The 68,866-nt window shown below is 43.8% G+C and overlaps 1 protein-coding gene across 1 annotated transcript; it reads left to right on the forward strand.

Annotated features, from left to right (window-relative positions):
* Nucleotides 1-5,622: 5,622 nt before the first annotated feature.
* On the forward strand, nucleotides 5,623-46,943 carry FAM162B (family with sequence similarity 162 member B). The gene is made up of 4 exons (XM_073576128.1): nucleotides 5,623-5,813; nucleotides 23,263-23,371; nucleotides 41,539-41,647; nucleotides 46,647-46,943. Exons 1-4 carry the CDS (start codon nucleotides 5,672-5,674, stop codon nucleotides 46,722-46,724), a joined length of 438 nt encoding a protein of 145 aa, XP_073432229.1. The 5' UTR covers nucleotides 5,623-5,671; the 3' UTR covers nucleotides 46,725-46,943.
* The last annotated feature ends 21,923 nt before the right edge of the window (nucleotides 46,944-68,866 follow it).

Here is a 68,866-nt window from a genome sequence, read left to right on the forward strand (position 1 = left end):
GTCTTTCAGTCGGCCTCCGACTTTTCCCTATAGTCGGCCAATTTCGTTCGACCAGACTTTTGCAAAAGTCGGGTTTCATGAAACCCGACTCGACCCTAAAAAAAGCAAGGTCGCTCATCTCTACTGTTTAGCAAATAGTGGCAATATTCAAAATTAATTTTTTTCTGAACTATTAAAAACCATAAACACAAAATCAATCTATAAAGATTCAAGATCCTAGAAAAGTAGCAAGATATATTGTGATAAAAAGGAGACAGCATATTAATGGTACGTAAGAATGTTCACACAAGAAAATGCATGAAATGGAACGATCTCACCACTAGAAGTCTCAAATATATAGTGCCTCCTTGTCTACTGGATTTATGCAGTGGTCCCATTAGGACATCACCATGTCCTTGATTAGGTACATTGCTCTCAACGCGTTTCCTCTTCTAAGACTCTTCAGGGGAGACTATATATCTGGTGCAGTCCTCATAGCACCATACTTAAAGTAAACCTGTCAGCAGGATTGTGCAAATGACCTACAGACAGTGTCAGGTCAGTGCCGTTATACTGACTAAAATGATACCTTGCATTGTGGAGAAAGAGAAAAGCATGATGGCACTCACAGTTCATGTGAATCAAATCACTTTATTTTACATACATAGGGCATCTGCATTGATTCACATGAACGGTGAGTGCCATCCTGCTCTTTCTCCACAATGAAATGTTCTGTTTTTTCAATATGGGATTGAGCACCTGTTCCAAGTGGGATTAAGGTGTTTTTAATTAATGTGAAAAATATACACTCACTGGCCACTTTATTAGGTACACCATGCTAGTAACGGGTTGGACCCCCTTTTGCCTTCAGAACTGCCTCAATTCTTCGTGGCAGAGATTCAACAAGGTGCTGGAAGCATTCCTCAGAGATTTTGGACCATATTGACATGATGGCATCACACAGTTGGCGCAGATTTGTCGGCTGCACATCCCTGATGCGAATCTCCCGTTCCACCACATCCCAAAGATGCTCTATTGGATTGAGATCTGGTGACTGAGGAGGCCATTTGAGTACAGTGAACTCATTGTCATGTTCAAGAAACCAATCTGAGATGATTCGAGCTTTATGACATGGCGCATTATCCTGCTGAAAGTAGCCATCAGATGCCTGTTCTTAGCTGAGAGGAGTGGTACCCAGTGTGGTCTTCTGCTGCTGTAGCCCATCTGCCTCAAAGTTCGACGCACTGTGCGTTCAGAGATGCTCTTCTGCCTACCTTGGTTGTAACGGGTGGCAATTTGAGTCACTGTTGCCTTTCTATCAGCTCGAACCAGTATGCCCATTCTCCTCTGACCTCTGGCATCAACAAGGCATTTCCGGCCACAGAACTGCCGCTCACTGGATTTTTTTTTCTTTTTCGGACCATTCTCTGTAAACCCTAGAGATGGTTGTGCGTGAAAATCCCAGTAGATCAGCAGTTTCTGAAATACTCAGACCAGCCCTTCTGGCACCAACAATCATGCCACGTTCAAAGGCACTCATATCACCTTTCTTCCCCATACTGATGCTCGGTTTGAACTGCAGGAGATTGTCTTGACCATGTCTACATGCCTAAATGCACTGAGTTGCCGCCATGTGATTGGCTGATTAGAAATTAAGTCTTAACACACAGTTGGACAGGTGTACCTAATAAAGTGGCCAGTGAGTGTATGTGCAGACATTCAGGGTATTTTTCCACACAATGGTGCCGGATATCTATTTTCTTAATTTGTGGAAAATGATACCTTGGTTGATGAAATTCGCTTTGTGGTTGTTGTTTAATCTTTACATGCAATTTCCAGTTAGTGAGATTCTCGTGCTCCAGGGTGGCCTGTTGGTGGGGTCTTTATGTGTTGCCCTGCTTACATATGCACTTATGACAGGACACTGTAGTACGCCAACATCTTTAATCCCTCCCTTTGATTTGGGCTCCGGCGTTGTGCCAACAACTTTCCCAGCACATGTCAGCTGTTTTGAACAGCCGACATGTGTCTCTAACAGCCGTGGGTGGAATTCTGATTCATTGCGGCTGTTAATCTGTTAAATGCCGCTGTCAATCTCTGACAATGGCATTTAACTTGCGCTTTCTGGAAGCGTGACAGAATTCCCACTCATTGGTGACTCCATCACGTAATCACAGGTCACCGATGGGTTGGCATGACAACTAGAGATCTCCAGTAGACCTCTATGGCTGTTAAAGCCAGATTGCTATGAGTGCCGCCCAGTGGTCGGCGCTCATAGCAAGTGAGCATTTCTGCTACATACAGGCAATCTGATCATCGCCTGCATGTAGCAAAGCCAATCAAAGTACTGCAGCTTCTAGTCTCCTGTGGAGACTATTGAAGTATACAAAAAGTAAAAAAAAGTTTTAAAAAATATTTAAAAAATAAAAAAATATAAAAGTTCAAATCACCCCCCCTTTTTCCCTTTTCAAAATAAAACAATATAAAAAATCAAATATACACATATTTGGTATTACCGCTTTCAGAATCACCCGATCTAGCAATATAAAAAAGAATTTACCCAATCGATAAATTGCGGAACGAGAAAAAAAATTTAAAAAATTAAGTTTTTTTGGTCGCCGCTACATTGCAATAACTTGCAATAACGGGTGATCAAAAGATCATATCTACACCAAAATGGTATCAAGAAAAACATCAGCTCGGCATGGGAAAAATAAGCCCTCACCCAACCCAAGATCACAAAAAATGGAGAGTACAACTTGTCCAGCAAAAAAAAAGCCCTCACATGGCCATTTTGACCAAAAAAAAAAGAAAAGTTATGGCTCTGGGAAGATGGGAAGCTAAAAACGAAAATGAATTAACGAAAATACCCCCCGGTTATTGAGGGGTTAAAGAATTATGCCACCGATCATTCATTTGACCATCTTTTTGTCTGGACATTCTTGCATACCATTAATGCACTGTCTCTTTTTTATCATAATATCATGCAAAATTTCTAGTATCTTGATAGCTTTTTTTTTTACCTGAATCAGATCTTCTCACATCACTACCTGCACTTGAAAGGGAGCATAGTACACATATGGTATGTTGTTTCAGGTACATACATTTTTATTACCTACTAGAAATAGGCCCAATGCTATTGTATCAGGAGTGCGGTGAAATGAACATCCGCCGGCGGGCAGCTCAGCCAATGAGCGGTGCCGCGTGGGATTTGAATCCCCCGCCCCACCGGCTGAGCCAATGAGCGGTGCCGCACAGGATTTGAATGCATGCATGGCCCTCTCACCCCCCTTTCCTGGTATGCATGGTCCTCTCACCCCCCTATCCTGGTATGCATGGTACTCTCACCCCCCTATCCTGGTATGCATGGCCCCTCATTCCCCTTTCCTGGTATGCATTGCCCTCTCACCCCCCTATACTGGTATGCATTGTCCCCTCACCCCCCAATCCTGATATGCATGGTCCTCTCACCCCCCTATCCTGGTATGCATGGTCCCCAAACCCCCCTATCCTGGTATGCATGGTCCTCTCATCCCCGTTTCATGGTATGCATTGTCCCCTCACCCCCCAATCCTGATATGCATGGTCCCCTCACCCCCATATCCTGGTATGCATGGTCCCCTCATCCCCCAATCCTGATATGCATGGTGCCCTAACCTCCCTATCATTGTATGCATAGTCCCCGAACCCCCATATCCTGGTATGTATGGTCCTCTCACCTCCCTTTCCCGGTATGCATGGTCCCCGAACCCCCCAATCCTGATATGCATGGTCCTCTCACCCCCCCAATCCTGGTATACATGGTCCTCTTACCCCCCTTTCCTGGTATGCATGGTACCCCTCACCCCCAAACCTGGTATGCATGGTCCCCTCACCCCCCTATCTTGGTATGCAAGCTACCCCTTATCCCCCTATGCTGGTATGCGTGGTCCTCTCACCCCCCAATCCTGATATGCATGGTCCCTGAACCCCCCTCTCCTGGTATGCATGGTCCTCTCACCCCCAGTCCTGATATGCATGGTCCCCGAACCCCCCTATTCTAGTATGCATGGTTCTCTCACCCCTCTATAATGGTATGCATGGTCCTCTCACCCCCCTTTCCTGGTATGCATGGTCCTCTCATACCACTTTCCTGATTTGCATGGTCCCCGAACCCACCTATCCTGGTATGCATGGTCCTCTCACCCCCCAATCCTGATATGCATGGTCCACTCACCACGTCCTGGTATGCATGGTCCCCTCACCCCCCCATCCTGATAAGCATGGTCCCCTCACCCCCCTATCCTGATGTGAGTGGTCCTCTCACCCCCCAATCCCGATATACATGGTCCCCTCACCCGTATCCTGGTATGCATGCATGTTTTAACGTGCCCGCCAAATGCACAGGAATGCAACGTACTGCATTCAGCGGGCACGTCAAAACGCCACATGCGGACGCATCCGCATACAACGCATGTCCCAGCATACCCAATGTTAAAGATAGGTACACAGGATGACGCTTGACGCATGCGGAAGTAGGCAGAGCGTAGGCGGAGCTTAAGGGGGGAAGTACGCAGCCATACGCAGACCAGCCAAACACAAGTGTGAACCCGGCCTTACTGTGCAACAATGTTTACTTAGATGGTACAAGTCAGTACATGAATGCGAGGACACAAGATTTTCTAGCAGAACATTGTCAAAATATCACACTTCCTCCTCTAGCCTGCCCTCTTCGCTTAAGGCGTAGTCGTGTCATCTCTTTCTAGATAAGTGACATATCCAACCATTCACATGATGTAAAAGTAATAATCATCAGACCAGGTCACCTTCCTGTATTGCTCAATGGTCTAGTACTGCTGCTTACATCGCCATTGTAAGTGCTTACAGTGAAGGACATTCTGATCAGTCTGAATGCAGCTTTATAGATTGTAATGTGGTATGTGTTCTGACATCTTTCTAACATAGTTACACAGCTTGAAAAAAGACCTAGATCCATCAAGTTCAACCTTTTTCCACCAATTATTTTTTTTTTAGCCACCATTACATACAAAACTTATTCCATGGAAAAGACCAGGTGGGCTAGCCTTTGCTTACCGTGCACATTAATGATCCTTTGGCACCCATGACCCTGTTTCCAATTCACCAGTTTTACTTTTTGGACTGCTTTTTAGAAGTACTAACCATTGCATAGCGGGACATCCTACAAGACCACTAATTTTAAGATGCTTTAACCCATTTGTTTGAGAAGTATCACAATAAGTTTGCTTCAATTCGACTTGCACATATCCTTAGGTTTGATCATTTTTTTTTTGTTTTCAGCAAATCATTGAAAACTGACTGGCTGATTTTCTGCCTAGTATATCCTACCCATTGACAGATGCCAATTAGATAATTAATGTTATTATTCCACAGTGATTTTAATGCTACATCTGTTTTTAAATTTATAAGAAGTCTTAGACTGTAGCAAATCTGTATATGGTACTTTTATATGTGTTCTTGGTTTTCTATTAAAACATTTTCTTTTGAGTACAGACAAAATAAAAGTTTCCTTCTGTTCTCAGGACTCAGGAAAACAATGTCTTGAGAGCAGAGGGTGGGCTATACAGCCATGACGTATTTTAGGATTAAAAAAAAATCTGGCTTTTTTCCATGATGCCATTTAGCGACAAGCTGGGAATATGAAGACAAATCAAACAGTTTTTAGAATAGAACGATGTTCACTATTGAGTCAATGAAGAAATGTTTAATATTAACCAGTATTAGGCATAAATCTGCTCACCAGATGGTAAACTTAATTCCAGCAAGACACCGGAAGATTGTTCCTGCTCTTTATTCTACAAACTTCAGTACTAGAAGTAAGTAATTATATGAGATAACATAAACAATTGAGCAAAAATGCATGAAAATATATCTAAATTAAACCAGTTGAAAAAGTATACAATTCTTATTAATAATTATATTATTATTTTATTAATAATATTAATTAAGATTTCATATTGATTATATTAAACATGTTTAAGGATTTATTTTATATTATTTGTTTTACAGAATTGTAAATATATTGCAAGTAGTTTTTTTTTTACTCCATATTGTTCTTCCCATAGAGCATGATACTATACATCTGCCAAGTATGCCAAGTAGTTCTTGTTACAAATTCCAGGAAAATAAAAAGTGTCTAGCATCATCAAGTAAAAATGCTGTGTTGCAATAACATGTAAATTAGGACAGGCCGGTGACATGCAATAATTATATATAAGATTTGCTTCACAACTAAAGTCTAAAGTCATTTAGAGTATCATGGAAATTACTTTCATTTCTAGTACGGGTTGTTCAATAATCTCATCTTAATTCTTTTCTTTAACAATAAAAGCCAACTACTACTGCTACCCATCAATACAAAGCATAAACTACTGTAAACTTTACTATGCCTTGTAGTATTCTTTGAAATGTATATATGGTAGTAAGGCTACATGTAAATGGCTGTGATATACAGTGGGGAAAAAAAGTATTTAGTCAGTCAGCAATAGTGCAAGTTCCACCACTTAAAAAGATGAGAGGCGTCTGTAATTTACATCATAGGTAGACCTCAACTATGGGAGACAAACTGAGAAAAAAAAATCCAGAAAATCACATTGTCTGTTTTTTTTTCATTTTATTTGCATATTATGGTGGAAAATAAGTATTTGGTCAGAAACAAGCAATCAAGATTTCTGGCTCTCACAGACCTGTAACTTCTTCTTTAAGAGTCTCCTCTTTCCTCCACTCATTACCTGTAGTAATGGCACCTGTTTAAACTTGTTATCAGTATAAAAAAACACCTGTGCACACCCTCAAACAGTCTGACTCCAAACTCCACTATGGTGAAGACCAAAGAGCTGTCAAAGGACACCAGAAACAAAATTGTAGCCCTGCACCAGGCTGGGAAGACTGAATCTGCAATTGCCAACCAGCTTGGAGTGAAGAAATCAACTGTGGGAGCAATAATTAGAAAATGGAAGACATACAAGACCACTGATAATCTCCCTCCATCTGGTGCTCCACGCAAAATCCCACCCCGTGGGGTCAGAATGATCACAAGAACGGTGAACAAAAATCCCAGAACCACGCGGGGGGACCTAGTGAATGAACTGCAGAGAGCTGGGACCAATGTAACAAGGCCTACCATAAGTAACACACTACGCCACCATGGACTCCGATCCTGCAGTGCCAGACGTGTCCCACTGCTTAAGCCTGTACATGTCCAGGCCCGTCTGAAGTTTGCTAGAGAGCATTTGGATGATCCAGAGGAGTTTTGGGAGATTGTCCTATGGTCTGATGAAACCAAACTGGAACTGTTTGGTAGAAACACAACTTGTCGTGTTTGGAGGAAAAAGAATACTGAGTTGCATCCATCAAACACCATACCTACTGTAAAGCATGGTGGTGGAAACATCATGCTTTGGGGCTGTTTCACTGCAAAGGGGCCAGGACGACTGATCCAGGTACATGAAAGAATGAATGGGGCCATGTATCGTGAGATTTTGAGTGCAAACCTCCTTCCATCAGCAAGGGCATTGAAGATGAAACGTGGCTGGGTCTTTCAACATGACAATGATCCAAAGCACACCGCCAGGGCAACGAAGGAGTGGCTTCGTAAGAAGCATTTCAAGGTCCTGGAGTGGCCTAGCCAGTCTCCAGATCTCAACCCTATAGAAAACCTTTGGAGGGAGTTGAAAGTCCGTGTTGCCAAGCGAAAAGCCAAAAACATCACTACTCTGGAGGAGATCTGCATGGAGGAATAGGCCAACATACCAACAACAGTGTGTGGCAACCTTGTGAAGACTTACAGAAAACGTTTGACCTCTGTCATTGCCAACAAAGGATATATCACAAAGTATTGAGATGAAATTTTGTTTCTGACCAAATACTTATTTTCCACCATAATATGCAAATAAAATGAAAAAAAAACAGACAATGTGATTTTCTGGATTTTTTTTTCTCAGTTTGTCTCCCATAGTTGAGGTCTACCTATGATGTAAATTACAGACGCCTCTCATCTTTTTAAGTGGTCTAACTTGCACTATTGCTGACTGACTAAATACTTTTTTTCCCCACTGTATACAGCTTTGGCAAAAATTAAGAGACCACTGCAAAACTTTCAGTTTGTCTGATTTTTCTCTTTATAGGTATATTTTTGAGTAAAATGTAAATTGCTCTTTTATTCTATAAACCACTGACAACATTTCTTCGAATTTCCGAGCACTACATTTTGTATTTATTTTCAGAAAATGAGAAATGGTCAAAATAGCAAAAACATGCAGTGCTTGTGGAGCGCCCCACAGGGCCTTAGGTTACTCGATACCGGGCCGTTCAAGGGGATGTCACGGTGGCAGTGACCCGGTCCGTGGCCCTGGGCATCCAGTAAAAAAATAGAGGAAAGTTATGTGGTGTTTAATCGTGATGCCACCCGTGGTATTCGGCAATGGGTGGCCAACGCTTCGGTTTTGGTCCCCAGGGGCTGATGGTGACGCAGCAAAGATGGTTCAGCTCCCCACCGTTAGTGCGGGGCACCAGGGCAAATATATTTGATCGTTCAGATGGTGGTGAACGTAGGGGTGCAGAAAATAAGTGAAGGACACAGAGAGGTGCAGTTTTCTTTACCTTTCACTTGAAAATATTTGCAATCTGGGGTACCACACACAGATGATTGATTGAGTCCGGCTTGCCTGGAGGCATTCAGGGGACCCACCCTGCCAGTTGGGGTTGGGGACCTTCCTTCTGCGCTCTGTAGCTAAGCTTTGGCCCTCTCCTGTGTGATGATTGCTAACCTGTATGACAGACAGCATGAGCATATATCACAGGCACTGTCTTGTTCACTGTCAGCCCCGGGCTCTTGGTCTGCTGCCGTGCCTTCAGGTGTTCAGTGTGGCGAAGGAACTTGCAGTCCCCTGCACTCCAGATTCGGCTGTCAGGGTGTAAGCTCCTGCCGAGCCAAGGACTCTGGCGTCCCTTCTATTAGCGCTTCGCTCTGGGGTCTGCTATATGCAATTGTAGTTCGCCAGAGCCCCTTATCTCTGCTCCTGTCCCTTCCCTCTCCCTACCAACTCCCAATGTCTCTAACTATCTTGTCATGAGCTCCAACTGCCCCCGTTTCCATGGCAACTCTCTTGTTTACTCTCTCAGCTGTCTTCTTACTGACTCACTAACTCCACCTGCTGGCCAGAATTTATAAGGAAGCTCCCCTTTCTGACCCGCAGCAGGAATTGTCATGTACACTTTGCTACCAGGCATGGGGACCCCCCTCCTGCCTCCAGGCATGACATCACCCCTTAGAGGGAGGCAATGTCACTATGGCAACTGGAGTCTGGGGTGCCACACTTGCAGACCTCAAATAATGCTAAGAAAACAAGTTCATAATCATTTAGAAAAAACAATACTAATATTTTAACTCAGGAAGAGTTCAGAAATCAACATTTTGTGGAATAACCATGATTTTTAATCACAGCTTTCTTGTGTCTTGGCATGCTTTCCACCAGTCTTTCATACTGCTTTGGGTGACCTTATGCCACTCCTAATTTAAGAAATTCTTTGTTGGATTGCTTGTGACTATCCATCTTCTGCTTTATTACATTCCAGATGTTTTCAATGGGGTTCAGGTCTGGAGATTGGGCTGGCCATGACAGGGATTTGATTTGGTGGTCCTTCATCTACACATTGATTAACCTAGCTGTGTGGCATGGCACATTGTCCTGCTGGAAAAACCAGTCCTGAGCCTTGGGGAACATTGACTGAGCAGAAGGAATCAACTGTTTTTCCAGGATAACCTTGTATGCGGCTTGATTCATACGTCCTTCGCAAAGATTAACCTGCCCAATTCCAGCCTTGCTGAAGCATCCCCAGATCATCACCAATCCTCCACCAAATTTCACAGTGGGTGCAAGACACTGTAACTTGTACGCCTCTCCAGATCTCTCTCTAACCATTAGATGACCAGGTGTTGGGCAAAGCTGAAAATTAGACTCATCAGAAAAGATTACCTTACTCCAGTCCTTTTTGGCCCAATCCTTATGGTCTTTGGCAAACTTCAGCCTGACTCTCCTTTGCTTCTCATTGATCAAAGGCTTTTTTCTAGCTTTACATGACTTGAGCCTTGCCTTCAGGAGCCTCTTACGAACTGTTCTTGCCATGTACTTCACCACAGCTACCATTTGTCATTCCTTTTGTAGGTCACTTGATGTCATCCTGCGGTTGCTGAGTGACATTCGAATAAGATGATAGTCATCCCGGTCAGTGGAGAGTCATTTTTGCCCTCTGCCGGTCTGTAGCTTTGTTGTCTCCAATGTCTGCTGATTGACCTTGTTGTAATGGACTGCCGTCTTAGAAATTTTAAGGGTGGAGGCCTTGTTTTCCTCACTCAAAAATTTTCTTTTCAACTTCTTTGGCATGGTTAAAAGTTATGCATTCATTCCTATTACTTTTGAGACATTACTAGCAATTGTTTTGCCATCCAGCATGTCCTATTGCAAGAGGATTGTGAACACCACAGCAGGGTTTTTTTATACTTTCCTTCGCTAAATAAAATTTAGTTCAGATGATCACCTAATCAGAAGCACATTAAGTAGAATGAGGTTTACTCTGGTTGGAATTCAACTGACACTGGAATGGAATGGCTGTCAAACATGTAGAGAAGCTGATTTTTATAAAACTGTGCAGTGGTCTCTTAATTTTTGCCAGAGCTATATACAGTATATATATATATATATATATATATATATACACAGTGTATATATATATATATATATACACATACTTGTATAGCTATAAGTAAATGGCATTTAATAACTATATATACAGTGAGTACGGAAAGTATTCAGACCTCTTTAAATTTTTCACTTTGTTTCATTGCAGCCATTTGGTAAATTCAAAAAAGTTAATTTTTTTCTCATTAAGGCCTCTTTCACACTTCAGCTTTTTGTGCCAGTTAAAATCCGCCAAAAAGGCGGACAAGCGGATCCGTTCCTAACTGATGTGAACGGAAGCCACAGGATCCGTTTCTTGATGGATCCGCACAATGAGGAAATTTATAGGAACCGTGGCCGGGAAGAGGAGAGAGAGAGAGATAGAGAGAGAGAGATGTATTTTTTTTTTGTCCGGCACCCAGACAGAATTTCGGGTTAAATCAGTGTCTGGAGATTCCGCCGCCCAAAAAAACGTTGCAAGCTCCATTTGGAAATCTTTGAGGATGTTGACGGACACCAACATTTTGGCAGATCCTCACAAAAACGGATGCAACGGAAGGCAATCCGTCAAGATCCGCCAATAATGAAAGTCAATGGGGAAAAAAACGGATCTGCAAAGAAAAATGGCGGATCTGTTTTTTTTCCAAATCGGCGGATCTTGACTGATTGTCAAAAACGGAAGTGTGAAAGAGGCCTAATGTACACTCTGCATCCCATCTTAACTGAAAAAACAGAAATGTAGAAATGTTTGCAAATTTGGTAAATACTGAAATATCAAATGGTCAAAAGAATTCAAACCCTTTGCTCAGACACTCATATTTAAGTCACATGCTGTCCATTTCCTTGTGATCCTCCTTGAGATGGTTCTACTCCTTCTTTGGAGTCCAGGTGCGTTTAATTAAACTGACAGGACTTGATTTGTAAAGGTACACACCTGTCTATATAACACCTCACAGCTCAGTGCATGTCAGTGCAAAAGAAGTCTTCTTAGACCTGGCCGCTGGGCCACTCTGCCATAAAGGCCCGACTGGTAGTGGGCTGCAGTGATAGTTGACTTTCTCCCATCTCCCTACTGCATCTGTGGAGCTCAGTCACAGTGATCTTAAGGTACTGTCACACTTAGCGATGTACCAGCGATCCCGACCAGCGATATGACGCGGTCAGGATCGCTGGTACATCGCTAAGTGGTCGCTAGTGAGCTGCCACACAGGCAGATCTCACCAGCGACATCGCTGTGGACAGGGGTCGCTACTTACCTGTCACACTAGGCGATCCTGCGTCCTCCCGCCCGGCTCCACGCTTGTTGCTCGTCTCTCCACAGGAAGCGCCGCAGGAAGCTGACGAGAAGCGGTCCTGAACGTTCTCGCGTGATCAGCGATAACCAGCGGGGGAGCGGGTCGTAGGTAAGTATCAGACACAGCGATATCGCTAGCAATATCGCTATAATGTCACAAGTTATAGCGATATTGCTAGCGATATCGCTTAGTGTGACAGTACCTTTAGGGTCCTTCTTTAGCTCTCTCACCAAGGCTCTTCTCCCACGATTGCTCAGTTTGGCTGGACGGCCAGGTTTAGGAAAACTTCTGGTAGTCTCAAACGTCTTCCATTTAAGGATTATGGAGGCCATTGTGCTCTTTGGAACCATGAGTACTGCAGAAATTCTTTTGTAACCTTGGCCAGATCTGTGCCTTGCCACAATTCTGCCTCTGAGCTCCTTGGTCAGTTCTTTTGACCTCATGATTCTCATTAGGTCTGACAAGCATTGTTATACTGTATAGACAGGTGTGTGCCTTTACAAATCGAGTCCTATCAGTTTAATTAAACACAGCTGGATTCCAATAAATGAGCAGAACCATCTCAAGGAGGATCACAAGGAAATGAACAGCATGTGACATAAATATGAGTGTCTGAGCAAAGGGTCTGAATACTTATTACGATGTGATATTTCAGTTTTTCTTTTTTAATAAATTTGAAAAAATTTCTACATTTCTGATTTTTTCAGTCAAGATGTGGGTGCAGAATGTACATTAATGAGAAAAAAAAGATTTTTTTTTATTTGCCAAATGGCTGCAAGGAAACAAAGAGTGAAAAATTTAAAGTGGTCAGAATACTTTCCGAACCCACTGTATATCTTTGAAGTGCTTTTATGCTATTGGTGAGTAACATGACAGCAGTATATCAAGACCTGACAGATCCTCAAGAAAAGCAGCCCACAGAGCATTGAACTGCAGCTAGGGATGAGCGACCATAATCATGGGTATTCGGTACTCAGCGAGTAGTGAAGTACTTGCGGTACTCGGAACATAGCGAGTATTTCACTACTCGCCTCGCACTACTCGGATCTCCCGTCCAGCATTTGCCAGTCACAGTAATGCTGCAGCCTTCTTGGTTGTGGGGGCATTACAATGATTGGCTGGCCGCCCAGAGTCATACACGAGTCATAGGTTATGACTCATACCCTATGAGTCATAGCCTGGCTCCATATAAGCCCTGCCACCGCAATGTTCTGCACATTGCATGCAGAACACAGCTAGTGTAGGGAGAGTGTGAGCAGCTGCTAGGGAGAGTTGTGTTTGTTTGTTCAAATCATCCACAAATCCTCTGTAAAACCCAAAAGCTCTTTTCAGAGCTGAAAGAATAAGGTCAGGGACAGAGTAGCGACAGTTTTCCTGGCCATTTTTGGGGTCACATTTACCCCTGCAGGGCAGATTTTTTGTGCTGTTGTGGTGCTGTGTTCACAGCGAATAGGACACATGGTACTGCACAACTGACACGCAGCCAACACCACTGACTTGTGTGGTGACTGGGGTGCGTAATCTCACCTTAAACCTCAGGGCAAATTTTTAGTGGCAGCACCGCTGTCTTGAGTGGTGACTGGGGTGCGTAATCTCGCCTTAAACCTCAGGGCAAATTTTTAGTGGCAGCACCGCTGTATTGTGTGGTGACCGGGTTGCGTAATAATCTCACCTTAAACCTCAGGGCAATTTTTTGTGCTGTTGCGGTGCTGTTTGTAAAACACAAAGCAGTACTAGGCTGTTGTGCTACCTTCTACAAAGCACTAACTGCTCCTTGTTCCCCAATATCTGCATCTGAACATCTGCAACTATGGCAGAAAAATCCCAAATTCCTAAAAAGGCTGTTGGGAAGGGACAGGGACGTGGATGTGGGGTCATTGGTGCCCAACAAGGCAAACAGTCTGGGAGGCCGCAGAAGGTTGATGCATTTCCTGGTGAAATTTCCCGGTCTGGAACATAAACCAGTCTGGAAGCCAGAAGAACAATAGCAGATACTGTCTTGGATGGCTGATAAGGCTTCAACGAAATGTGCCAGCAGCACCCAATCGTCCATGACAAAACAGTCTAATGTTCATACAGAGAAAGCTGGGTCATTGTATTCTCGACCTGTTCCTAGTTCATCACCTGGTCAGGAGTCACAGGAATCATTTGACCCCCAACCTTGGCCACTCCGAGGATCTGTTTGATCCATTTCCTTTAGTTGCCTCTGGCCTCTCACTGCACGACATTGAAGAGGAACGTGAGGAGGTATCATCTGCTGATGATGGCCAAATATTTCAAACCCCACGGCCAGAAAAAAACCACTTTCATCCACATGATATACCGGGTGAAGAGGTGGAGGCTGATGGTGATGACACACAGTTGCCATCTGGCCAGTCGCCTATATGAACACGAAAGGAGGATGACATGGACGACGAGGTGGTCGATGATGAGACCACTGATCCGACCTGGACCGTTGGCACGCATAGCCAGCACAGCAGCACTGAGGATGAAGGTGGATACGTAGAACCAACAAAGGCACCAAGGGCTACTGGTTTGAGCAGAGTGCAAAGTGTGTCAACTGTTGCCAAGAGCAAGTCAAAAAACAAGCCAAAAACTATGCAAAATACAAGGTGCAATTATGGGGGCACTCAAATGTGCACAATAGCAACATCAATGATATGGCCAGGTGCCGCAGCAGTGGAATAATAACAATAGTTGGGTTTCAGCCATTATCGTCTCTGGATCTGGATCTTGGACATTCATTTTGTGGAGCTATGTTTATTAGGAGTTTCCTATGAACTTTGGAATTTCAAGCAATAAATTGTGTGATGTCATTAAATATTAGAAGACATTATTTGGTTTCTTATTAGGCTCATGAGGACCGTTTATTTAAAGGCATTAGGATAGAAGGAACTTTTGATCGGTATTCATCTGACCCTTTTAGGGTTTTTTGGGATGAGTTGGCGGGTGGATGACCTTATCTCTGCCTTAAAGTATGAGGATGGAGGGGATTTACCCTGGGTTTACGTGACCTTATTTATCAGGATGGGTCTATTTTGGAATGTCATCAGAGCTCTGGGAGGATATATATATATATATATATTTTTTTTTTATTTGTGCTCCTTTATTGGCGACATCTGTTCCTTTGATTGCAGTGGACAAACTGGAGAGGGACAATTATAAAGGAGTCCTTAGCATTGTTGGGTCAACTATTGATGCCACTGTTCTTTGAGATAGATTGGTATCTTGTATACCTTCCGTCTATATATAAGTAATATGACCTTTCTCATATAGTCCTATTAATTGTGTACCTTCTCCCCTTTCTCTCCCTTCCCCCCCTTTTTCTTTCTCCCCCTCCTCTCTGATCCTAGCGTCTTGATATGAATAGCCTCTTTGGCATTTACAGTACTTTTGATATTCATTGTGCTGCGATATATTTTTATGATATATTTTTCTTTTTTGGTATTTATCGGCATTGGTCAGTAATTGCCGTTATTTGTTTAAATACCATAATTCCCCATACCATATTCTTTCAATAATTTAAGTATTGGGTTTTTTTTTTTTTTTGGTCAGATTAGAAGCAAAATGGATTCCAGATTAACTATTGAGGGCTCCTTCTTAATGAGTGTCCTGATCACCGGTTATATCACCTAGTAAGGTGAATTTTTTATGTTTGTTATGTCCTGTGTTCCCATCCACCCTTACGTGTATTGTATTGTATGGTGTCTATGTATGTCCGGTTTTTGTGTGCTTCTGTACTCCCGGGAGTGGCGCACACATTTATTTATGTACTAGCAGTAACTCACGCTGGTGGTGGTAATATGCGCGCAGGTTCAGTGCGCCCCAAAACACGCTAGCCTGCGTTCCACTGGACGCAGGCACGGTGGGGCTGATATTCTTGGCCCTTACGGGCTTCTATAATACATACACGCTGCAGCAAGACCGCCGGCTTGTATTTGCTTGGCGTTTACACAGGGCATATGCGTTTGCCATGAGCCCTGCTCACATGACCGGGATGCTGGTTTATACACTTCCTGCTTTGGCTGACTCATAGAGGGGATGTTCACAGAGTGTGGTAACGCCCCGACTGACTTCTACAAGGTATTTAAAGCCCCCTGGATCACTGTGTGTCACTTCCCCTGACGAAGCCGTACAGGTTACGGCGATACGCGTGGGGTAATGGTCCTGGGTATGGCATCCGTGTATCTGTATTTTCATTGTGGCTATTGTTTTTATGGCAGTTTTTGATACTATGTATTTTGGCACCACTGATATGTGGAGGGTTTAACTTTTTCCCCCTTTTCTTGCTATCTGGGCTTATTAGGGTCCTGGTATGAAAATTATATAACATGGATTTTTGTGTGTGGTTGCTCCAATTCATCTATGGGCTGGGCTTTGTCTAGGGTTATATAGTCCTCATGAGCCTAGGAATAGGGAGGGATACTGCTATAGTGCCACAGTGTTGCTGGATCACATGCTCACATTATATGTGCTTATATGTATGATATTTATGTGTTGATATGTATTATGGGTACTATGGATGCCATAGTTTTGTGATTTTATCATGTTTTTATTGTGTATAACTCTTTTGTATCAATAAAAATTACTTATTTCAGTCTTAATTATAATTGGTGCAGTGTGTGCTTTTTTGCAGTGGTGCTTTCTCTCGCTTTTCTTTTTTTTTTTTTCTGTTGCCAAGAGCAATCCCTCTGTGCCCCAAGTCAAGGCAAGGGTGCGTTTAGCCGCTGTCTGGAAATTTTTTTCGGATAGTCCTTCTGAACCAAATGTCATCTGTAGCATCTGCTATACGAAGCTGAGCAGAGGCCAGGGCAAAGGCAACCAAAGCACCACCAGTATGCGGAAACACATGGAAGCCAAGCACCCTAGTTAATGGACTGAACAACAGGGTACCAAATCTGTGTCTGCGGGTCAAACCACTGCCATGTCGCCTGTGATACATCCTTTCCAATCTGCTGGGCAGGAAGTAGATGATCATCATACCTCTTGCTCACAAGCTGCGGTTGCACAGACACAGGACACAAGCTCATCCACTTGTTTGTCTCAGGAAAGCATCCAATTGTCCATGCCCCAGATGTATGAGAGGAGGCATAAATACCAAGCCACGCACCTACAAGTACAAATATTGAACGTGCACATTGCCAAGTTGCTAGCCATGGAGATGTTGCCGTTTAGGCTTGTGGGGACACAGTCTTTCCGTGATTTTTTGGCTGTGGCTGCCCCATGATACTCGGTTCCCAGCCGGCACTATTTTTCCTGGTGTGCCATCCCCACGTTACACAAGCACATCTTAAACAATCTAAAGCGTGCTCTCACCAATGCCGTAACCGGGAAGGTCCATATTACAACAGACACGTGGACAAGTACTTGTGGCCAGGGACGATACATCTCTGTCACGGCACACTGGCTCAACCTGGTGGAGGGTGGGACAAAGTCTCAAACTGGATCATCACATATCCTACCCACACCACGAATAGCGAGCCCAACCTCAATCAGGGTTTCCGCCTCATCATATACATCCAGTCTCCCCTCTTCCTCCTCCTCCTCTCTGCCTCGTCACCTGTGCTGAATCACCCTCCACATCACTCCCAAGTTGGGAGCTGTGCAGCAGCGCATCGGCAAAGCGGCAACATGCTCTGCTGAAGCTGATCTGCTAAGGTGAATCACCACACATTGCAGCAGAGCTGTGGCAAGGACTAAAACAACAGACCGATCAGTGGCTCTCTGTTGTGAATTCTCTTTCTGGGCTCCCTCTGGTGGTTACTGAAGGTAGTGGAGCTGGTTAGATTGACAGAGGTGTTGTAAGTTCTCTTTCTGGGCTCCCTCTGGTGGTTAGTGGAGGTAGTGGAGCTGGTCAGATTGACAGAGGCTTGCCACCTGATAATGATGATGACGATTGGAGATCTGGGATTTCTGATTGGTGTATTTAAGACAGCTGACTTCCTTCAATCCCTGCTGGTGATTTTCTTCCTGTGCCTTCTGAGGTATGATGTCTGATGTCCCTTGCTCTGTTCCTGCATGGTTCAGCTAAGTGGTTCATTTGCTAAGCTTTTTGCATTTGATCTGGTTTTGTCTATCTCTGCTTTGTGCGGGTCAGTGTTATGATTGGGTCACCAAGGAGGAAAACAAGACCAAGCTAAGCCACAGAAAACCAGAGAGGTTGGTAACTAAGTGGATTGCAGACCCCTGATCCTATCCACACAACTAGCAGTAGCCGTGGAGCGTACCTAAGATGATTCTAGATGCCTCGACAGAGCCGGAGAACTAAATAAGCCTAAAGCAAGAAAAGGGGAAATCTAAACTGCCCCAGAGCAGACCCCAAAGGAATAGATAGCCCCCAAACATATATTGTCAGTGAGACAAGATGAAAACACAAACACAGGTAGGAAAATAGGCTGAGCAAATGATGGGGCCCACACTAACTAGAAAGGACAGGAAAGGAAAGACACTGTCTGCAATCACGCAAAAAACCCTGCAAAAATGTCCAACACTTCTGATAGCAAAAAACTCTGAAGTCACTAGACTTCACCCACTATATCAGCACTCTGGCATATTCTGAAAGCAGAGCAAAAAGATGCCAATCTAATAAGGGAAAAAAACAAACTGGCACAAACAGCAACATAAGGATGGAAATTCAGCACAGCCCCAGCCGGGGCTGGCTGACCACGCAAATCTGAATAGACAAAACCAAATCAAATGTGAATAATAGCAAATAACACTTAGCTTGAGAATGCAGGGACTGAACTGGAAACTAAGACCTCAGGAGGCAGGAAAAATCACCAGCAGGGATAGAGGGAGTCGGCTGTCTTAAATCCAGTCAGAGACTCCAGATGTCCAATCGTCATCCTCATTATCAGGTGGCACGCCTCTGTCAATTAGATCAGCTCCATTACCTCCTGTAACCACCAGAGGGAGCCCGGAAAGAGACTCCTCTGTCAATACAACCAGCTCCACTACCTTCACTAGCAACCAGAGGTAGGCCAGAAAGTGAATTCACAACAGGTCAGCTTGCTCCTGCTGGGGCTGTGCTGGATCACCGCCCATATGTTACTGCTTGTGTCAGTTTGTTCTGTCCCCTGTTATATTGGTCTGTTTTTGCTTTGCTTTCAGTATATACCAGAGTGTTGATATAGTGGGGAGGAAGTCGTGTGACTTCATCGCTTTTTGTGCATCAGACGTGTTGGATTTTTCAGGGTTTTTGCGTGATTGCAGACTGTGTCTTTCCTTTCCTGTTCTGTCTAGTCAGTTTGGGCCCCATCATTTGCTCAGTCTATTTTCCTGCCTTCGTTTGTGTTTTCATCTTGTCTTACCGACAATATATGTTTGGGGGCTGTCTATTCCTTTGGGGTCTGCTCCGGGGCAGTTTAGATTTCACCTTTCTTGCGTTAGGCTGAGTTAGTTCTCCGGTTGTGCCAAGGCATCTAGGGCTTCGTAGGTACACTCCATGGCTACTGCTAGTTGTGTGGATAGGATCATGGGTCTGCAATCTGCTTAGTTACCAACCTCTCTGATTTTCTGGTGGCTTAGCCTGGTCCTGTTATCCTCCTCGGTGACCCATTCATAACAGCTCTCCCCACTGCAACTCCAACCTGGTTTGGTTGTCTGTGACAATGGGTGTAACCTGGTGGCGGCTTTAAAACTCGGGAAGCTGGTACACGTGCCATGCATGGCTCACGTGCTGAACTCAGTGGTGCAGAAATTTATAAAAACATACCCTGACTTGCCATACTTACTTGAGAAGGTGCGCTGTTGTGAACACGTTTCACCTGGATTCTGAGCTTGGGCTCCCTCTGGTGGTTGCATCGGGTAATGAAGTTGGTCTAGCTGACAGAGGTCATTCACCTGAAGATGATTGGAAGTCAAGTGTTACTGACTGGGAAGGGTTAAGTGAGCAACCCTCCCTCAATTGTTGCTGGTGATTTCATTTCTTCCTGTGCACTTTGGAAGACTGTCTCCTGCTTGGTCCTGCATTTTTCAGATGTCATTTGTTTGTTTTTGCCTTACTCTGTTTTCTGCTTTGCTGTTGTGTGATCAGCCTTGTTCCCTGTGGGGACCTGCGCTGGACCCCGTTTCATATGCTTCAGCTCATGTCAGCTTGTTCAGTGTTTCTGGTCTCCTGGTGTGTCACTGTCTTTTGTTTTACTTCCAGTTCACACCAAAATTCTAATCTAGTCGGGTCGGAGAGAGGTCATGTGGCCTCAGTATTTTTGCATATCAGATGTGTTGGATTTTTCTTAGGGTTTTTTGCGTGATTGCAGAGAGTATTCTTTCCTGTCCTGTTCTATCTAGACAGTTTGGGCCCCTTCATTTGCTTATGCTATTTTCTGCCTGTGTTTGTGCTTCATCTTATCTCACCGGCAATATATGTTTGGGGGCTGTCTATTCCTTTGGGGGTCTACTCCGGGGCAGTCTAGCTTTTCCCTTTCTTTATTTAGGCTGTTAACTCTTTGGCTGTGCCGAGACGTCAAGGGCATGGTAGGTACGTCCCATGGCTAAGGCTAGTTGTGTTGTCAGTTCAGGGGTCTGCAGTCCGGTTAGTTTCCAACCTTTCTGGTGTTCTGGTTGTCTAGCCTATGCCCCGGCTATCCTCTTCGGTTACCGAATCATAACAGTGCGCCATATTTGCGCTTATTTCCACCATTCCTCAACCGCTGTTGCCGGTCTTGCAGCGCTTCAAAAGCAATTTAGTTTGCCAAACCACAGACTCATTTGCAACCTGCCAACACGGTGGAACTCAACATATCATATGTTGGCAAGGGTAAGTGAGCAGCAGAGGGCACTTGCTGAATACCAGCTTAAACATGCCCATCACATTGAGACTCAGCCAAGACACATAACAACCAAGCTTGTGAGCGGTGATCAGGCTATTATCAGCATAACCATCCCTATGCTATGTCTGCTGAAAAAAATCGCTCAGAATGAAAAAATGAAATTTTTGCATGCCCAGCAGCTGGGTATGGAGCAAGATTTCACAATGGGTGATCCTACCCAACCCAGCCAATATCATCAGGTAACATTGAGGGATGAAGATGATGATGAAAATGAGGAGGGAGAGGACTTATTTTTCAGTGGTACCGAGGGGACACCTCATGCTAGAGAGGGGAATCCCAACCCCAGCTTCATGTCTGTCCAGAATGGGTGGGCTGTAGAGGAGGAGATGGAGGAGGAGAGTCAGTGTGATGAGAGGATGGGTATTGTTCCTCCTTCTGGGGTCACAGAAGATTTTCCTCTTTGCAGCTTGGCACACATGGCACACTTCATATTTGACTGTCTGTGTCAATACTCTCGCGTAATCCACATTTTCTATAGCAACCTATACTGGTTGGCCACCTTTCTGGACCCACGGTACAAGGGCAGACTTCCTTCACTACTGTTGCAGTCACGAAGGGGTTGCACTATGGAATCCTTCAAGAAGGCCATTGTCGATCATTTGATGGCAACAGCACCCTCAGATACCACTGCTAGCAGAGGTACCAGCTCTGTGCAACAGCATGCATTAATGGGAAGAGACACGTCAAGCAGGTCCAAAAGAGGTGGTGGTAAAATGTCCACAAACTGGGCCATCTTCAATAAACCGGCTCATCAACAAGGACTAGCTGGAACAGTAACAATGTCAAGGAGGGAGAAGTTGAACAAGATGGTCAACGACTATCTAAGTGACCATACCTGCGTCCTTCCTGATGCTTCTGTTCTGTTTAATTACTAGGTATCCAAGCTGCATTGTTGGCCAGATCTCTCCTTATATGCCTTGAAGGTGCTTGCCTGCCCTGCTGCTAGTGTGATGTCAGAGTGTGTTTTCAGTGCTGCTGGGGCAATCATCACAGATACACGCACACGGTTGACTACAGAGAATGCAGACAGGCTGACTCTAATAAAATTTAACTGGATTTTGCAACAGTAGTTAAGCCTTCCAGAAAACAGTATCCCAACCATAGAGTCACCCAAAGCGTTATTTTTTTTTAAATTGGTTATTACGTCCATCGCTTCCCATAGAAGCCACTTTTCTTCTTCTTACACATGTATTCAAACCCTGCTTCTGCCACATGTACCTCATGGTCAATAAGCTAAAAACAATGTTACTGTTCGTTAATTAATATTTCCCATCGGAGGCACTTGTGATGAGAGTGAGACCCTTCTTCCTTCATCAACCATGGTATCATGCCCCTTAGGCTAATGTTTGGAGACACTATGGCAGTGCCTGTACACTGGCACTGCAACTACTATGCTAGTAGTCCTAGCTTCATCACAATTGTTTGGCCCTTCAGACCTGCCTTGCTTCCTTCATCAACTATGATACAGCCCCTTGGGCTAATTTTTGGAGACACTATGACTATGCCTGGACCCTGGACACTGGGCACTGCAACTACTATGCTTGTAGTCCTAGCTGCATCATAATTGTTTAGCCCTTCAGACCTGCCTTGCTTCCTTCATCAACTATAATACAGCCCCTTGGGCTAATTTTTGGAGACAAATGGCAATGCCTGGACACTGGGCACTGCAACTAATATGCTTGTAGTCCTAGCTGCATCATATTGTTTGGCCCTTCAGACCTGCCTTGCTTTCTTCATCAACCATGATACAGCCCCTAGGGCTAATGTTTTGAAGACACTATGCCTACACATTGGGCAGTAGCAGTGGAACAACAAGGGCAGTAGTCTAGGCTTTCTAATTGTGAATCCCTTGTGATGATGATGATGGGTGGCTTCTTCGTGCATTAACCATCACACAGCCCCTAGGGCAGATCGCTCCTCTTACTCCACTTACACACTTAGCTGTCAGAAGATCGCCTCCATCATCACTCGCTCTTACGGCACTTCTGATATATCACTGGCACTGCGTAAGTGGCGTATGAGTCCCGCTCTGCTGGCAAAAAACACAGGACTTCAAATAGTGTTTGTACATTTTAGTGAAGCAGTGGTGTAAAACCAGTCATGCAGCCCCTGTCCAGGTGCCCCCATGTTATATACATTTGTTTACAGCATACTTTTTTTTAACATTTTACACATTTTTTAGCCTTTTCCCTAGCCCCTAGACCACTTTGTAGGGTCCGGCAGACAATTACTCGCATTTTCCATTGACTATCATTGGACTCGCTAATCGTACAGAATACCCGAGTATTACGGTATACTCGGTACGAGTATAGCGAGTCTTAATGCTTCAGTACTCGCTCATCCCTAACTGTGACACGAGATCCTATATTGCTCCATAGTAAAATTTAATAATAATGTACTACTTGTGCCATAGTGCAGCCTACATTTCTTCTACTTATCCTGATATCTTCTTATTTACAGATGACATAAAGAGCAATATTTCTCGCTACAAGCCAAATAGTTTTGATAAGAAGATACTAAAGTGGACTGGAAGATACAAGTCAGAAGATGACATTCCATCAACAATTCCGTAAGAATCAAAATGTGTTACCTTCATATATAAAAGGGACACCTACTAGACTAAAACACTATAGAATTGATGGAATAATAATCAAAAAGCACGTACGGCAAGTAATGCAGACTTAGAATAGTCAGCAGTGGGTCATTTTCATATATAGAACTACTAAGCTAATACACTGCAGAACTATGTAAGAAACATGAAGAAGCACCACAGAATATTCAGCAGTGCATGAGATCCAGTCACTTAAGGGTTTATTCATTTTTTTGTTTTACTATGGGCTTAAAATCTAACAGACCGGTAGTTGCTAACTACCTGCCTGTTAAGGCCCCGTCTCACTAAGCGATCTCGGTAGCGAGATCGCTGCTGAGTCACAACTTTTGTGACGTAACAGCGATCTCACCAGCGAGATCGCTATGTGTGACAGCGATCAGCGAGCGGCCCCCCTGCCGGTATCGCTGATCGCTGCAAGAAACCTCTGGACATTTCTTTGGTCGCTGGTCTCCTGCTGGCCAGCACGCATCGCTGTGTGTGACAGGTGGGAGACCAGCGATCAGGTGTAAAAAATAATAAAAAAAAATAAAAAATATAGTTATTCTCACCTTCTGACGTCGCGTTCAGCCATCCTGCCTCTCTCCACGCTCCGGTCCCAGTAAGCCTTTGCACGAATGACCGCGAGACTTTGTTAGCCCTCGAGACCGTGACATCTCGCGGTCATTCGTGCAAAGGATCACTGGGACCGGAGCGTGGAGAGAGGCAGGATGGCTGAATGCGACTTCGGAAGGTGAAAATAACTATATTTTTTATTTTGATTCTATTTTTTACAGCGATGGCCAGCGATGCCGGGCGCTCAGCATCGTTGTGCTGATCGCTGGTGAAGCTGTCTGTGTGACAGCTCACCAGCGATCACATAGCGACTTACTAGCGATCCTGACACCTTGATATTGGTGTCGGGATCACTGGTAAGTCGTTTAGTGTGACGGGGCCTTTGCTCCCGGCGTTGGCACAGAGCTGTCATTGACCACTCCTACTGACTATTCAGCTGCTCTAAATCAGCACAGCAGCTCATCTTCTGACTGAACTGTTGTTGGTGCATCACAGCAGGTGTCATGCTGATTGACAGCTAGCTCCCCACAGTTAGGTAGTGGAAAGCCAGCTATCAAACAGCATGACGTCAGCTGTCTCTATCTATCAAGAGAGCAGAGCAGAATGGAAGCCACTGCTAAGTCAAGTTGATATCAGCGGAAGGCACTGAATCTTCGGCAGGAGCATTCAGTAACTACTCTGTGCTGGAAGAAATCATCGCAACTACCTGCCTGTTCTTAGGCCAGTAGCAAAAAGTTAAATAGTCCTGGATAAGCCATTTATGGCAAGTTCCCTCTAGTGTTGCAATCTAGTGCGGTACACAGTATCTAAGAGATACAACTGTATCCTACCTGCCAGTCACAGAGTATGAAAATAAATATTTAACTTTAAAAAGCGTTATTCCAAAATCTAAATGCTTTACTAACCCTTGGTGATGAAAGAGCTGAAAAAAATTCCTTGCTTGCAGTAGAATATAAAAAAAAATCACGTGTGTGAACAAGTGTCCAATTTGAACACTCTGACTACATAGAACAATGCACTTTAATTCATGGAATTTCTATTTATGCAAGTTTGGTATATCTACATTTAAAAATGAACTTCCTCGTTACTTTCACTAACACTCCTGGTGGCTGTCTCCTCCATCACTATGACACATTGCCTTCTGTGCAATTAACAGTTGTGTCTGTATTTAAATCTTGCCAAAATCTGCATCTTATCTAAACATGAAAGGCTGTGTTAATCTTAGCGCATCATCTATTTGGACATTTCTCCTTTCATCTAAAGCCAAAGACAATAACTCAATTTTGAGTAATGGAAACAATCTATTTACAAAATCACAGATATTGTAGCCTAAAAAGGCTTAAAGGGGTGGCCCGAAACTAACAGTGATTTAATCCTAAAAGTCTCTCTATTTAATGAAATAAATAATCTAATCTCTTTTCTAATATAGTTTAATTACAAAAGTCTGAACCATTTTCTCTCTACTCTCCCTGCTTTATTTTTATTGATGTACTTCCATATCGATGACACTTTACTTGAGAATCCCTAGTGCATGCTGGGATACTCAAACGAGACATCATCAGAGGGCATTTAGAGTTAAATCAATGTTAGTTTCTGACCACCGGAGTTACATGGTAGTTTTCACTGTACAGGATCATATTGTGTATGCTACTAACTGCATTGCATTGCCATTCAAAAAAAATGATATAAAGCAGGTTTTAACTACTTCAAGTCCGGGCTACTTTACGACCAAGAACATTTTAGCGTTTTTTTTTTGTTTGTTTTTTAAATCATACATGTGATTTTTTTTTCTTAGTCAATTAGTCAAACAATTTTTGTGTCTTTATTTCTGTTGTTAACAGTCCTAACTTTTATGATTTTTTTTATAGCTGATTTCCCCAGTAACTGTGGATGGAATATTACCCCAGTTACAGGGAAAATGCAGTCTCCTGGCTGTAGAGCTTTAGTGGGTATGTGAAGATCACTAACTCCTGCATACTTGAACAAGAGGACAAAGCCACATTAGTGCTTTCTGTACTGTGCATAAAGCAATCAGCAAGGGAGGTAAGGTTAAAAAAAACCTGCCTCCATCTTCGTTACTTTCTTTTGTGTCTGATAGTGGCTCCCTACTCCTAGTGCTGCTTACACAGCGAGGACATTCTGAAACATCTTTGTGGAGTCACATATGGATCAGCCAGATATTTTAAAACATTTGGTGGTGCATAAGTAGTTAAAGCAGTTGGACGGTATATTTCACAATGCAAACTCCATATATTATAAGTAGATAGCTTGGACCTGATAAAAATTGATGTGCTTTCTTAGGACATCTATTACAAACTTTTATTAAGTTTTCTACCTTGATATTAAAATGAGCATTTTATGAGTCAATACAATCATAGGATGGTAGAGTTGGAAGTGACCTCCCCAGGGTCATTGTGTCCAATCCACTGCTCAATGCAGGATTCACTAAACCATTTCTGAAAGATGTCTGTCCAGCCTCTGTTAAAAGACCTACATTGAAGGAGAACTCATCACCTCTTGTGGCAGCCTGTTCCACTCATTGATCAAACTCATTGTCAAAAATGTTTTTCTAATATCTAATCGGTATCATCTCTCTTTCAGTTTAATTTCATGCTTCTCATGTTTCCATGTGCAAATAAGAATAAGGATGATTCCTCTACACTGTGACATCCCTTCAGATATTTGTAGACAGCTATTAAGTCTTGTCATAGCCTTCTTTTTTGCAAGCTAAGCATTCCCAGATACTTTAACTGTTCCCCATAGGACATAGTTTGCAGTCCGCTCATAATCTTGGTAGCTCTTCTCTAAATTTGCTCTAGTTTTTCAATGTCTTTTTTAAAATGTGGTGCCCAAAACTGGACACAGTATTCCAGATGAGGCCTGATCAAGAAGGAGTAAAGGGGATAATTACTTCATGTGATCTAGACTCTATGCTTCTTTTAATACATTCCAGAGCTGTATTTGCCATTTTTTTGGCTGTTGCACACACTGTTGACTCATGTGCATTCTGTGATCTATTAGTGTACCAAAGTCTTTTTCACATGTGTTGCTGATTTGTTTCTATTCCTTCCATTCTGTAGATGTAATTTTTGTTTTTCTCACCCAGATATAGAATCTTGCATTTCTCACTGCTAAATGTCATTTTATTCCTCGCTGCCTATTGTTCATGCTTATCTAGATCCTTCTGAATTCTTTGCTATCCCTCTTAGCTTTGCATTGTCTGCAAATTTGATTAGTCTACCTTCAAGTCACTTATAAAGATCATTTATAAAAATTTTAATCAACACAGAGCCTTGTGGTACCCCACTTGAAACACTCTTCCAATTGGATGCACAACCATTAATTACCACTTTTGAGTATGATCACTGAGCCAGTTATGAATCAACGTAATCGTAGCCTTGTCAATATGAGATACTTTGCTAAAATCGAGATATACTATCTACTTCATTTATTTATTTTATTCACTTATATAGCGCCATTAATTCTACAGCGCTTTACATACATTATTGGCACTGTCCTCATTGGGGTATACAATCTAGAATCCCTATCAGTATGTCTTTGGATTGTGGAAGGAAACCTATGCAAACATGGGGAGAACATACAAACTCCTTGCAGATGGTGTCGCTGGTGGGATTTGAACAAAGGACCCCAGCGCTGCCAGGCTGCAGTGCTAACCACTGAGCCGCCTTGCTGCATTTCCCTGATCCACCCAGTCAGTGTTTCGATCATTGAAGGAAATTAGATTAGTCTAGCATTACTTGTTTAATACAGACCCATGCAGGCTCTGGTTAATTACTGTATTCTTATCCAAGTATTTACTTACCTGCTGTTTAACAAAATATAGAAAAATTCTTCAGCACTGAATAAGAGTAAGGGTACCGTTACACCTAGCGATGCACCAGCGATCTCGACCAGCGATATGACGCGGTCAGGATCGCTGGTGCATCGCTAGGTGGTCGCTAGTGAGCTGCCACACAGGCAGATCTCACCAGCGACATCGCTGGGGATGGGGATCGCTACTTACCTGCCAGACGCGGCGATCCTGCGTCCTCCCGCCCGGCTCCACGCGTCGCTCGTCGGCGCCACAGGAAGCGCCGCAGGAAGTGGCCGACGAGGAATGGTCCTGGAGCTTCTCGCGCTATCAGCGATAACCAGCGGGGGAGCCGGTCAGAGGTAAGTATCACATGCAGCGATATCGCTAGCAATATCGCTGCAACGTCACAAAATCGGTGACTTTACAGCGATATTGCTAGCGATATCGCAGTGTGTAACGGGGGCTTAAATTCTAAATCACCGTGTTTATTGAGCCACCACTTGTGAGACAGATTTCAAACCAACGTTTCAGCCTTTATGGCTTTTATCAAGGTTATCTGTACAAAACAAGAACATTGTGAAAATCATTGACATGATAAACAAATGAAGTAAAAAACAACAGACAGTTCTCAAAATTGGAAAAGGAAGACAAATAACATGAAAACGTGCCACAGAAAAAATTACACAACTGCTGTTTCTAGTCATACAGAAACTCAAGAAAGTTCCAGCAATGGTGTGCTTCATTTCAAATAAATATCCTGTAACTTAAGAAGGCAATGTTCGTAGTGATACACTCAATACATCAAATTACACACATGCATATATCCATGTCAAGGCAAACATGCCTGTGTGTGTACAATCACTTAGAGATGGCCAGGTTAACCACTGATATCAGGGGGAACAAATGTCAATTTAAGCAAAGGCACACAAGATATTGAGAATTAGGAAATTAGTAAAATAGAAAAGATAGTACAGTCCTTAAGGGACGTGTCAGGCGGAAGTGAATTCCCTGTCCTAGTGATCATCAATGGGTAAGGACATCTGTGGAGACGTATAAGAGTGTACGGTCAAAGAGGGATTCAAATAGTTTGAGAAACCACACAGTATAACTAAGTATAAAAATGTAAGTGGAAGATAAGTCACAATTATGAGCTTATAGTTATCTGTCCTGCTATTTATCAGAGCACAGGGAGCCAGCATGACAGAATGCTCCGGAGGTAGAATATCCGGAATAAATAATGGGAAGGGGTGGAGAATACAGCCTGTCCACCATCGGAATCAGCTGTGTGACGCTGATGCACTGGGCATCCAGTGTGCATTCGTGGAGCCGATTGTGGCCGCGAACCGCCAAGAGGAGTCAAAAGAGAAACAATGTCATGACTGAAATTAAGGACAGACTATAACACATCCAACAGGAAAAGGAATACCTCAAATAATAAAGGAAGGAAAACACAGGGGAAAGAAAAAATACTGATAAAAGGCAGAATAAAATAAATGGAATAAAATAAAGTAAAATAAAATAAAATGCAATCAGATAAAAAATAAGATAAAAGGGCAATAATGAGGGCGGGAAAAGGGTAGTAGAAAAATATAAAGGTAACAGGGAAAGAGATATACAGTTGGTGATAAGAAAATCAAATGAAAGAAAAGGAGAAAAGAAATATAAGAAGGAAAAGGGCAGATAAGGAACAAGAAATAGAAATGCTTGATACCTGGTGGGACTCTAGGTGACCTGTGTAACAACAAGATATACTGTACATGAAAATGAGTGGGTAAATTGTTGATAATGATTCAATACAGTAGGTACAATGAATGCAGAAGAGACCACATTTACCCAAAATCATGATAATATGATAATGATTCAATCAAAGATAACAATCAATAAAAAAAAAATATACTCTCTATTAAGCCTAGAGGCCTCTCATGTTTGTAACCTGTAGGTCCAGAAGGCCTCTCTCTCCTTCAACTTCAGGACTCTATTGCCACCTCACCTCGTCAACGGGATTTATTCTAAAACCTGATATCGGAGTTGTGTCACAATATGTACTACAAAAATAAAGTGTTACAGAATGGGCAGCATGGCCTTTTTACATCAGATAGTAGATTTATGCTGGGAAATGTGGTCTCAAATATATTGAGTGTTCTCGCCAACAAATCTGAGACCGTATGGACACATGATAAGGTATATCACATGGAGGAGTCATACATGAAGTAACCCAGGAAACTTCTTGCCTGACCCGGGATGTGTGAAATAATCACCCTTTGTTATGTTCAAACATTGTAAACAATGCAAGTATGGAAATGTGTCCTGCCATTGAGTAGTCAAAACTCTTTGCTTCCCCTTGGCATTCTATTACCCAATATCCACCCTGACCTGGAGGTTCTTAGGTTTTGTGGGTTTTTTTGTGACAAATTAAACATGGAGCTGAAAATTACAGTAAATTTGGGTATGAGTTGCCCAGTAATGGCCAGTGTCTCCTGATGGATTGATGGATCAAATGTATAAAAAAGTGATATGTGTTTATGAAGGTGACTCTGGTGCAGTTGGTGATCTGTACTGGTCTAACACTTAGAGTAAAAGATAATAGTGTCTTAAGATATCCTCTATCCTTGAATTGGTTTTGAATTTCACCCTATCAGATGTCACAGGTATAGCTTTCTGAGACAATATGGCTTGGTGTATAAATTTGATGTTAAACTGCCTTCATCAACCAGGACAATATTGGTGTCCAAAAAGTTAATCATTCTAGAATGATGATGTAATATAGAATACACTGACTGATGTAGGTTAAAAAGGTCTCCAATGTACTAATGTCACCCCGCCATATCAGAGAAATGTAATTAATATATGTTTTCCAGAAGACCGAGTGTGTTTGGAATAAGATATTATTGTAGATGAATGTAGATTCAAAATGTGCCATAAAAATGTTTGCATAGGAGGTGAAACATTAGTGCCACACACAATCAAATTCTTCTGTAGGAAGAACTAATTTTCAAACAGGAAAAAGTCAAGAAATGTCTGTACCAATTCATTCTCCTTCTCATGTTCAATATTTGTGTACAAGCTGTTGAAATTTAGTGTCACTAATGTGCAACTAGGAGAAATCCTATCCAATGATCCAATGTCCGTGGGTACGAAAGAAAGTGTGATGTGTTCCTTTCATGGTACTTTCATGTATAACATGTTGTTACAGGTCACATAGGGTACCACCAGGTGTCAAACATCTCTATTTGAAATGTTTTTTTCCCCTTCTTCCTTCACTGTTCCCTTTTCCTTCTTATCTCCTTCTCTTTCATTTATTTCATTTTCTTACCGACAACTGTGTATCTCTTCCCCTATTGCCTTTAGACTTTTCTACTACCTCTTTCCCTTCCTCATTATTGCCCGTTTATCTTATTTTTTATCTTATTGCATTTTATTTCATTTTATTCAATTTATTTTACTCTGTTATCAGTATTTTTTTCTTTCCCCTTTGCTTTCCCTTCTTTATTATTTGGAGTATTCCATGTCCTGTGAATGTGTTATAGCCTTGTGATAAAACACTCCGGGATCGCCTTTGCTGGGGTCAAAGGTCACGTGCATTCAGCATGAAACTCAGGCGCAGAGCTGGGAGTCGGGTATAACTGACCCTGGGTCAGGTTTATTAACGGTGAAAGCAATGCAAAAGGAAATAAAACATAAAACATAAAACAAATCCTTGCCTGTCCGGCACTAACTAAACAATGGACAACCTAACTACCAACTGGCGGGCTTCTCCCGTCCAGCCAAACCACAGTTGCAGTGGGCACTGCTTCCACTCACGGGTGTCTCTCACACAGACAGGCTCTCTGTGTTCCCAGGCTGAGACACTCACACAACCACCTTGCATCCTTTTATATCCACCTCCCATTATTCATTAGCAAGCAGGAGCGATACTGACCAGACTAGGCCACATAGGAAAGGAATCTGGGCGAGATATACCTGCCCTCATCCACTATTCCCACCTGATTCTCACATATCCCCCCCCTCTGCTCAGACCACTCTGGTCGAGCAATGACACCCGCCAAACAGTGCACTTGGGAAAGGGCATCTGCATTCCCCATCTGTACCCCTGGGCGGTGCTCCACCGTAAAAGTGTAGGCCTGAAGGGCAAGGAACCACCAGGTCACCCGGCTATTCCGTTCCTTGTTCAAGTGCATCCACTTGAGAGGGGCATGGTCAGTGATCAGCCTGAACTTTCGGCCCGCCAGGTAATATTTGAGGGCCTCTAGAGCCCACTTAATGGCGAGGCACTCTTTTTCTACAACTGCATACCTTTGCTCGTGTTTATTCAGCTTCCTGCTGAGATAGAGGACTGGGTGTTCGACTCCGTCCCTCACTTGTGAGAGTACGGCCCCGATACCGGTATCAGAGGCATCCGTTTGTACCACAAACTCACTGCGGAAGTCCGGAGTCACCAGTACGGGCTGAGAGCAAAGTGCCCGTTTTAGGCTATGGAAGGCTTATTCAGCCGCTAAACTCCATTTAATCATGACGGAGTCTTTCCCTTTTGTAAGATCCGTCAGGGGGGTAGCGATGGCTGCAAAATTGGGTATGAACCGGCGATAATAACCGGCGATCCCCAGGAAGGCTTGCACCTGCTTCTTGTTGACAGCTTGTGGCCAGTCCTGAACCGCCTGAATCTTATCAACCTGGGGTTTAACAACACCCCTCCCAATTACATACCCCAAATACCGGGCTTCTTCTAGCCCGATGTGACATTTCTTGGGGTTCGCGGTTAGACCTGCCTCCCACAGGTCGTCAATCACAGCTTGTACTTTCTGGAGATGAGTCTCCCAGTCCAAGCTGTAAATGACAATGTCGTCCAAATAGGCCGAAGCGTACTGCCTATGTGGCCTCAGGACTCGATCCATCAGTCTCTGGAAGGTCGCCGGTGCTCCGTGCAGTCCAAACGGCATATACACATACTGAAATAGACCTTCTGGGGTAGCAAATGCTGTCTTTTCTCTGGCAGCCTCCATCAGAGGGATCTGCCAATACCCCTTTGTTAGGTCTAGGGTCGTAATATACCGGGGTTTTCCTAACCGATCTATTAACTCGTCGACCCGGGGCATGGGGTAGGCATCAAATTTTGAGACCGCATTCAGTTTCCTGAAGTCATTGCAGAACCGGATGGTGCCGTCCGGTTTAGGAATTAGCACAATCGGGCTGGACCAAGCACTGTGCGATTCCTCAATGACACCTAACTCTAACATTGCCTTCACTTCTCGGGAAACGGCTTCACGGCGCGCTTCCGGGATTCGGTAGGGCTTTACGTGAACTGTGACACCAGGTTCCGTTACGATGTCATGTTTTATTAGCGTCGTCTGCCCGGGTTTTTCTGAGAAAAACTTTTGGTTGTGAAGTAGAAATTGCCTGACCTCAGTCTTTTGCCGCTCCGAGAGAGTCTCTGCAACCCGTACCTCCGGTATGGTATGCGAGCAGACAGGACGGGCCAGCTCCGCTGACAAGGCAGACCGATCCTTCCAGGGGATTATCAGTTTTACATGATAAATCTGTTCAGGTTTCCGTTTACCTGCCTGGTATACTTTGTAGTTTACTTCACCAACTCTTTCCTTGATCTCAAAGGGGCCCTGCCACTTTGCCAGGAACTTACTGTCCACCGTGGGGACCAGGATCAACACCCTATCTCCGGGTGCAAACGTACGGATCTTGGCGCCCCTATCATAGATTCTTTTTTGGGCTCCTTGAGCCTGTATCATGTGTTCTTTGACGATAGGCATAACAGCCGCAATACGGTCCTGCATTTGTGTGACGTGATCTATCACTGTTTTAAACGGAGTGACCCTCCCAGGTTTCCTTTGCAACGTCTAACAGTCCGCGAGGACGTTGGGTGTACAATAACTCGAAAGGCGAGAATCCCGTGGAAGACTGGGGTACTTCCCTGATGGCAAAAAGCAAATACGGAAGTAAATAGTCCCAGTTCTTCCCATCCTTGTCTATCACCTTTCTCAGCATCTGCTTCAGAGTTTTATTGAACCGTTCGACCAACCCGTCTGTTTGAGGGTGATACACGGATGGGCGTAACGGTTCGATTTGTAACAACCGGCAGAGCTCCTTCATTACCCTGGACATAAAGGGGGTCCCCTGGTCGGTGAGTATCTGTTTTGGTATACCGACCCGACTAAACACATGCACCAGTTCCTTGGCAATCGTCTTGGTGGCCGTGTTACGCAAAGGGATGGCCTCCGGGTAACGAGTGGCATTATCCAAGATGACCAGGATATGTTGGTGTCCACGTGCAGACCGTGGAAGGGGCCCAACTAAATCCATCCCAATCCTCTCAAACGGGACTTCAATAATAGGTAGGGGTACCAAAGGGCTACAGAACCGGGGCTTAGGTGCAGAGGCTTGGCAGTCAGGACAAGACTCACAATATACACGGATATCGTGATGCATGCCTGGCCAAACAAAACAGTGTAATATCCTTTCGGTGGTTTTCTGGACTCCCAGGTGACCTCCCATCACATGTCCATGGGCCAGGTCCAGCACCTGCCGCCGGTAGGGTTTTGGCACGACTAATAGTTGCACCGTATCTTCCCCCTTTTTCTCTATCTGATAGAGTAAATCATTCTCCAGAACCATGTAAGGATATGCCAGCCTAGAGCCAGGTTCTACGGGTACCCCATTTATCACTTTTACATTTGTCCTAGCCTGAGAAAGGGTAGGATCCTTTATTTGCTTGCTTTGGAAGTCATCTTTCTGAACTTCTAAATCCGGCAAACGGGGAGGTGGACGGCTGTCAGCCTCCTCCTCTTCCCCGGTCTCCTCCGTATCACCCGCCATGACTGAAAACGGGAACTGCAGGTCATTTCCCGCAGACTCTTCCCCAGAGTCTTCCGGGGAGACCTCTTCCAGGGGTTCGGGACCCACACGCTCCCTGGGAGAAGACTCATGTACACCATTACCCAAAGGCATCAACTGATTCTCCAACAATTGCCAGAAGTGGGGAAAATCCCGGCCCAGGATAACATCATGCAATAACGCCGGGACGAGTCCCACTTTATGTTGCACAGACCCATAGAAAGTTGTAATGCATATGACCGTGGTGAGGTACGAACAGGTGTGTCCATGCACACACGTTACAGAAAATTTGTCTGATGGTCCAGTCGGGGCTGACACCAGACTGGCCTTCACCAGAGTCATCACACTTCCCGAGTCTAACAATGCCACCACATTTTTGCCATCAACAGTTAAATCACACAAGTGTCTTTCCACATCCTTTTGACCGGCATTCACACTCACTACCCGTGCAACCATAGACATGCGGTTTTTAGAGTCTGTGACGTCGCACTGCATGGGTTCAGTAGTGACCGGACAGTTCGCAGCAATATGTCCCATCTCTTGGCAGCGGAAACACCTAACGGGCCCCTTGCTTAGACCATAGATCGTTACTCTCGGCCTCGCAGTGCGGGCAGTCCCGTTTTCCTCCCCCACTGTCTTAGGGATTTTTCCATCCCCCCTACTCCCTGGAACAGTCTTACCGGTTCCACGTGGAGATGATGAAGAACGAGGTGGGGTAACGTCGTCTCGGAGTCCTTCCGCCACGGAGTAAAGTTCAACCAGATCCACCAGTTGATCTGCCGTCGTAGGATTTCCATGGCTTACCCACTTCCTCAGGGCTGGCGGCAGAGCTCTCAGGTACTTGTCCATGACGACTCTCTGGATTATCTCTGGCGCTGTCAACACCTCGGGTTGTAGCCACTTCTTCGTCACGTGGATCAGGTCGAACATCTGTGACCGCGGTGGTTTATCCGGCTGATAAGTCCATTGATGCACTCTCTGTGCCCGGACAGCGGTCATCACTCCCAGCCGGGCCAAGATCTCGGCTTTCAATTTGTCAAAGTCCTGCGCAGCTTCAGGTTCCAAGTCATAATACGCCTTTTGGGCCGCACCGGAAAGAAACGGGGCAATCAGGCTGGCCCATCGTGCCTTCGGCCATTTTTCTCGCACCGCCGTCCGTTCAAACGTGGTCAGGTATGCCTCGACGTCATCATCAGGCGTCATTTTCTGCCAGTACCGACTCACGTGAATCACTCTCGACTCGGCTTCCAGGTTAAGCTCAGGTAAGCTTGCCAAGCGCTGCGCCACCTGCTGGAGAAGCGAACGATCGGTAACTGTCATGTCCACCAACTCCTTCAGCTGGGCCATCATCACCCGATTAGCTTCTTGCTGGACGGCGGTGGACTGTACCAGCGCTTTCACTACGTCCTCCATGCTCATGCTTGCAACGTGATGCCCGCATTCTCCACCACAATGTGATAAAACACTCCGGGATCGCCTTTGCTGGGGTCAAAGGTCACGTGCACTCAGCATGAAACTCAGGCGCAGAGCTGGGAATCGGGTATAACTGACCCTGGGTCAGGTTTATTAACGGTGAAAGCAATGCAAAAGGAAATAAAACATAAAACAAATCCTTGCCTGTCTGGCACTAACTAAACAATGGACAACCTAACTACCAACTGGCGGGCTTCTCCCGTCCAGCCAAACCACAGTTGCAGTGGGCACTGCTTCCACTCACGGGTGTCTCTCACACAGACAGGCTCTCTGTGTTCCCAGGCTGAGACACTCACACAACCACCTTGCATCCTTTTATATCCACCTCCCATTATTCATTAGCAAGCAGGTGCAATACTGACCAGACTAGGCCACATAGGAAAGGAATCTGGGCGAGATATACCTGCCCTCATCCACTATTCCCACCTGATTCTCACACCTGTACATATTTTCTATCTATTCATCGCACATGTCTCCTCTGCCGTTTGTTCCCTACAGCCTTCTGATCTTCTTTCAACCCTGGGTGCATGTGTTCTTAGTCTGTTTCTCAATGCACAGGACTGCGCATGACATAGTTTCTCTTTGGGCTCCTCTTGGCGATCTGCGGCTACAAGTGACTCCACACATGTACACTGGATGTCCAGTGCATCACCATCACACAGCTGATGATGGACAGTCAGTATTCCCCACCCCTTCCTACTATTTATTCTGGATCGTCTACCTTAAGAGACACAAAATAGCGTGCTATGGCGTTGTCACTCTGGTTCCCTATTCTCTGACAAACAGCAAGATAGGTAGCTATAAAAGCATAACTGTGGCTTGTTTTCCACTTGTACTTTTATGCTTGGTTATACTGTGTGGTTTCTCAAACTTTTCTGTTCCCTCTTTGACCTTGCACTCTTTTACGTCTTCACAGATAACCTTACGCATTGATGTTCACTTGGACAGATAATTCCCCTCTGCCTGACACATACCTTAAGGACAGTACGGTGTTTTCTATTTTACTTTTTCCCTCAGTAGTATCTTGTGTGGCCTTGCTAAAATTGACATATGCTCCCCCTGATATCAGTGGTTGGTCAACTCTAAGTGGCTGTACACACACAAAGACCTATTTCCCTTGACATGGATACATGCATGTGTATCATTTGATGTATTGAGTGTATCACTTGTTAAGTTGCAGGATATTTACTTGTAATGAAGCATCCCGTTGCTGGAATTTTCTTGACTTTCCATATGAACAAGAAACAGCGGTTGTGCTATTTTTTCTGTTGCATGCTTTCATGTTATTCATCTTCCTGTTTTCAATTTTGAGACATATCTGTTGTTTTGCATTCCATTCGTTTTTCATTTCATTTGATTTTCACAATTTTCATGTTTTGTACAGATATCCTTGATAAAGGCCGAAACGTTGGTTTGCAAATCTGCCTAACAAGTGTTGGCTCAATAAACACAGTGATTCCAAACTTACTCTTATTTGGTGCCAAAGGTTTTTTCTATATTTGGTTATTCTATTTGTCCTTTTGGACACCATTTTTGGGACTGTGCGGAGCCTTTATTTACAGTTGATATACATGCTGTTTAATCATTTGTTCAAAAATCTTTGCTAGTATAGAAGTAACGGTACCGTTACACTTAAGGATGCAAGAGCGATCCCGACAACGATAGGACCTTGTCAGGATCGTTGGTGCATCGCTACATGATCGCTGGTGAGCTGCCAAACAGGCAACTTCACCAGTGATCAGTACCAGCGAGGACGCTGGTGTCTAAGGTAAATATCAGGTTACTAAGTGGCGCGCGTCACTTAGTTACCCGATGTGTACCTTAGACACCAGCTTGCTCGCGCCGGGAGCTGCGAGCACGCAGGTATCTAAGATACACATCGGGTAACTAAGTGACGCGCGCAGCTTAGTAACCCGATATTTACCTTAGATACCAGCTCCCAGTGCCTGCTTAGAGCGCTGGGAGCGTCGCTGATCGTTGGCTCCCGCTGGCACACGTAGCGATGCGCGCTGGCCAGCAGGAGAGCAGCAATCAAAAAATGGCCCAGGACGATCCTGCATGATCAGCGATACCCGGCAGGGGGACTGGTCGCTGATGTGTGTCACACACAGCAAGATCACTGGCGAGATCGCTGTGGCGTCACAAAATCAGGCGTTACTGGCCTGTAATTTTGTGTCTCCATCTTTTTCATTTTTTGAAGATAGGGACAACATGTGCCCTGCTACAATCTTCTGGGACTTCTGTTCTCCAGAAATTTTCAAAGATTCTGGCTAATAGTTCTGCAATTTCCTCTGTTATCTCTTTCAGTACCCTAACATGTAATTAATCTTGACCAGGAGATTTAAATTAATTTAAATTAGCTATGTGTTCCCTCACCATCTTTCTGTTTATAAATAGTGTGGATTATTTTATTCCTTTGATAGCATAGTGAAGATCAGTTGATATTAATTTGCTTTCTTAGAGAACACAGATACAAAACAGGAATTTAAGTTTGGCTTCCTCAACTTCATTTTTGACCATCAAGTCCTAAAGCATCTTTGACTTTTCTTTTGACATACCCCAAGAATTCTTTTTTAATGATTTTGGTCTCATTTGTAAGCCTCTCTTCAATACTGGCTTTAGTTCTTCTAACGCTTGCCCTGCAGACAGCATTATATTGTTCTTTAGATACAGTATGTCCCCCTATTTCCATTTGATATAGATTTCTTTTATTTGATCAGCTCTCATCTGCCTCTTCCAGCCACAAATTAAATCACAATCTAGACGTGGGGTTTAACATGTTAAATGCTGCTGTAAGTCTTTGACAGTGGCATGTAACTCACACCCATCAGAAACGCATCTCAAGACATGTCCATCAGCTCCCCTGTCACGTGATAGCGGGGTGCCGATGGGTTGCCATGACAGCCATAGTTCTGCAGAAGACCCCCATGCTTGTCACTGCAGATGATGATTTCTGCTAAACATAACAGGGCTTCAGTAGAAAAAAAACATGTTTTAAAAAATATTTTAAAAAATATATAACATTCAAACGCAATAACAGGCGATCAAAACATTGCATGTACCCCAAAATTGTAACAATAAAAAGGTCACCTCAGCACACAAAATACATATTTGGTATCTGAAAACTTGTAATGATCTGGAGAATCATAATGGTAGGTCAGTTTTAGCATTTAGTGAACACGGTAAATAAAAAATGTTAAAAAACATTGTGGGACTGCACTTTTTCCAATTTCACTGCACTTGGAATTTTTTTTACCATTTTTCCAGTACATTTCAGTGGGGAAAAAAATTATTTAGTCAGCCACCAATTGTGCAAGTTTGCCCACTTAGAAAGATGAGAGAGGCCTGTAATTGACATCATAGGTAGACCACAACTATGAGAGTCAAAATGAGAAAACAAATCAATAAATCACCTTGTCTGATTTGGCAACATTTATTTTGCAAATTATGGTGGAACATAAGTATCTGGTCACCTAAATACATGCAAGATTTCTGGCTCTTACAGACCTGTAACTTCTTCTTTAAGAGGCTCCTCTGTCCTCCACTCATTACCTGTAGTAACGGCACCTGTTTGAGCTTGTTATTAGTATAAAAGACACCTGTCCACAACCTCAAACAGTTACACTTCAAACTCCACTATGGTGAAGACCAAAGGGCTGTTGAAGGACACCAGAAGCAAAATTGTAGCACTGCAACAGGCTGGGAAGAATGAATCTGCAATAGGCAAGCAGCTTGGTGTGATGAAATCAACTGTGGGAGCAATAATAAGAAAATGGAAAACATACAAGACAACTGATAATATCCCTCGATATGGGGCTCCGCGCAAGATGTCACCCCATGGGGTCAAAATGATCAGAAGAACGGTGAGCAAAAATCCAAGAACCACACGGGGGGACCTAGTGAATGACCTGCATAGAGCCCGGACTACCGTAACAAAGGCTATCATCAGTAACACACTATGCCGCCAGGGAATCAGATCATGCAGTGCCAGACATGTCCCCCTGCTTAAGCCAGGACATGTCTGGGCCCCCCTGAAGTTTGCTAGAGAGCATTTGGATTATCCAGAAGAGTATTGGGAGAATGTCATATGGTCTGATGAAACCAAAGTAGAACTGTTTGATAGAAACAAAACTCGTCATGTTTGGAGGAGACAGAATGCTCGGTTGCATCCAAAGAACACCATACCTATTGTGAAGCATGGGGGTGGCAACATCATTCTTTAGGTCTGTTTCTTTGCAAAGGGACCAGGACGACTGATCCATGTACATGAAAGAATGAATGGGACCATGTATCGTGAGATTTTAAGTGCAAACTTCTTTCCATCAGCAAGGGCATTGAAGATGAAATGTGGATGGGTCTTTCAGTATGATAATGTTCCCTAGCACACCGCCAGGGCAATGAAGGAGTGGCTTCATAAGAAGCATATGAAGGTCCTGGAGTGGCCTAGCCAGTCTCCAGATCTCAGCCCCATAGAAAACCTTTGGACGGATTTGAAAATCTGTGTTGCCTAGCGACAAGTCCAAAACATCACTGCTCTAGAGGAGATCTGCATGGAGGAATGGGCCAACATACCACCAACAGTGTGTGACAACCTTGTGAAAACTTACATAAAAACTTATACCTCTGTCATTGCCAATAAAGGATATATAACAAAATATTGAGATGAACTTTTGTTAATGATCAAATACTTATTTTCCACCATAGTTTGAAAAATAAATCTTGCCAAATCAGACAAGGTGATTTTCTGGATTTGTTTTCTCATTTTTACTCTCATAGTTGTGGTCTAACTATGATGTCAATTACAGGCTTCTCTTATCTGGGAGAACTTGCACAATTGATGGCTGACTAAATACTTTTTTTCTCCACTGTATATACAGTAATAAAATAAATGGTGTTGTTCAAAAATACGATTCATCCCGCAAAAAACAAGCCCTCACACGGATACATTAATGGAAAAATGAAAATAAGTTATGGCTCTGGGAAGAAGGGGAGCAAAAAAAAAAACAAAACAGAAAAACAGAAAAGGGCAAGGTTGTGAATGGGTTAAAAGGCCCTCGTAAAGACGGTCAATTAAATACTTTTCTGAAATTTGGATCCCACACTGCCTTTTTAAGAGCCAACGTAGACTGAAAAAAACAACAAAACATTTATTATGCTTACTTATTTAATGCCATCAGATTCACAGCACTTTACAGTCTGTTGTTAACAAACCCCAGAAAAAAATACACACTTTCATTAATTGCTGTCATTTAAGTTGATCAAATAAATGAAGAAATCTGTATTTTACTCCATCAATAAGGTTATATTCTCTCACCCAATACCTGTAAAAAAAATGACTAACAGCAATGTATATTAGTAGGGTAATAATTTATTTACATAAAAAAAGAGAAACATGTAAAGTAAATGTTCCCTTCACGGTTTTAAACTTCCATCTCATACTTAGGTTGGAAATGCTGGTCCGGGCTCGGAACAAGGCACGCATTCAGGCTTGCTACATTATGATTGCAATCACTATCGTAGCCTGCTTTGCTGTGATTGCATCCGGTAAGAAGGTAAGTTAGCTAAGAGGCCATTCACTTCTCTATGTACCTTATCTGGATGTACAGCTAGATGCACAGCTCGGCCCCACAATTATTAGCCATCATACAATCCCACAGTAAACAAGTCTACATTAAAGGATTTAAAAATCACTAAGCAGTAGCACCATTAGACCACGTAAAACCGCTTGTGGTCCGAAGCGTAAAATGTGATGATGTCAGGCGCCACCTGCTGGTATATGAAAATGCTACTTATGTAATCCCTTCAGCCTTTATTGACAACTTTTTCCAACTTTCAGGTTAAGGGTAAAGTTTTAAGCGAAGTTTTGAACAGATTCTGTTACAAAGACTCTGTGAATAAGTTTCCTATTCATTTCAATGGGAAAGCATGACTACAGAGAACATGGTTCTGTTTTTATTTCCCACATGGAAAAAACAACATAATTTCTTGAAGTGTTTTACAAAAAAAAAACCTCTCCAAATATTACTACAGAATCAATAAAAAAACCACACGAAAATCATTTTAAAATAAAAACAAACTCCAAAAACCTTGAAAAAAATGCAGTTCTGAATTTGGATTATTCATAAAACTCCACATCAAAAACCCCGTATGATCTTACCTTTACTTCTTTTTATACATATAGTCAAGTTTTTCCATTGAAATTAATAGAAAGCCTATTCAAAATGGGTTTTCATGTGAAAAAAAAGTCTACTCCAAAATCCATGTAAAAAAAGAAGTGTGAACATATATTAAAAGGTCATATACTTTTGACTGGTTGCTGCAAATCAGTGGTTGCTAGCGTTAAAGATGCCTAAATATAATATGTTTTATGTATGTACCACCATTGAACAAATTTTTACATTTTTTAACGTGTCTTGAGAATATGTTGTACTACCTACCTTAAAACCAGAGGACAGCTTGTCGAAAGACACCTAAGTGAAAGCTTTGATGAGATCTTATAATGTCTTTACACAGGAAGGTTAGAAGCAGACATGAGCAAATTGATTATAGAGTAACTGATTTTGCTATGAATTTCCACAAATATTCAATTATAACAAAACAAATTTGATTTGTATGAATCTAAAAAAATGTCAGCCATCTGCCTGTAAAATGTTATACTCTTCTCTCCTCGCCTCCTACCTGTACCGCTGCCACAGCTCCCCACCCGTCCATATGATCACTCCTCTTTGGCCTTCTAATTCTTTTGGGTTTCCTGATGACTGTCACTACTCAGGGGAGTATTTTGGGGGGGCAGGTGGGGCATCTGCCCTGGGTTGTCAAACTGACTGCCGTCTCCCAATGAAAATGGAGATTTGGTGTGGGGAAAGGACTGAGGGTGGGGGAGATTTAGCATAACAGGGTGGGGAAGATTTAGTGTAGTGGAGGAAATTTGAAGACAAGTTTGGAGAGCAAGGAAGGGACAGGTGCAGACACAATATGGGAATCAGGAGAAATTTGAAGACAGCATGAAAAGCAAGAGGTGAGATGAGGGGCAGGTATGAAGAAACAGAAAGTGAGTGAGGAAGATGGGTGCAGACACAGTATGGTGAGTGAGGCGATTGATGCAGACACAGAATGGGGACGATAGGCACGAACACAGTATGGGGAGCTAGTGGGGTATGGGTACAGACATAGTATGAGTAATGAGGAGAGAAAAGTATGCAGACACAGTATGGGGAGCAAAGTTGATTGGATGTGTGCTGACACAGTATGGGGTGCAAGCATCATGGAAGGTGTGCAAACACAGCATGGGGAGTCAGGGGGATGTATGAGGAGGCCAGTATGAAGAGTGAAGGGTTAAATACATGATGACACAGTATTGTTAGCAGGGGGGATGTGAGAGGAGACAGTATGAGGAGGGGGAAATGTATGAGGAGTCTATTGAGGGAAATAGGATGAGAAGATAGTATAGGGGAGAAAGGTGTGAATGGGCACAGAATAAAGACTGAGTAGTGTGGGAGTGTAGCATGGTAGTACAGTGTAAGGGCACAGCCAAGAGGGTACAGTATGCCAAGGTGGGGGAGTTTGATGAGGGGGAACAATATAGAGACTGGGTAGGGGGACACAGTGTGAAAGGTGAAGAGGGAGCCCAGTATGGAAAGGAGGGAGCAGTGTGCAGGGCATGTATCATAAGAGGGATAGTGTGGGAGTTAAATTTTATAAAGGGGCAATTATTTATTTAGGGGCTTAGCATAGGGCTGATATTTTTATTCAGGAGCATTATAATGACACTGCTATTATTAGGTCGGGATCACACATGCGAGAAACACGGCCGAGTCTCGCATGTTAATACCCGGCACTGCCGCCGGCACTCGGAAGCAGAGCGTGTGGCTGAATATATGCTATGGAGCCACACACTCCGATCCGAGTGTCGGTGGCAGTGCCGGGTATTAACATGGGAGCCTCGACTGTGTTTCTCGCATGTGTGATCCCGGCCTTAAGGGTATCGTGTGGGGATGTGCTGCACAAGACCAGAGAAGGTGGAAGTCTGATGATCTGTGAATGAGAAAAGTCATCATGGAGTCTGGACAAGATGAACAAAAGAAAGATAATGACTGCAATCAGAGGCAAAGCCATCTATCAGGTACCTGGATGTAAATGTTTTTTTTGTGATACTCACCAATTCTCATATTTGTATTTATGTTAGGAGCATTAAAAGGATTGTCCAGGTTTGTGATTAGTCTGCAGTCATTCTGTGACTGCAGACTTCTGATATCTCACAGTGCGCTCTGCACCGTGTCAGGATTCTCTGGTGCTGGCGATTTGCAAACATACAGTCATGTGCTGAATAGACATGTGTGGCCCCACTAACTGAAAATGGACTGAGCGATGCCGGACACATCCAGTCGGAATGTGGCTAGAAGTATACAAATCTCATACTAGTGCTGACATGACCGTCCACTCTTGCAGTAAGGAAGAATCCTAAAAGTACGCAGTGCATGCGATGTGGAAATTCAAAAGCCTGCAGTCACAAAGACTAACTGCAGACTTTCATCTCAAACCATGACAAGCCTTTTAATTATAAAATGAAGCCCTGCAGGCAATCCTAACAATGTGTAATATACTCACTGTCATGACTCAGCTCTGCTTGCAGGTTCCAGCAGCCATCACATACAGAACTCCACTCATATGCGATTTTCATACTTACAGTCACATGGCAACTAGCTTCTCTTCTTACTTCTCTCAGTTTTTCGCTGAACATTGAGAGAATTAGGGAAAGCAGCTCATCAGCACGACTAAGGCCAGCATCACACACAATGTATAAAAAAATCGGTACATTTTACATGGACAAGAATCGCAGAAATGTTCCCTGAACAGTGATCCATATGTCATCCGTATGCAATGCGAGGATGCGATTTTCTCACATCTAAGCATCCGTGTGACTTTCCTATGGCGAGATTTTCTCGTTGGCTTGCAAAATGGACATATAATGGATCCCGAAAAATCATGAATAAAAAATGTGGAAGCCTATTTAATGGCTCCACAAGTTCCATCCTACAAGCGAAAAAAATTGTATGGGCTGCTGCGCAATTTTCTTCGCCTGAGAGGGAAAGCCGACGGCCAGGTCTGATATTTGTAGCTTGGGAAGGGGTCAATACCCATGGATCTTCTCAGGCTATGAATATCTTCCTGCAGCTGTATATTTAGCCTTTACTGGCTATTCTAATACAGAGACCCCCCCAAAAAAATGGTGTGGGGTCCCCCTATAATTAATAGCCAGAAATGCTACGCAGACAGCTGCGGGCTGATATTCATATCCTAGGAAGGGGCCATGGATATTGACCCCTGACTACAAATACCAGCACCCAGCTGCCCCAGAAAAGATGCATCTATAAGATGCGCCAATTCTGGCACTTAGCCTCTCTCATCCCACTGCTGTGTAGGGGAGACATATGGGGTAATAAGGGGTTAATGTCACCTTGCTGTTGTAAGGTGACATTAAGCCCAGTTAATAATGGAGAGGTGTCAATAAGACACCAATCTATTATTAATCCAATAGTATGAAAGGGTTAAAAAACCACACACAATAAGAATAAAGTCTTTTTATGAAATAATTAAACACACGGGTTTGCCATCTTTATTCAACTCCCAATCTAAGAGAAGCACTCGTTCTCCTGTAAAAAAAATTTAAAATAAAAATGCAACAATATACCATACCTGTCCACCGTACAGTCAAGTCCCACACTGCAATCCTTCCACCAGGGTAATAGTTTACAACGGGAGCGGTGCTAATGCTACCACCCGGGCTGTAAACCACTGTGTAATGAATGAAAAGCTGCCTGCGCAGCCTCTCCGCCTGACTGGACATGAACTCTTTAGTGTGGGAAAGTTTCTGAACTTTTTCCCACGCTGCCGAGTTCACCTCAGGTCAGGTGGGGCCGCTGCGCAGCCACAGTGACGTCAGCGGTAGTACATAATAGATACATAATCTCTACACTTATGTATTTTTTGTATGTTTATTTTCTATGTAAATTTTCTATATCATGGGGCCTAATCAACGGCAGCATCAAAAGAAAGAGGATGGCGAAATGAACAGAAGGAAAATATGGCCAAAGAGGAGTTGATAGGAACAAAGGGGAGCAAAGTGGGAAGGCCAAGGAGCAGTTAGTATAAGAATACATATTTTTTACTTATTCCCTCAAGATTCGATTCACATCAAGGTTATAAGATTCTGATCGAATTGAGTGAATTTGATCGAATAGAAATTAGGAAGACTAGCTCAGCTCTAGTTATTGGACTAAATTCTATTCAACTGTCTTTATTTAAACAGGAAATCTTAGAATATTTGACTTCAGAAGCCAGGAGAATTTTAAATACAGTTCCGGAGAGACATAATTGCCTTTTATTTTGTAAATGAAGATTAGAATAGGCAACAGTGACAATTGTCCATCTTTGTCTTTTATGTATGGATTTACATGTGGTAACCCACACCAAGGCATTTCTCTATTAATAATAATGATAAATAGTGAGCCTGACCTTGGAATTAAAAATGTGACTGTATCTGTATTGCAGGCTGCTGCACGTCATGAGTCACTCACCAGTCTGAACCTAGCCAAGAAAGAAAAGTGGCGTAAAGAAGCAGAAAAGTAAACTTGGAATTTGTGCAACAGATCGTGATAAATAGAAAAAATAATCCTGAATATAGCACAACTTTATAATCAGATTCAATATTGCAACTTATAAAAGTATTTCTGGTATCTACATATTTAGGATCAATGATATATTCACTCTTCAAAGCTCATTGGGTATACTTCCACTATGCACAATGTAAAACTGTACTTTTCTACAATTAAAGTGTGCTGACCATTATTAGTTTTTGTTTGTAAACCCATAGTACATGTAAATATGTCAAACTGTGTAATATATCTAATTAAGTGTAAGTAGCACTTCTCTCCATCCAGCAGCCTGCAGTTCCCAGTTTTCAACCTGCCTCCCTTCAGATACCATTGAAAAACTTTACCCATTACACACAATAAATAGATGACCGGAAAAAAACCAGAAACTTGACATACGGTATATTGTATACTGGGTATTATTATTTATTTTTAGAGCACCATTACATACAAAATACAAAAAAAACACAATGAACAAACTAACAAAACACTAAATATGCATATGCATTTTTTTACCTACAGATTTTCATTGTCTCATTCAATTCAATGGGGAAAAATGATGTACCGCAGATCAGTGCCATAAATCCTTTTCGCTTTGCTGGAATTGTAATAAGCGTAAAAAATTCACCAAATACAACATGTATCCTTTATAGCCTATGACCCTACTCACATGTCGTTTTTTTTCACAAACCGTGTGTCCATGCAGCATGGATGAAAAGTGCCAACAAGTCTATTTGTCTATCAAAAACACATACAGCACACGGATGTCATCAATGTACAGTCATGTACTGTCCGTATTTCTCATTGCGAGGCTCTGTAATTTCCTTATTCATGCGTGAAAAATACCAATGACACTCAGATCTTAAACACCGATGACATTTCCACTATTTTTTGTATATGTGAAAAAAATGTTGACATCTGAATAAGGACTTACTGGATATTTTTGTCCATCCACACTGTTAAAGGTCTCTTTTAGACATTAGTATTTTTCACATGTGCAAAAAATTTGCATGCAGTGTTTTGTCGTTATGTGGCCAGTGTTTTCCATGTGTCCATTGTAATAAATTACAAAGCTTCTTCTATCCTTTACAATGCTAAACACAGAGAGGGCACAGATGTGTTTGTCACAGAACCATAGACTTATACTGGTACTATTCATCCGTGCTGTCAGTGAAAAGACAAATTTGTCTCCATGAGTTTTGCAAGGACACAAGGTCCATAAAAAAAACACGTACGTGTGATTAATGCCCTAGACTATAGTGGGTATGGGTTCTATCCGTAAAAACATGGATAGAACACATACAGTGGGGCAAAAAAGTATTTAGTCAGTCAGCAATAGTGCAAGTTCCACCACTTAAAAAGATGAGAGGCGTCTGTAATTTACATCATAGGTAGACCTCAACTATGGGAGACAAACTGATAAAAAAAATCCAGAAAATCACATTGTCTGTTTTTTTTTTCATTTTATTTGCATATTATGGTGGAAAATAAGTATTTGGTCAGAAACAAGCAATCAAGATTTCTGGCTCTCACAGACCTGTAACTTCTTCTTTAAGAGTCTCCTCTTTCCTCCACTCATTACCTGTAGTAATGGCACCTGTTTAAACTTGTTATCAGTATAAAAAGACACCTGTGCACACCCTCAAACAGTCTGACTCCAAACTCCACTATGGTGAAGACCAAAGAGCTGTCAAAGGACACCAGAAACAAAATTGTAGCCCTGCACCAGGCTGGGAAGACTGAATCTGCAATAGCCAACCAGCTTGGAGTGAAGAAATCAACTGTGGGAGCAATAATTAGAAAATGGAAGACATACAAGACCACTGATAATCTCCCTCGATCTGGTGCTCCACGCAAAATCCCACCCCGTGGGGTCAGAAAGATCACAAGAACGGTGAGCAAAAATCCCAGAACCACGCGGGGGGACCTAGTGAATGAACTGCAGAGAGCTGGGACCAATGTAACAAGGCCTACCATAAGTAACACACTACGCCACCATGGACTCAGATCCTGCAGTGCCAGACGTGTCCCACTGCTTAAGCCTGTACATGTCCGGGCCCGTCTGAAGTTTGCTAGAGAGCATTTGGATGATCCAGAGGAGTTTTGGGAGAATGTCCTATGGTCTGATGAAACCAAACTGGAACTGTTTGGTAGAAACACAACTTGCCGTGTTTGGAGGAAAAAGAATACTGAGTTGCATCCATTAAACACCATACCTACTGTAAAGCATGGTGGTGGAAACATCATGCTTTGGGGCTGTTTCTCTGCAAAGGGGCCAGGACGACTGATCCGGGTACATGAAAGAATGAATAGGGCCATGTATCGTGAGATTTTGAGTGCAAACCTCCTTCCATCAGCAAGGGCATTGAAGATGAAACGTGGCTGGGTCTTTCAACATGACAATGATCCAAAGCACACCGCCAGGGCAACGAAGGAGTGGCTTCGTAAGAAGCATTTCAAGGTCCTGGAGTGGCCTAGCCAGTCTCCAGATCTCAACCCTATAGAAAACCTTTGGAGGGAGTTGAAAGTCCGTGTTGCCAAGCGAAAAGCCAAAAACATCACTGCTCTAGAGGAGATCTGCATGGAGGAATGGGCCAACATACCAACAACAGTGTGTGGCAACCTTGTGAAGACTTACAGAAAACGTTTGACCTCTGTCATTGCCAACAAAGGATATATCACAAAGTATTGAGATGAAATTTTGTTTCTGACCAAATACTTATTTTCCACCATAATATGCAAATAAAATGAAAAAAAAACAGACAATGTGATTTTCTGGATTTTTTTTTCTCAGTTTGTCTCCCATAGTTGAGGTCTACCTATGATGTAAATTACAGACGCCTCTCATCTTTTTAAGTGGTGGAACTTGCACTATTGCTGACTGACTAAATACTTTTTTGCCCCACTGTATTTGCAAAATGGATGTCTGAGGCGTTAGACTGTGAATAATTCCTTCTCTTCTAATCCAAATCAGCATCATCAAATGCATACACAATTGTCTCCAATCCACTTCTATAAAGGCTCCTTTGGTGCAAAAGACGTTAACTCTAACTGCTGCAAAGACCCTTATCCAAAGCATTGTTGCAGCTTTAATTTAAATAGCCCTAGATTATAAGGGGCAATATTGGACATAGCAAATATACAGGGCCAGAATTTTGGTTGGAGGGACCTGACCGGGGTATTTGCTCAGGGCCCCCAATTCCCCAGGGGCCCCCAGCCAGTGGCATGCCGCTAATACAAGCAAACCATGCAGCCATTATGCGGCCTGTGATTCAGTACCAGCACCTGCTCCGGGCAATCCCCTCCAGCGCCAATACAGTTGGATGCAATAATGGAGGAGGGAAGCCATCCTCTCCCTCCTCCATCATTGTTCCTCGGCATCTGACATCTCAGCCAGTGGGCGAGATGATGTCACTTTATCGCACCATGCAGTGAAGTGAAGTGGAGCTGCTGAGATGTGCTGCAGAGACAGGAGCAGTGAGGGAACGGGGAGAGGTGAGTAGTTATTAATTTTCTTTAATCAGTGAGTACTTTGTGGTCACCATAATACTATATGGAGAACTATGCGGTGTGCATTATACTGTATGGAGAACTATGGGGTGTGCATTATATTGTATAGAGGACTATAAGATGTGCAGCATACTATATGAGGACTATAAGGTATAATTTATACTCTATGAAGGACTATAGGGGTTCATTATACTATATGGAGGACTATGGGGCGCATTATACTATATGGAGAACTATGGAGTGCATTACACCATATGGAGGACTACTGGGTGCATAATAGTATATGACGGACTACAGGGTGTGCATTATACTATGTAGAGGGCTATAGGATGTATTATACTATATGGAGGACTATGGAGGGTGCATTATGCTATATGAAAGATTAATGGGTGCATTATACTATATGAAGGAATATGGGGGTAGACATTACAGTGTATGGAGGACTATGGGGAGTGCATTATATTATATGGAGGACTATGGGGGTACATCAGGGCCGGACTGGCCATCTGGAAATTCTGGCAAATGCCAGAAGGGCCTGTCTGGTTGTGAGCTGCCTTGTCTACTACGTTGTTAGCAGAATCGGTGTTCTAAAGACACCCATAGTGTTAAGAGTTGTGATGGAGCACAAAGTTGCTGACTCCGTATCTTACCATGGGTATCATTATACATATTGGTCTTGTAGTAAATCTTGCTTTCCTCCATCCAGGGTAATATTAGCAGTAACATATCCCATCTGGTGTTTGGGATGGGGACAGCATGGGCCTGTGTGATTTCAAATGCCAGGGCTGAATTTCAGCCCCAGTCTGTACCTGGGGTACATTATACTATATTGAGGACTATGGGGAGTGCATTATACTATAAAGATGAACATGGGGAGTTTATTGTACAATAATGAGGACTATGGGGAGTGCTTTATAATATATGGAGAACTACAGGGCCCATTATACTAGAAGATGCACCTTTTCTGGGGCTGGGAGAGAAATATCAATGGCCCCTAACCAGCCTGAAAATACCAGCCCCCAGCTGCTTTAGCTTGACTGGTTGTCAAAATTGGGAGTGACCCCATGCTGTTTTTTTTAAATAATTTAAAAAAAAGCGTGCGACCCCTGTTTTCTTGATAACCAGCCTTGCTAACGCTGACAGCTGTGGGTTGCAGCCTGCTGATGTTAGTTTTGCCTGGCTGGTTATCAAAAATACAGGGGATCTCACAATTTTTTTTAAAAGTATATATTTATTTATTTAGATCTCAAGTGCCAGCTGATAAATACTCACACCAGCCACGCCTGCTCTTGCTGTTATTAGTGGCAGTAGGCGTAGGCTGATAGGAGTAGTAGTCCCATCAGCCCACGCCAGTGACCAGAGGTAAAAATTTTACCTCCCGTCACAGCTGCGGGCTTACGCTGTACATGTTCCTGATCCATATATACAGTATATAAACCACATATCCAAGCCCTTTCCGCTTCCTGCTGACTTCAACTCAAAAATATTTCACGGATCCGTACATTCCTCAACCAAGAATCTGCAAAAACCCTAGTCCATGCCCTCATCTCCCGCCTTGACTACTGCAACCTCCTGCTCTGTGGCCTCCCCTCTAACACTCTTGCACCCCTCCAATCTATTCTTAACTCTGCTGCCCAACTAATCCACCTGTCCCCCTGCTATTCTCCCCTCTGTCAATCCCTGCACTGGCTCCCCATTACCCAAAGACTCCAGTTCAAAACCCTAACCATGACATACAAAGCCATCCACAACTTGAGTCCTCCGTACATCTGTGATCTAGTCTCCCGGTACTTACCTGCACGAAACCTCCGATCCTCACAAGATCTCCTTCTGTACTCCCCTCTTATCTCCTCTTCCCACAATCGCATACAAGATTTCTCCCTTGCATCCCCTCTACTCTGGAACTCTCTACCTCAACATATCAGACTCTCGCCTACCATGGAAACCTTCAAAAAGAACTTGAAGACCTACCTCTTCCGACAACTTGCAGTAACCACCAAACCTCTGCACGACCAGCTCTACCCTCGCCTACTGTATCCTCACCAATCCCGTTGTAGATTGTGAGCGCTCGCGGGCAGGGGCCTCTGTCATCCTGTACCAGTCGTGACTTGTATTGTTTTAGATTACTGTACTTGTATGTATTATGTATACCCCTTCTCACATGTAAAGCGCCATGGAATAAATGGCGCTATAATAAATAATAATAATAATCCATGTCCAAATAGGTGTTCGGTAAAGACCCTGAACTTTACTGTTCGCTCATTTCTACATAGGAGTAAACATCAACAATCACATCAGCAACTGGCAACGAAAGAGCAAAATGCTGCCTATTGTTTTTTGTGCTAGAAAAAAAAATCTTTATTCTCAGCAGCACATTGCCCAGTGCAAACTGCTGATATGCTGCTGAAAATATGATACTGTATGGTGACAGACTGATTTATTAGTGATCTTTCTGTCCCCATTATTCTTCCTAAGCCTTTGTGAAGAGGCCAGGAAACAAGCACCAAAGGACTTCAGTATTGTCGATTGCTCTCGTTTAGTGGCCTGAACTCAGCCAATGTAAATTCAATGTAAATGTTTCTGTGTAATGTTGCAATATATTAGCACTTGGGGCCCCACTTTGACCTTTGCCCAGGACCCCACTTTGCTTTAAACCGGCCCTGCAAAGATAGAAAGAAATATGTGGATAATGATAAAAATGTACAGTGCTTTGCGAAAGTATTCTGCCCCCTGGAAATTTCAACCTTTTCCCACATATCATGCTTCAAACATAAAGATACCAAATGTAAATTTTTGGTGAAGTATCGACAACAAGTGGGACACAATTGTGAAGCTGAACAAACTTTATTGGTTATTTAAAATTTTTGTGGAAATTCAAAAACTGAATACTGGGGCGTGCAATATTATTCGGCCCCTTTACTTTCAGTGCAGCAAACTCACTCCAGAAGTTCATTGTGGATCTCTGAATGATCCATTGTTGTCCTAAATGACTAATGATGATAAATATAATCCACCTGTGTATAATCAATCTCCGTATAAATGCACCAGCTCTGTGCTAGTCTCAGGGCTCTGTTTGAAGAACAGAGAGCATCATGAAGACCAAGAAACACAACAGGCAGGTCCGTGATACTGTTGTGGAGAAGTTTAAAGCCGGATTTGGATGGAAAATGATTTCCAAAACGTTAAACATCCCAAGGAGCACTGTGCAAGCGATCATATTGAAATGGAAGGAGTATCAGACTACTGCAAATCTACCAAGACCCGGTCGTCTCTCTAAACTTTCATCTCAAACAATGAGAAGACTGATCAGAGATGCAGCCAAGAGGCCCATGATCACTCTGGATGAACTGCAGAGATCTACAGCTGAGGTGGGAAAGTCTGTCCATAGGACAACAATCAGTCATACACTGCACAAATCTGGCCTTTATGGAAGAGTGGCAAGAAGAAAGCCATTTCTCAAAGATATCCATAAAAAGTGTCATTTAAAGTTTGCAACAAGCCACCTGGGAGGCACACCAAATATGTGGAAGAAGGTGCTCTGGTCAAACCAAAATCAAACTTTTTGGCAACAATGCCAAATGATATGTTTGGCGTAAAGGCAACACAGCTCTTCACCCTGAACACACCATCCCCACTGTCAAACATGGTGGTGGCAGCATCATGTTTTGGGACTACTTTTCTTCAGCAGGGACAGGGAAGATGGTTAAAATTGATGGGAAGATGGATGGAACCAAATACAGGACCATTCTTGAAGAAAACCTGTTGGAGTCTGCAAAAGACTTGAGACTGGGATGGAGATTTGTCTTCCAACAAGACAATGATCCCAAACAAAAAGCTAAATCTACAATGGAATGGTTCACAAATAAACGTATCCAGGTGTTAGAATGGCCAAGTCAAAGTCCAGACCTGTATCGAATCGAGCTGTGGAAAGAGCTGAAAACTGCTGTTCACAAACGATGTCCATCAAACCTCACTGAGCTCGAGCTGTTTGCCAAGGAAGAATGGGCAAGAATTTCAGTCTCTCAATGTACAAAACTAATAGAGACATACCCCAAGCGACTTGCAGCTGTAATCGCAGCAAAAGGTGGCGCAACAAAGTATTAAGTTAAAGGGGCCTAATAGTGCATGCTCCACTTTTCAGTTTTTGAATTTCCACAAAAATTTAAAATAACCAATAAAGTTCGTTCAACTTCACAATTGTGACCCACTTGTGATTCTTCACCAAAAATTTACATTTGGTATCTTTATGTTTGAAGCATAATATGTGGGAAAAGGTTGAAAAGTTCCAGGGAGCCGAATACTTTCGCAAGGCACTGTACTTCTCTAAATTTTAATGTTATATAGAGAGATTATGCAATTAAAACTAACCTATCAAATAAGACATCAGATACACGTAAACCTTCAGGTTTCACCTCATCTTCTTCTAGGCTCATATGATAAAAAAAAGAAAAACAATCATGAAAAAATACTAAAATAAATGCATTGAAAAATGGAAAAATATCATAGTAAAAATATGTAAAATGATGAAAAAAAATTAGGAGCCAAATTGAAAAAATAACAAAAAATAGATTAACAATACAAAAAAATCAGAAAAAACAATGCATTGAATTTGCACTTGATAAAGAAAAAAGATTTTTCTATAAAATACAGTCATGGCTGAAAGTGTTAGGCCCTGTTCGAATGATGAGGAAGTAGTAGCGCTTTGGAAATAGCACATTTTTGTTGCGTCTAAAGTGCTGCATTCTAATTATGCAGGTAAGTCTTTATGTGTTCACGGAAGAAGGCAGGTTAACAGAATCCGTGGCTTATTGGATAGCACTGCAGCGCTGGAGTCCTGGGTTCAAATCCCACCATGGACAACATCTGCAAGGAGGTTGCATATTCTCCCCGTGTTTGCGTGTTTCCTCCCACATTCTAAAGACATGCTGATAGGGAATTTAGATTGTGAGCTCCATCGGGGACAGTAATGATGTTTGCAAACTGTAAAGCGCTGCGGAATATGTTAGCTCTATATGAAAATAAAGATTATTATTAACGTGTGTAAGCCGCCCCCCCTAATTTTGCCACAAAAAACTGGGAAAACTTATTGACTTGCGTATAAGCCTAGGGTTGAAAATGCAGCAGCTACTGGTAAATTTCAAAAATAAAAATGGATACCAATAAAAGTAAAATTAATTGAGATATCAGTAGGTTAAATGTTTCTTAATATCCATATTGAATCAGGAGCCCCATATAATGCTCCATACAGTTCATGATGGGCTCCATAAGATGCTCCATACAAAACACACCCCATATAATGCCGCACAAAGGTTAATAATGCCCCAATAAGATGCTCCATAGAATAATATGCCCCATATAATGCTCCATAAAGGCTATGGCCCCTTAAGATGCTCCATAGATTATTCCCCCATAAGATGCTCCATAGATTATGCCCCCATAAGATGCTTCATAGATTATGCCCCAATAAGATGCTCCATAGATGATGCCCCCATATGCTGCCCCATGGAATATGCCCCCATATGGTGCCCTCATATGCTGCTCCTTAGACTATGACCCCATATGCTGCTCCATAGAATATGCCCCCATATGCTGCCTCTTAGACTATGACTCCACATGCTGCCCCATAGAATATGCCCCCATATGTGGCTCCATAGACTATGCCCCCATATGCTGCCCCCATAATATGCTCCATATATTATGCCCCCATATGCTGCTGCAAAAAAATGCCATACTCACCTCTCCTGCTCAGGACCTGGCAACTGAGATATTCACCTGTCCGGGGTCCATCACTGCTCACCGCTGTCTGCCGCTTCCTGTCAGTGACTGTTCAGCCAGTAGAGGGCACGGCGCGCACTAACCACGTCACTGCGCCTCCTGCTGCCTAAACGTCACTAACACAGGACGCAGCAGACAGCGGTGAGCAGCGATGGACCCCGGACAGGTGAATATTGGATATACTTACCCCCTTCTAGCACAGTCTCTGCAGCCCCGCTTCTCCAACTCCCACGGTCTGCACGGCAGCTCTTCCTTCCTCAGCGGTCACGTGGTACCGCTCATTAAACTCAATATGCACATATTCATGAGTTTAATGAGCGGTACCATGTGACCGCTGAAGGCAGGAAGGGAGACCATGGAAGAAGCGGGGGATCTGCAGAGACCACGCCGGGGGGGTCAATTATGATCTGACACTTCCGCTCCACCTCCCCCGCCGACCCCCAGGTATATGACTCATGTATAAGCCGAGAGGGGGACTTTCAGCCCAAAAAATGGGCTGAAAATTTCTGCTTATACACGAGTATAAACGGTATTATCTATTGTGGAAATTTCTGCTGTGGAGACTAGTGTCTCCACAACAGAAAATGACATGCTGCGGCTCGTAAACATGCACTGCGGGTGAGTTTACGCTGCTTCAAATAGAAGCACAATGGGCATGGGATTTCTTTAAATCCTATCCACTGTGCTTGTACTGTAGAATGCAGCATTTTGAGCACAGCTAAGGGCGCTGCTTCTATCAGTAAGTGTATAACTAGTTATCCAAAGTAATTTAGTTTGTTTGGTCTATAACAATGATGTGAACTTCCCTGTACTGAAATATAAGTGACGTATCACTAGGTGGTGTGACAAAAGCTTGTATAGCTAGTTAACTAAAGTAATTTGTATATAGTAATTGTGTAAAATTCTCTAGCACTAAGGTATAAGTGGCAAGGTTTTGTTGTGGTCACCCCTTCCAAGGAGAGCAAATTTCGGTTGAGATATAAACTATCTCCAGATCGGCCATTATTGATTTAAAATGAAATAAATGTGATGCATCCGAGGCAAGAAAATACACACAGCCAGTGTATCTCTGTGTACAATTCTTGTCTGGTTCTCAGATGCCCAGTCACAAGTCTTTATTACAACTACAGAGAAAAGAAAGTGGGAATAGTTTCTTACATTACATTACCTAAGACAGAATATATTTAAGTTGGGAAAAACAAAATTCAAACCAGTTCTATCCAGATTACTATATCAGAGACAACAACCCGTGTTATTGCTTTTACGAATAACACTTATAAAGCTATACTAAAATGCAGAATTAGCAAAGATATATAGGTAAATTTAATTGTCCAAAATAATAATCAAAGCAAAGTATAAATATTTACCATAACAGTCTGAAACTAAGTTCTGACTGTTAAATCACTCCTGAAGTAATACGATTTCCACGTTATTTTTGCTGTGCTATGTCAGTTATCCTCACTAGCTAGAGATCAATGAGTAGATTAACCTAAATCTCTGATATAGTAGCAATTTTCATAAATTATTATTGCACCATGTGGCAGCGGACCATATGTTGGCTCTATGCCAATGGACCAGCATAATATTGCTTACTTAACATGGGGTCTGTATACTTACTGATATATAATCACAGAGTTTATGCTGACTATATTGCTATATGCCGACACATCATCACCATCTTGATAAGGATCGATTACAAAATAGGAAATCTCCTGTAATAAAGGATAAAACAGCTAGCTTAATGACTAGTGCTGAGCATTCCGATACTGCAAATATCGGGTATCGGCAGATATCGGAATTCCGATACCGCGAATACTTTTTGCATATCGAATATCGGAATCGGAAGGTCCCATAATGCAATGAGCCAGTTTGATTTGATTCAGTCAATGAGGAATCCGCACATCCTGTTAGGCATGCAGGCATGTTAACTAATGGCATGGCTGTGATTGGCTGCTGAAATGACGTCATGATGCACTATAAAAGCCTCCGCCGCCGCCATTTTGGGGTCACTCTGCTGTGAATTCAGTTATAGACAGGCTGCTGTTCAAGACTGAGGGACAGTTAGAGATAGCGATTTGCTATATAATATTGTGCTTTACTCAGGCTACATTATCAACCAATGTAGCTTTCTTTTGCCTTGCAGCACTGTTCACAGCTGTCTGCAAGGTCTGTGTGAGTGCAGCTCACGCTGTAGTGTGTCCTGCAGCCACCTCTGGTTGTAGGCCGCTCAGCGTGCATCACTGCCTCATGCATATTTATTTTTGTTTTATTGCTGCTCATTTTTCATTAATTCTCCTATTAGTGTGCATCCATCCGTATCCTTCTACATTGGTTGCAAACACTATATAGGAGTAGACAGCGGAGCCTTTCTGCAGCCTTTCATTGCTAGTGCAGTTCTCTGCACTGTTCACGGCTGTCTGTGAGGTCTCTGTGAGTGCAGCTCACGCTGTAGTGTGTTCTGCGGCCACCTCTGGTTGTAGTCCACTCAGCGTGCGTCACTGCCTCATACATTGTTTCTCCTATTAGTGTGCTTCCATCTGTATCCAGCTAGATTGGTTGCAAACACTATATAGGAGTAGATAGAGGAGCCTTTTTTCTGGCTTGTGCCCTGCAGCCCCAGCCAGATTAGTATTAGCCTATTTTTTGGAGCCTCATCTATTGCATTGTAGGTTACCTAACTGCATTGTAATAGCTCCAAAAAGTTTGTGATACTATCGCTTTCACATCTTTGGTCACATCCTTTTTGTTTTTTTGAAAAAAAAACCACGTAAAGTTTACCAAACACTCCACTTGACAGTTGTGTAGGCCACATTAGCTCATATTAAAGTGTAATCCACACTTTATAAAATTAGTATTTCTTATACCTGTTAGCAGCTGTTCAGGAATAAGCACACTAAGCCCCCCCTTTGTACTTTTCTGCCTATCTTTATCAGTCTACCAAGATGAAGAAGGCAGGGAGTAAGGCACGTGGTCGTGGAGTTTCAGCAGGGAGAGGACGTGGGGATTTTGTGCCTGCTGTGGGCACCAGTGACTCAGCATCCCCCAGTTTTACCAGGGAACAGTCCTTTATGCGCAGCTTTGTAGGACCTCGCCGTACCCCACTGCTGCGGGATGAACCAATTGAAGCCGTTGTTGGATGGATGGCAGCTAACGCATCAACTTCAATTACTTCCACATCCTCTCAGGGCCAGAGCACTGAAGAGCAACCATCTGTCTCTTCACCACCTTCCAAATTGCCCAGGCAGTCAGAGAGCCCTGGACAGGAGCCATCTCTACTTCTGTTCTCTGAATCTCTTGGCTTGGAAACAGCCAGCCAAGCAGCATTCTAGAATGTGAAGAAGAGGGAGTATGCAGTGATGCGCAACTGCTTTGTACCTCTGAATCTGAAGAGGCGGGTGGGGCCAGTGCCTATGGTCAGCACACCTCAGTACGGATCAGATGACGAGACTCAGGTGCCACTTTCTGGTGCATACTGTGCTGGCAAGACTACCCAGGAGAAGCAGGTGTTTGAAGAGGGGAGTGTAGATGATGAGGTCCTTGACACATCATGGCGTGAGGAACAGGAAGGTGGTGGGAGCAGCTCTGAGGAAGAGATTCCCCGAACGGCCAAAACAGGAGGGAGAGGGAGGGGGCAGACTTGGTTGACTGTAGCCTCCACTTCGGCACCCGTTAGGAGCATTCCTCTTCCAAAACGGGCGCTCCCAGGACTTACAGTGCGTGGAGCCTTTTTTGACACAGTTGCAGATGACATTTGCTTTGTCAAATGCAAGCTGTGTAATCAAAGTCAAAAGAGGGAAAAGTGTCAGCAACCTGAATACCACAAATAAGTGGAAACATGTGCGGACCAAGCACGTGATGGAGTTGCAAAGACACACTGAAGATGTAGGCCAACCTGCAGCACCACCTACCACCTCTTCAGCTCGTGTTGTAGCCTCTTCCTCCAGCTCACACACAGCTGGTTCGACTTCCTGACAGGATCGCCATGGAAGAACCTCTGGCACTGTTGTCCAGAGACCCAGTGACATTCCACCCACAGCACCACGTTCCCTGTCATCCTCACACTCCCAAGCAACTCTACAGCCATCGGTAGCACAGGCATGGGAGAAAAGGCGGCCATACTCGGCAAACCATCCCCGAGCACAGGCTCTGAATGCTGGCATTGCAAAACTACTGGCCCTTGAAATGCTTTCAGTCAGGCTGGTGGAGACTGACACCTTCCGTAACTTCATGGCATTGGCAGTCCCACAATACACCATGCCCAGCCGCTTTTATTTCAGCAGGCAAGCCGTCCCTGCCCTGCAAAAGCATGTGGAGGGAAAAATTATACATGCACTACTAAACGCCATCAGTAGCAAGGTCCACCTGACCACCGATGCGTGGACCAGTAACCATGGACAGGGACGATACCTTTCCCTCACTGCCCATTGGGTCAATGTTGTGGAGCCGGGTACAGATCTTGAGAGTGGCGCTGTACGTGTTCTGCCAACTCCAAGGATTGCAGGAATCCAGTCTGTACACATTGACTCCTCCTCATACTCCAGTTCCTCAGAATCAGTGCTGCAGGAGCCGTCACGGTCTACCTCCACATGGACCCGTGAACGCTTACCTGTTACGACCGATATGAGCACAGCCGTGGCCAAATGTCAACAGGCCGTACTGAAATTAATTTCTTTGGGGAATCGAAGCCACACAGCGCCGGAGCTCTGGAATGCCATCAAGCAGGAGAGCGACGTGTGGTTTGTGCCAGCGAATCTCCAGCCAGGCTTGGTAGTGTGTGACCACCACTGAGTGGGCCTCTATGAAGGACATCTGCCACGTTTTGCGTGCCTTCGATGATTCCACGCGGATGGCGAGTGAAGATGATGCACTAGTCAGCATGACTGTCCCCCTTATCTGCCTGCTTCAAAAAACACTGCAAGCTGACTAAGGGTACCGTTACACCTAGCGACTCACCAGCGATCCCGACCAGCGATATGACGCGGTCAGGATCGCTGGTGCATCGCTAGGTGGTCGCTAGTGAGCTGCCACACAGGCAGATCTCACTAGCGACATCGCTGGGGACGGGGATCGCTACTTACCTGTCAGACGAGGCGATCCTTCTTGCTCCCGCCCGGCTCCACGCGTCGCTCATCGTCACAGCAGGAAGCGCCGCAGGAAGTGACCGACGAGGAATGGTCCAGCAGCTTCTTGCGCGATCAGCGATAACCAGCAGGGGAGCTGGTCGGAGGTATCACATGCAGCGATATCGCTAGCAATATCGCTGCAACGTCACAAAATCGGTGACTTTACAGCGATATTGCTAGCGATATCGCAGTGTGTAATGGGAGGATGAGGAGTCACAAATGCCATCTGCTTCTGGACAGTCTGCACAACGTGGTTCCTCACAAAGGCCTAGGCAGGGGACACTTTGTGAGGAGGATGAGGAGGAGTCAATGGAGTAGGAAGACATCTCTCCAGAGGAGGGAGGTACACAATGCTCTCGTAGTCAGGATGTAGAGCGAGGGTGGGGTGATGCTGAGCAGGCAGTGAAGACGACTCAAGCAGGGGACAGTGTTTCTTGGCCAGTTGGGAGTTTGCAACACATGGTTGATTTCATGCTGCAATGCATGAGAAACGACTGCTGCATCGCCCACATTCTCAACACGGCTGATTATTGGGTGTACACCCTCCTAGATCCTCGCTACCAGGACAACTTACAAAGCCTCATAACACCGTTGAACCAGGAGCGTAAAATGCGGGAGTACCAAGACACACTGGTGCATTCCATCATGTTCTCCATTCCACCCGAGTAGTGCTGCTAGTGCTTTACAAAGCAGCTCTGTGTGTCGAGGCAGTGGAGGAAGCTCTGCACAAAGAGGGAGCAGAGGCAGCGCCTCAGCACAAGGCAAGACCAATATAGCCCAAATGTGGCAAAGTTTTGTGTGCCCGCCACAAATGTCTACACCATCACAGATGGCTCCAGTCAGCAGGAGGCGTTTCCGTCAGATGGTGACAGACTACATGTCTTGCCCTGTCAGTGTACTCCCAGACGGCTCTTCCCCCTTCAAGTTTTGGGTCTCTAAGCTGGATACATGGCCAGAGCTTAGCCAGTATGCATTGGAGGTGCTGGCTTGCCCTGCTGCTAGTGTATTATCGAAACGCGTCTTTAGTGCCGCAGGTGGTGTACTAGCAGACCGTCGCACGCGACTATCCTCCGATAACGTTGACCAGCTTACTTTTCTGAAAATGAACAAGGCCTGGATCTCGCCAGAATTTGCCAGTCCTCTTCCAGAATAAGTAATTGGTTGGCAACAGTATCCAGGTCTCCTGTTGTGTTCATGTTTCTACCACCTGAACTGTAATCCCTGGGCTCCAACACCGCCAGTTGTTGCTCAGAAGTGCCGTCTGCACAGACAAACACTAGCTCCTGTGTTAGTGGGGTTCAGTAACGCCAGCTGCTCCCCTGCTGTGTGTCCGGCAATATCTCCTGCTCCCTCCACATTCAAACTACATCAGATATTAAACTTGCTCCAAGTAGGCCTCAGCCTACACCATGATTGATTCTGGGCTCCAACACCGCCAGTTGCTGCTCGGAAGTGCCGTCTGCACAAAGAAAAACACTAGCTCCTGTGTTAGTGGGGTTCAGTAACACCAGCTGCTCCCCTGCTGTGTTTCCGGCAATGTCTCCTGCTCCCTTCACATTCAAACTACATCAGATATTAAACTTGCTCCAAGTAGGCCTCAGCCTACACCATGATTGATCCTGGACTCCAACACCGCCAGTTGCTGCTCGGAAGTGCCGTCTGCCCAGAAAAAAAACACTAGCTCCTGTGTTAGTGGGGTTCTGTAACGCCAGCTGCTCCCCTGCTGTGTGTCCGGCAATATCTCCTGCTCCCTCCACCTTCAAACTACATCAGATTTTAAACTTGCTCCAAGTAGGCCTCAGCCTACTCCATGATTGATCCTGGGTTCCAACACCGCCAGTTGTTGCTCGGAAGTGCCGTCTGCACAGAAAAAAACAGTAGCTCCTGTGTTAGTGGGGTTCAGTATTGCCAGCTGATCCCCTGCTGTGTGTCCGGCAATTTCGCCTGCTCTGTCCACATTCACACTACTCCAGATATTAAACTTGCTCCAATTAGGCCTCTGGCTACACTCTGTTTCAACTGTAATCCTTGGGCTCCAACACCGCCAGCTGCTGCTCAGAAGTGTCTTTGGCACAGGTACTCCCTCCTGCCCAGCCTGGTTCCAGCATGCCAGCTGATTACGGGTAGTGTCAATGTCACTTTGCCACCAATACGTTGTCCAGTCGGGTTACGGTCGGGTTAGCCGACTCTATGGTGCCTGCAGTTTAGGTGCTTCCTATGTGGGCTGCGGGATCTGGCAATAAAGGCTGTTTCCGTAGTGCCAATAGGACAAGCACCCCCTGTAGGACTGTGGGTTTCGGTAACTGCGGCCGACTCGCGGCATTGCAACGTTGTTTTTCATGGGTACCTTCTGCTACCCATCCAGGTTTCAGCACTGTCAGCTGGTTCTCGGCAGTGCCTTTGGCTTAGGTGCCTCCTTCTCGGTATCCGAGTTCCAGCAACGTCTGCTGGTCCTTGGTATTGCTTTCTAGCACAGGTACCTCCTGCTTCGTAACCGGGTTCCAGTACCATCAGCTGGTCCTCGGTAGTGCCACTGGCTCTTGTTCCTTCTGCTGCCCCTCCGGGTTCCAGCACCGTCAGCTGGTTCTCGGCAGTGCCTTTGGCTTAGGTGCCTCCATCTCGGTGTGCAAGTTCCAGCAACGTCTAGTGGTCCTTGGTAGTGCTTTCTAGCACAGGTACCACCTGCTTAGTCACCGGGTTCCAGTACCATTCAGCTGGTCCTCGGTAGTGTCATTGGCTCTTGTTCCTTCTGCTGCCCATCCTGGTTCCATCACCGTCAGCTGGTCCTCGGTAGTGCCATTGCCTTTTGTTCCTTCTGCTGCCCCTCCGGGTTCCAGCACCATAAGCTGGTTCTCTGCAGTTCCTCAGCCTTCTTGTACCTTCTGCTACATTTCCAAGTTCAAACTTTTTGAAATGGTTTTTGGTAATCACTCTGGATCTCACTGATGACGACCCTGAAGACCACCCCAAAGAAGACCAAAAAGATGACCCTGAAGATGACCAAGAGGACAAAGAACATGAAGACAACCACCAAGATACAGAACAACAAGAGACAGAAGACCAAGAAGCAGAAGAACAAAAAGCAGAAGAACATTAAGCATAAGACTAAAAATCAGAGCAAAAGATATTATCTAAATTATAAGTAGAAGACTAAGCAGTGTATGGGGGTGAGTCCGTTCCTCCTCGTGGTGCCCCTGGAAAATGCCTGCTGCTGCAGGCCAAACTGAATGCGGACAAATCCTGTTGTAAATCTTTTGTGACAGGCAGAACGGCTGGTGTAATCTTCAAACTTTTATAGATAACTACAAATAAGAATATGATGAAGAAGAAGAATAGGAAGAAGATGAAGAAGTAGAATAAGAATATGAAGAATGTAAAAAAAATGAATAATAGGAAGAAGGTGAAGAAGTAGATGAAAAAGATGCTGCTGCTGCTGAGGATCATGAAGGAGAAAGTGTGGTAGAAGTAAAAAAGAAGGTTTAGAGCATGGAAGTAGTGAAACATACATACAGTGGGGCAAAAAAGTATTTAGTCAGTCAGCAATAGTGCAAGTTCCACCACTTAAAAAGATGAGAGGCATCTGTAATTTACATCATAGGTAGACCTCAACTATGGGAGACAAACTGAGAAAAAAAAATCCAGAAAATCACATTGTCTGTTTTTTTTTCATTTTATTTGCATATTATGGTGGAAAATAAGTATTTGGTCAGAAACAAAATTTCATCTCAATACTTTGTGATATATCCTTTGTTGGCAATGACAGAGGTCAAACGTTTTCTGTAAGTCTTCACAAGGTTGCCACACACTGTTGTTGGTATGTTGGCCCATTCCTCCATGCAGATCTCCTCTAGAGCAGTGATGTTTTTGGCTTTTCGCTTGGCAACACGGACTTTCAACTCCCTCCAAAGGTTTTCTATAGGGTTGAGATCTGGAGACTGGCTAGGCCACTCCAGGACCTTGAAATGCTTCTTACGAAGCCACTCCTTCGTTGCCCTGGCGGTGTGCTTTGGATCATTGTCATGTTGAAAGACCCAGCCACGTTTCATCTTCAATGCCCTTGCTGATGGAAGGAGGTTTGCACTCAAAATCTCACGATACATGGCCCTATTCATTCTTTCATGTACCCGGATCAGTCGTCCTGGCCCCTTTGCAGAGAAACAGCCCCAAAGCATGATGTTTCCACCACCATGCTTTACAGTAGGTATGGTGTTTGATGGATGCAACTCAGTATTCTTTTTCCTCCAAACACGACAAGTTGTGTTTCTACCAAACAGTTCCAGTTTGGTTTCATCAGACCATAGGACATTCTCCCAAAACTCCTCTGGATCATCCAAATGCTCTCTAGCAAACTTCAGACGGGCCCGGACATGTACAGGCTTAAGCAGTGGGACACGTCTGGCACTGCAGGATCTGAGTCCATGGTGGCGTAGTGTGTTACTTATGGTAGGCCTTGTTACATTGGTCCCAGCTCTCTGCAGTTCATTCACTAGGTCCCCCCGCGTGGTTCTGGGATTTTTGCTCACCGTTCTTGTGATCTTTCTGACCCCACGGGGTGGGATTTTGCGTGGAGCACCAGATCGAGGGAGATTATCAGTGGTCTTGTATGTCTTCCATTTTCTAATTATTGCTCCCACAGTTGATTTCTTCACTCCAAGCTGGTTGGCTATTGCAGATTCAGTCTTCCCAGCCTGGTGCAGGGCTACAATTTTGTTTCTGGTGTCCTTTGACAGCTCTTTGGTCTTCACCATAGTGGAGTTTGGAGTCAGACTGTTTGAGGGTGTGCACAGGTGTCTTTTTATACTGATAACAAGTTTAAACAGGTGCCATTACTACAGGTAATGAGTGGAGGAAAGAGGAGACTCTTAAAGAAGAAGTTACAGGTCTGTGAGAGCCAGAAATCTTGATTGCTTGTTTCTGACCAAATACTTATTTTCCACCATAATATGCAAATAAAATGAAAAAAAAACAGACAATGTGATTTTCTGGATTTTTTTTATCAGTTTGTCTCCCATAGTTGAGGTCTACCTATGATGTAAATTACAGACGCCTCTCATCTTTTTAAGTGGTGGAACTTGCACTATTGCTGACTGACTAAATACTTTTTTGCCCCACTGTATGTCTTCAATAGACTGCATACATGGGTATATTGCAAGATTTAATAAAGGTTTTATTTAATTTAAGGGATCTTTAGTTAGGAATTTTTTGCCTTAGATAATATGTAAATTTGTCCAGGGTACAAAACAAAATAAAAGATTGAGAAAAGGTTGCAACGCAGGATGGTCCAGATGGGGGATAAGCAGCCTCAATCAATTTCCAAATAAATTCAAGCTCTAATGCAGGGGTCAGGGTGCATCAGTGTCAGCGCAAACTATCCGTGAATAAGATGAAATGCTATGGCAGGAGATCCGGGAGGACCAGACTGCTTACTAAGAAACATAAAAAAGCTAGACTGCTGTTTGTCAAAATGTACATGAGCAAGTCAAAATCCTTCTGGGGAAGCATCTTGTGGATGCCAACAATTTTGTCAGGTTTTTCGGGGGATTTGATGTGAAATAAAATCGAATTTCCTTTTTTGTTTTTGTGTTGTTCCAATACACACCAAGGAAATAAACATGTTTAACACAACATGTAATTGCAATAATTTTCTTGACACTTCATTTTCTGGAATATCAAGGGTGCCAATTAGTGATGGGCACGCAATAAAATGCTTGGGTGCTCGTTGCTCGGCTGCTCGACCCGAGCAACAAGCCCAATGTAAGTCTATGGGAAACACAAGCATTTTTATCGCGCCCCCCCAGGGGTCTTTAGAGCGTCTATAAACTGTGGAAATTGATGGAAAAAAATGCTCAAATGACATGGGAACAGCATAGGGAAAGCCCCTGGAAGCATTTCTGACTCCCAGGTCACTGTTGTAAACAATGTTGCGTTTTGAATTTTAGCGGAGTATGTGTGTCTGTCTGCGTGTGTGTATGGCTCTCTGTGTGTGTGTACGGTTCTCTGCATGTGTGTGCCTGTCTGTGGCCGTCAGTGTGTGCGGGTGTCTGCGTGTGTGCGGCTGTCTGCATGTGTCTGCAGCTATGTGCGATAAAGCTACCGCCAGTACTGTCGGTCATAGCACTACGGGATCATGCTGGCAGATGTCAGCGTCATTTCACAGCTGACTGTGACCCGCAGTGGTGACCTGCAGTAAAAAAAGCTGGCTTGGCCCGATGAGACTACTGCTCCCATTGGGCTATGTCTGGTGTCACTGATAACAGAGACCACAGGTGCTGCTGATGGGAGAGTAGTATCATCTGCCAGTGCCTGTGCTCACAGTTAAAAAATCTGTTAAAAAAGTAAAATTACATACATATTCAAATAATACAGACATATTCATACATAATACATATTCATATAAAAATTAAAAAAAATTACACTCACCGCACACCAAATCCCCGACGCCCTCGTCTCGTAGAAACGTCAAATAAACCAACATATTCCCCCTGTCCGCTGTAGTCCAAGGTAATCCAGATTGTCTCACGGCAATCTCACGTGTAGAACAGTCACATCGGGAGATGTGAACGCTCTACCCAGCCGGCGATACACTGAGAGGAGGTAATTGCCCCCCCGCAGTGCACCAGCTGATAGGCTCCGGTGCTCTCCCTTACGGCATTGCTGCATGGGAAAGTTCTCACACAGCGGTACTGCCATAAATGAGAGCTCATGAACTCCAGAGAACTCTCACGGCAGTGCAGTGATACAATGCAGGAGACATTACCTCCTGTCAGTGTATCACCGGAGGCCGGTAGAGTAGTCACATCTCCCGATGTCACTGTTCTACACGTGAGATTGTCATGGGACACTTGGTAAATGGACTACGGCGGACAGGGAGTATTATATGTTGGTGTATTATTTTATTTTTGTTGCAGGAGACAAGGGAGTTGGGGATTAGGCGATGCAGTATGGTTTAATTAAGATTATTAAAGGAGTCTGTGTGATTATTTCAAATAAAGGACTTTTTTCTGGCTATGTCTTTATTTACCATATAACTATAGGATTAGTAATGGATTGGTGTCTTATAGATGCTTCTCCATTACTAATCTATGGGCTTGATGTCACCGGACAATACAAAGGTGACATCAAAGTCACAAATATTACCCCACTTGCCACCACTACAGGGCAAGTGGATGAGCAAGGCTAAGTGCCCGAATCGGCGCATCTACAAGATGCACCATTTCTAAGGCGGCTGAGAGCAGATGTTTTTAGCCTGGGGGCAAATATCCAAGGCCCCTTCCCAAGCTATTAATATCAGCCTGCAGATGTGTGCCTAGCCTTTGCTGGTTTGATTTTATAGGATGACGCAATGTCGATTTTCTTCTGGTGTATACACAGTAAAGGCCAAGCAAACATCTGTGAGCTGATACTAACAGCCTGGTCTCTTTGTGCAGCTAATAAAGTTGAGTTGCTGTCCATGACTTTTCTTCAGCAAAATGCTGCAAATAATGATACCTGGGTTTTTGCTGCATTTTTTAATGCTAATTTTCAGCTGCTTTTTACAGTACCAGCAAAGCCTATGAGATTTCAGCCAATGGGTAAAAAACGCTGCAAAAGCGCTGAAAGAAGTGACAAGCTCTATGTCCAAAAAAAAGCAGCAAAGCACAAAATCCTGATGACAAAAAAATCAATGTGTGTGCATGAGATTTCTGAAATCTCATAGGCTTTGCTGGTACTG

The sequence above is a fragment of the Dendrobates tinctorius genome, unplaced genomic scaffold (assembly GCF_039654945.1).
Source record: "Dendrobates tinctorius isolate UK_male_01 unplaced genomic scaffold, ASM3965494v1 ptg000046l, whole genome shotgun sequence".
Lineage (NCBI taxonomy): Eukaryota > Metazoa > Chordata > Amphibia > Anura > Dendrobatidae > Dendrobates > Dendrobates tinctorius.

What these genes read in the sequence shown, in the direction of transcription:
- FAM162B (XM_073576128.1), top strand. Translation starts at nt 5,672, where the DNA reads ATGTTCACTATTGAGTCAATGAAGAAATGTTTAATATTAACCAGTATT. An exon ending in GACATTCCATCAACAATTCC is followed by an intron (nt 23,372 to 41,538) that starts GTAAGAATCAAA and finishes TCTCATACTTAG; the next exon opens with GTTGGAAATGCTGGTCCGGG. An exon ending in TGATTGCATCCGGTAAGAAG is followed by an intron (nt 41,648 to 46,646) that starts GTAAGTTAGCTA and finishes TCTGTATTGCAG; the next exon opens with GCTGCTGCACGTCATGAGTC.